At 40.9% G+C, this 72,089-nt stretch overlaps 1 non-coding gene across 1 annotated transcript; it reads right to left on the bottom strand.

Moving 5' to 3' along the window:
* Positions 1-52,891: 52,891 nt before the first annotated feature.
* TRNAR-UCG lies at positions 52,892-52,976 on the bottom strand. The gene has a single exon. It is a non-coding gene; the product is annotated as a tRNA-Arg (tRNA).
* Between the last annotated feature and the right edge of the window lie 19,113 nt (positions 52,977-72,089).

The following is a 72,089-nucleotide window of genomic DNA, read 5'->3' as shown; positions in this document are numbered from 1 at the left end:
TTTTAAAAAGCCAAGAAAAAGTCCCAACAGAATGTACCCAGAAAATATTGAGGCTGGATCAAGCCAATCTCTCTCTCTGTTATTATCTACTCTTTTAGGGTTGACAAACCTATACTTCAGAAACAGTCCTATAATGAAATGCACCAAATCCCAGACATTCTGGATAAATGGCCTCTTTCATTTCTACTTTACATCTGAAGAAGCTGAGGATAAGATGGTTTGTATAAATTATGTTTGAGACACTACACTACACTAGTAAATTTGAGACATGGTGCTCCCATTTATGTTTCCTATCTCTTTGTCTCTCTAAAGATAATTTTTTTTTAATTTTTTTTTTCAACGTTTATTTATTTTTGGGACAGAGAGAGACAGAGCATGAACGGGGGAGGGGCAGAGAGAGAGGGAGACACAGAATCGGAAACAGGCTCCAGGCTCTGAGCCATCAGCCCAGAGCCTGACGCGGGGCTCGAACTCAAGGACCGCGAGATCGTGACCTGGCTGAAGTCGGACGCTTAACCGACTGCGCCACCCAGGTGCCCCTAAAGATAATTTGTCTAACTTCTAATTCGCTCCCTTTTTCTTCGGGTGTATTTGCAAAGAGCTTAGAAGAACATTGAGCATACAACAAGTAATATATACCTCTCAACTGTCAGATCATCATTGTGACACATCCCTTTTTTAACCCATCCATTGGATTTTAATCTCAATCATTGCATTTTTCTCGCCAGCTTTCATTCTTTTACCAAACCTGCTTGGTCATGATTGATAGTCTCTTTTTTCCTTGCTATCTTTATTACATATTTTACTTCTTCAAACATGATATTCTCAGGTAGTATATCTTCTGTATCTGCGGATTCCAATATCTGAAGACCTCTAGAGTCAAAACCTGCTGGTAATTGTTTCTGCTGAGTATTATTTATGATGGCCTGCTTCCATGCATATCTGGTCATTTTCAATAAGAGTTTTTGTATTTGGCTGAAGTTAACCTGTGGGCATCCTGAAGGCTCTGAGATGAAGATGCCAACCCCTTAAGAGAATTTTCATGTGGTGTTTCTGGACACCAGGGACTGCTGTCAAGAAAGGACCACTTTAATTTCTTGGTTTTATTTTTCCTGATGCCATGGATGGTGCAAAATAACCCTAAGTTCACATGAGAAGATGCCTGGATCAGATCTAGCCATCTCCAGACAGGCACGGTCATTAATTGAATTCTATCCAGAGTCACAGCAGAAACAAACATAGTTTCTTGTCAGTTGCAGAAAGATATCTTCTTATACCAGCTATTCGCTAATCATACAGATGCTTTGAGAGTCATGGTTTGTGACGTCTTAAGCCCAGTATCTTCCCTGTTGCATACACCCCAGATCCATATCTCATAGTCTGTGTGATCAATAATCCTCAAAACTTCGGGTACCTGGTTGGGTCATTTTACCCAAGGTTATTCTGTTTTATGATTACTCATCTCTCTGGTTTCAGTTCATGGTGTGTTGGCTTTAAGAAATTCCCTAGTGCTTGTGGGCTCAGTCACACACTGGCAAGTGTGTATTTGTATTCTTTTGTTCTTTCTTTCTTTCTTTTGTAATTTATTCAACGCATATGCATCCCATGGCAGAAAAGCTCCTCAGGCCATCTTGTCCACACATAGCGGGAGGAGGAAATTCACGCAAAACACAGGGATGACTGCAGTGATAATGACTGTGTTCTAGCCAAAAGCAGCCTGGGAGAAAGAGGACCGTACACAGAATTTCATCCCTCTTGCTCCCACCCCTTTCAAATGCACCCACAGGAGTCCTGCCAAGTCCTAGGAGGGTGTCTCCTAAGCACTCTGTGAATTACCTGACTTTTAGCTTTTTCTCTTGTCCTCTCTGGATCATGATGCTGCTATTACCAGTCACAAAAGACACCAAAGTGGCCACTCTGCCCCTTCCCTTGTCAAACGAGGGGCCTTTTGCTCCTGCTGCTCTTGCCGAAAGCCAGGACACCGACTTCAGGACCAAGAATGTGAATGCCAAGGGTCACAACACCATCCCACTCACCCAAGCGGGTTCACCCCTGTGACCAAGGCTACCATGTCAAGGCTATTGGCATCTTGGTCCTCAACCCCTACAGTAATCATAGAAAGATCACTTAAATAATTTTTTTAGCAGTGAGGATCAGGGTCAAAGTATTCATTATCCTTGGGAGTAGCATCTGCTGAGCACACTAGGCCCTGTGTTATTTCTCTGTATACATTATCTCATTCATTCCATGACAATCCTACTGTCTCCAAACAGGATCTGCCGATCCAACCAAGTGTCTCCTACTTCTTTCAAATGAGCGTCTAATTCACATCATAGCTAAGAACGCTGGCTTTGGAGCCTCACTGTGTAGGTTTGAATTCCTGTTCTGCCACTTGCTAGATGTGTGTCTTTGAACACACTGTGTCACCTCTCTCATGGGCTCAGTCTTCCTATCTGTGAAATGGAGTGGATCAGAGGACATGCCCCCATAAAGTTGCCATAAGAATAAGAAAATTGCCATAAATGTTTGACTCCATGCCCGGCACATCCTAAGTGCCAGATGCACGTTAGCCATTTTTTTAAAAGTTTATTTATTGTTTGAGAGAGAGCACGCAAGCGGGGGAGGGGCAGAGAGAGAGGGGGACAGAGGATCCAAAGCTCTGCGCTGAGGGCAGAGAGCCCGATGTGGGGCTCAAACCCATAAACCATGAGACACAAAACATGATATCACAACCTGAGCTGAAGTCAGATGCTCAACCAACTGAGCCACCCAAGAACCCCCTACACCTTAACCATTTTTAATGCCTTGCTATTATTGTGTACATCAACACAAGAGTTAGTGAACTCAGGATAAATTTTGCTCTTTGTGACTTTTTCATTGAATGGATACTAAAAGTACAGTTAATGTGATTATTTTAGCACTATAAGAGGGACCATGTATTCAAAAGGACTATAAACTCCCAGCCTAAGGAGACCCATTCCTACCGCACAGGGCTGTGGTAAGAATTAACAGAAAAATGGAACTGGGTTATGGTGGATAGGGAGGGGTCATACCCACCTGTGCCCTCGATGAGAGCAAAGCCTCACCGGGGGTGAGTGGGTTGGGCTCTGGAATAAGAGCAGATTCCGTGACAGAGATGGGTCAGGGACTATGCAAAATCCCTTTCCACCTTCCTGATCAGAGATTCGAGAAACCCCACCTGTGTGTTAGCATTCTAAAACTGTCGGGAGAGATTATAACACCCAAAGTCAAATTGTCTAAGCCCAGGATCTCACAGTGGGTGACAGGAAAATGGATTCAGGAATCTCTTATTGTCTGATGATTTTTTAAAGGATATATAGGAAAATAACACAGAAGAGAAGAACAAAGGGAAGTCAAATGAATGGCTCAGACTTGAAGATACAACAGGGATGTTATATTTATATCTACATTGATACCCACATCTACACCCTATCTATATTTATATCTGTGCTTTTATCACCAATCTCATCTTCCTCATGCAATTAGGAGTCATCTTCTGCCGACTTGGCAAGCAACATGAGATTCAAGGATGGCCCAGAAATATAAAAACCCACAGCGATAATTGCTTATTTTCCATCTCTCTCTCTGTGCATGCTGCTTGGCTTTTCTCTTTCTTGGGACACGGAGTCCTCATTTATACTCATTAAAATGTGTTAATGAGAACTTTGCAGAGTGAAAAATGAGGAAAGTAAGAAGGGGAAAGAGAAAAAAAAGACACATCGAGGGATTTTAGCTTCTAGTTAATAAGCAAGACAGAGCAAAGTCGAACAAACCCAAAGTTGTATTTTTGGCCATGAGCATACTGTTTGCTCAGTAAAGATGCTTATTACTCCTCCCCTAGTTTTTATGAATCCATGGAACACTCTTCAGTGGCACGAACTGGTTTTCAATTCAGCAAACCTATGTTGAATACCTACTGGGCAGAAGGCACACAGCTGGATGAGTTGGAAAACCCAAAGCTCAAAAACATGTCTCTTTCCTTTATACTCATGTCTACTCAGGTCAACCATAATCACCCTGCAAGGCTCCCATGGGCATCCTCTGATACACAGGGCTTGCCATATGGTAGCTATTCAATCAATGTTTGCTTAGTGAATAAATAAATTGGTCTACCTGGATACCCAAACACAATCAAGGCACACAGTCCCAGCGGGCAGGGCCACGACTCTTTCTTTAAAAAGAGCTCACGCCAAACCATACATGACTGTTCACACGAAAACTTGTGTCTCCCTCCTTTGAAATACCATCATTTGGGGATTTCTCTTACCTCAACCCTCTTGGTAGCTGTTTATCCCCACCTCAGCCCCCCACTCCAGTTCTGGTCCCTTCCACCACTGCATGCTATTAGCACAGCTCTTCAAACCACTGTCAATTGATTCTAACCTTGCCGTAGTATTTCCTGTCAGATCTTTTGGCCTGGGGCTGAGGTGAGCTGTCAGCTGTTCGGAAAGGAACCTCGGGCACATGTGAGGTTTTGGTCCCACTCAGGCCTGCCTTTCCGCTGGACCCCTTTCAGTTTTCAAAGGCGGTGTTGACGTGGTCAGAGCTGTGTGCTTCGGGGAGAATTACCCCAAAGGAAATGGGGGATTAAAGGGAAATTAGACTGGAGGCCGAAAGTTAAGAATCGATCCAGTCTTCCAAGTGAGAAGAAATGAATGTCTGAACTAAGGTGGTGATGGGAGAGGGTGATGGGACAAGGAGGACATGAGAGCTACATTAGGGGAGGCAAATGGCCCGGAAAAGTGATTGGATGAGATTCAGGCTCAGCAGCCTACGGTGAACTGGTGATTGTGAAGCATGTGCTATATCAGAGAAAACAGCCTTCGTGGGTACAAGCTGTCTGGGAAGGTGCCTTAGAAATGATGAAATGGGAGCGGAGTCCTCAATGACAAAGAATTTACACAGAGGCACAGGAATGAGGAGGATGGGACAAATGGCCTTGGACCCTGCAGTGTCCTTAGCACTAAGACTAACCGGTAATAAAGGTACCGTGGACAGCTGTTGTTGGCCCACTACTCGTGGAGCGCAACATCACCGTGAATCAGGGATAGTTGACCACCCCCTCACTCTGACTACCAAGCGAACAAATAACTCAGACCTACCTAATGTGAGGATTCTATCACCCCGGCCTCTGTGATTTGTTCAAGTTTGGACCACTGACCACAAAAGATCCAGTAAGAATTACTCAAAAGATTAAGATGACATATTCTGGGGCATCAGGATTAATTAAGGTTTCTTTTTTCTATCTAGAGTGTGAATGTACTCTACTTTTAGCACTCCTCCACCCTACACGCCCACTGTGGCCAGCACAGTGATCTTTCAGTGGCATGTAATAAAAGCCCAATGCCAACTAGCTTAAGAGCTTAAGCCAAAAAAAAAAGTATATATACACATATATATATTTAAAAAGTATATATATACACATATATATACATATATATGTATATATATATATATATATATATGAACACACAGTGCTTGGCATATGGTAGCTATTCAAATATATATATAATTATCCTGGTTCCCAGGCTAATTTTCCTTCCACTCTACCCTACTATCTTCATTACCCTTGTAGAGACTCGGGCAGAGTTGTGTAATGGAAACATTTATCCCTTCTGAGAAAAGAGATTTGTTCTAATTACACAACTGTCCTCTCAACATTTCTGCTGTTACCTCTTCACACAATTTTTTAAAGATAGGATAAAAGATAGTGTTACTTTACAGTATACACACATACACCCATGCCTTTGAAAAGTGCTACTAGCTTTTATATGTGGCTGTGTGGCTGTTTTTATCATTCTCGTTCTTTTCCCGTGCTGGGCTTCTGGAGGCAAATTCAACTTAGAACTGGGCAGAGGTCAGGGATGAACCAGTAGAGCATCGAGGAAATACCCATGTTTTCTGCACTAAAGACACCGGGCTGTGCTAGACCCCCAAGTTTACAGAATGACTGAGAATTGGTCCGTACCTACTAGGTACTTTTAAAGGACCTAAGCCTGTCTTGCTCAATTGAGACACTGGACATTTCTTCTAATATCACATCTAAGTTTAGCAGAAGGTATGTCTGTTGTTGAACACCTTTCATGAGGCAAATGGCTAGATCTGGTGTTCACACAGCCAACACAAACCCATTTCAATGGAGTGGGTTTTTGTAGGTTTTTAGAGAAGCACATTTAGAAACTGCATGGAGTGATTTGAATAGGAATATTTAAATAAGCCCAAATTTTAAAAACTCTATTAAAAAATTGCTACTAAACTTTTAGGGGGAAATCAGAAAACTCGCAAGAAAATTTGCTACACCCAGGAATTAACCTTAGAAACTAAAATTTAAAAAGTCTAGGCTAATCACACAAACAATTACTTGTATATTTTCTAGGCTTTTTGCAGAGATTTCAGTCACAGGCTCTTATTTGAGTCAAAGAGAACAAGCACTATTATTTTTATCCCCTTTTGGCAGCTGCTAAAATTGAGGCAAGGAACGGTTAAGCAAATTTCCAAAGGTCATACATCTAATAAATGGAAAAGACATGACTCAAAAAGCACTCTACCTTCATGTCCAGGAGGCAGCAGGAAAGAAGACGAGATCTAAAATCTGGGCTCCCCAGACACTGACTAACTCTGTGACGTTGGTCCAGTTACTTAATCATTTTAACATTTTAATTGACCTCCTCATTCATGAAATATGGATAACACTTACCTGGAAGTTTTACTTTGGGGACTGGATAAGACAATGTAAGTTAGACACCCAACTCATAATATATAGTCAGTGTTGGCTCCCTTCTTCCTTCTTCTAGAGAACGTTGCAAATTCAATACGTACCACCACAGTAATTCCAAAGCCATGCGCCATATGCAGATGCTCACGTATTCAGAATAAAAACCACAGGAGGTCCTCACCCATCAGTACTCTCTGTCTCCAACCCCATCCCTGCCACTACTCCAAAGTGTGTACCTCCTTCATTTCATGTACCAGCCAGTGACGCTACCATTAGGTTCTCCAAACCTGAAACCTGCAAGGCAGCCCATGCCCCTCCTTCCTCTTGCTCTTGACATCCCACTGGCCACTGGATCCTACTCATGTCCCATGTAAAAATGTTTGCTAAATGTGCTTTCTCTTCTCCATCACCACCTCCAGTGCTCTAACATGCATCCCAATCTGCTTCTGTATCAACCCCCTCTTTTCTGTCCTCCAGGGCACGCTCCACTGCATGTCTGTAAGAGACTGGTCTGATCATGCAATCGGCCTGCACCAGCTTACCCCACCTCTCCAACTGCCTGAGGACTCCATGGTCTCTAGCTTGGTACATAAGACCCACCATCAGCTGGTCTTCACTTCGATCTTCTGTCATATTTCCCATCCCTCTTCCAGGAACCCCCAGGACCACATCTAACTATTATAATTCCCTAAAGGTGCTTTGTCCTTTCTCACCCTCCTTGGTTGATGTCTCTTCTTGGAAAACTCTCCCCACTTTATTTTCTGAAAAAATATCTTCATCATTGAAACTCGGCCCACTATCATCATCTCCTCTAGGATACCTTCGCTAATACGCCCCAAGAGCTGGGTTACGTGTACCCTGATGTACTCCTAAAGCATCTTATGTTTGCCTCATGCTCTCAAAGCACCGTTCAGAGTGTACTGTGACTTGTAGTGTTTAGATTTCGATGAAGATAGTTATGAGGTACAACATTCTATTAAGGTTGAAGGCAAGCTCTAAAGCTGCCTGGGTTAGTCTCCTGCAATGTCACTTACCAACTATAGGATCTGAGGTAAGTTTAAATGACCCTTCTGTGCCTCATTTTGTACTTGTAAAAAAATATATATGTGTGTGTGTTCATTTCTGATGACTGCTGTGACAAATTACTACGAACTTGGTGGCTTAAAGATGAAAATGTTATGTTCTCACAGTTCTGAAGACCCAAAGTCTGACCTCAAGGTGTCAGCCCCTTCTGAAAGTTGTAGGAGACAATCTGTTCCTTGCCTCCTCCAGATCTTTGGCTCACAGCCACATCACTGCAATCTCTCCCCCCAGAGATTGGATTTTATAAGGGCATCTGTCATTGGATTTATGGCCCATCTTGAAAACCCAGATGATGTTCTATCTCAAGATCTTTAGCGTAATTACATCTGCAAAGATGTTTTTCCAAAGAAGATCACATTCATTCACATTCATAAGTTCCGAGGATTAGAACACAGACATCTTTTGGGAGAGCCACCCTTCAACCCACTACAAGGTGCATTTAGCCTGGCTTTTATATGTCTTAGCGATATTTTAAGAGATTATGCATATAAAGCTCTCAGGTCAGTACCTGGCAGAGAAGAAACGTTCAATAAGTAATAGCCATTATTATTGTTATTCTTCTTATTATTATTCAGTGACAGTCATGTGCATAGTCCTTAATGGTTACTTTCCTATTTTTAAAACTTGCGTTTCTTAGGCCAAAAAAAGTTAACTAGAATACTTGAGACATACTGCAAACAGCAAGAGTTTAAATGAGTTTCACTAGTTAATCTTCCCTTTAACAGGAAAACTCAATCAACCAGAATTCTCATCCCCTATGTCACACATGAACTTTGACAGTGCTTCCAGCAAAGGAAGCTTATCTACGCCAAGGGCATGGAGTTCTTTTCCCTGTGCCAGTACCCAAATAAAGAATGACTTTATCTGAAATAATTTGGAGAGGTTATGTGTAAGTGATTACAGACTTGGAAAAGCTAGGGAAGCAACCATCAAATAACCACCCTGCAAGATTAGAGATGTGAGAATGGACCAAGGTTGGCAATGAAATGTTTTTCTTCACGTCGCTCCTTGAGTTGGTGACAAAGCAGAGACCAGAACCCGGGTCTCTGGATTCATCCCAGCCTTATTCCCACTAGCAATCTGTCTCATCTTATTGATAACAGACAGTACAAAAAGTTAATAGAAATAATAACGTCAGCTGTTTAAAAGAATCTAGAGGGTATGGAACCAATTTATGGGACTTAGCACCATGTTAATATCAGAAGTTTTGCAAATTCTATTCCAATAGACCCATGTCATGATATTGATATACCCTTCACAAACATACTTTGCTTCCATTTGGTAACAGCAACAGAGTAAAGCACTGTGGTATATACCAATCACCTTATTTTGACACACAAGACCCTCTACAGTGTTCCTTGATAATAATGATCACCTTGTCCTTCCCTTCACGTACCTTTTGCTCCAATGAAATGAAGTGTCACTGACTCCATATTTATTCCCTGCTTCCTCCAATCCACATTTTTCTTCAGTTCTCATTCTCTGTATCTTGAATACTTCCCCCCTTCCCTGTTTCTATAGCTCCGAAGTCCCGCCATCCTTAAAGGTTCAGTCCAAATTCTAGGTAATCCAAAAGCCTTTCTGGTTTGCTTCCACCTGGGAATGGCATTATCTCTGAACTCCCCCTGCTTATTTTTTACACTTCTCTTGTATCATCTTTCATTTTCTAATTTTTACTCATTTATCTTCATTTTGTGTCTTTCCTCTTCATGTATTAAGGCCTCAGAGACATCCATGAAATGATAGTTAAATAATATTTATGTTAGGGAGCTTATTATGAACCAGGAAGCCCACATGTCACAGGACTTTTTAAAACAGGTTAAACATCTGAGCCCAATCCCTTGCTCACATGTATGTGGACCAAGTTGGAAATCCAGTTCAAGATCAGCTGATCCCTAAACTGACCAGAAACTATGCAGTGGCACACAGGGGTGACCGTGATATCCTGGAGCTGACTCATACTGGTTCTCAGTTCCATTTTCAGGATTTGAGGAGTCAGGTGACATCATGTTGATAGCTGAAATCAACCACAGTGGGATTATTTGCACCATGGAAATCGGCAAACATTACAAATCAGGGCTTTCCCCCCACCCAGTCCTCCCACAGACCGCCCATTATTGAACATTAACCAGCACAATACTGCTGCTAACCAACTAAATCTTCTCCCTCGGCAGTTTGAGTGTGAGACCCACGGAAAGAGCCGGTGGTCTTTAACAGAAACAGCCGGTGGTCTAACAGGAATAGAAAGAAGTTAATCACTGGGGCGCCTGGGTGGCTCAGTCCATTACGCGTCTAACCTCAGCTCAGGTTATGATCTCACAGTTGGTGAGTTCAAGCCCCACGTCCGGCTCTGTGCTGACAGCTTAGAACCTGAAGCCTGCTTCGGATTCTGTGTCTCCCTCTTTCTCTGCCCCTCCCCACTCGTGCTCTGTCTCTCTCTGTCTTTCAAAAAAGAAATGAATGTTAAAACATCTGTATAAAAAAAAGAAATAAGTTAATCAGTAATGGCAGGTTTGGTAGAAGCAGAGGCAGAAGGTGGTGAGGCTGTTTTCATGACGAATTCCTGGAGTAGGAAAAACCAGATGCCTCTGCCTTGGGATGGTGACTAACTCCGGTGTCTGGAGTCGTGCTGGATCCCATGTGACCTTTTCTGACTCCTGCTCTTCTGGGATTCTGGCTCTGTGGCGGTTCCTGTTTTTCTTTGTTGTCTCCCCTGAAAGATAAATCCTCATCACAGAGGCCCCAGAGGAGAAGCAGAGTGACATGCACAGCCCTTCTCGTGGGTAACGCTCACATAGGGGGCGCATAGGCCACCGACTCTGGTGAGCACCAACCTGCGTGAGATGAGGAAGCTGAGGCTCAGAGGACCTGTGGGACTTGCCCAATAATGTGCGGCCAGCAAACAGCAGGGCCAAGGGAGAACCCCCCAGGCGGCCGGCGTCAAGATCATGAGCTTCCTCCACTTTGGCCCTGGGTGATCTGTAAGAGCCACGTAGGATGCGCACCGGTCTGACCCTCTGCCCACCCAGGTCCCAGTCTGTGTATGACAAGCAGGGCTGGGCAACAATCAGAAGGAGCAGAGAGGCTGAGAGGTAGAAACACTGAAAGAGAAGGAGAAAGGGAGGAAATGTGGTTTAAAAGTTTGAGTGTTATGTACGTATACAGGTATATACACATATATACACATATGTGGTATCACGTAGATTATATTTCATGTATATGACATGGCATCAAACACACGTCAGTTAAAGTCTCAGCTTTTTTTTTTTTTTAATTTTTTTTTTCAACGTTTATTTATTTTTGGGACAGAGAGAGACAGAGCATGAACGGGGGAGGGGCAGAGCGAGAGGGAGACACAGAATCGGAAACTGGCTCCAGGCTCTGAGCCATCGGCCCAGAGCCTGACGCGGGGCTCGAACTCCCGGACCGCGAGATCGTGACCTGGCTGAAGTCGGACGCTTAACCAACTGCGCCACCCAGGCGCCCCAAAGTCTCAGTTTTGAGGCACCTGGGTGGCTCAGTCTGTTGAGCTTCTGGCTTGGGCTCAGATCATGATCTCGCGGTCCGTGGGTTCGAGCCTGGCATCAGGCTCTGTGCTGACAGCTCAGAGCCTGGAGCCTGCTTCGGATTCTGTGTCTCCCTCTCTGCCCTCTCCTTGCTCTCTCTCTCTCTCTCTCAAAAATAAATGCACATTAAAAAAAATGTTTTTTTTTTTAATTCTCAGCTTCCTACTGATTGCACATGAGAACTTGTACAAGTCATTACCCCTCCAAGGCTTCACCCATAAAATGGGTATTAACTTCTCTGTCTACCTCCTAAGATTCTGGTAAGGCTTGGTTAAAGAATGTATATAAACCACTTGGCCCGAAGCCTGCCATGGAGTAAGTATTTTATATATTTGGTGTATAGTTTCTATTATTTTAAGTAAAATAAGAAAAAAAATCATGAATAACTATCATAACTTTAATCTGATTTGCTCCTATTTGACCACCCATAAAAGGATTACTACACATAAATTAATGGTATTCTATACATGCACACAGGCTGCTCTGAAAAAAAAATTTAAAAAAAAGAAAGAAAAATTGGAAACATGCAAGGCTCAAAATTAAATGTCTTTAAATAAAACATAAAGCAAAACCAGCTGCTGTTGGAACTTGGTCCCTAGGCAGATTTGATTTTTGAAAATGACAAAGATGCCAAATTGTGCTTCGATCCCTGGGCTGCATGAGCGTAGCAAACGTGATTGCCTCCTTGCACTGATTGCCTGTGCGAGGGAAAGATACAGATGCTTAAACAAAGGATATTGTATGCTGGACACACAGCTCTCTGGGACCCCCAGCCAGCAGGGGATTCTGCAGCCATAGCGCAGTGTTGCCGAATATCCTCCCACTTTCTGAAATGGCAACACCATGAATGAAACACCCTAATGGGTGCCATAAAAAAGGAAAAGAGCAAATTCGTTGGGCTGATACAGGATAACACTTCTGGCCATTACAGAGAAATCACCTATATTTCTACAGACCTCAGTATGGGGCCTTATGATTTACCAACAGAGCCTCTGCTAATACAGTACAGGCCAAGACTAATGCCACCTGGGAGATGGGTTTCTCGTGCTGTGACCTAGAAATGAGACCCAAGCTATCTTTTTTTAATATAATTCAAATACAATTCTTTTTAAATATAATTTTAAAGTTGGTAAAACAAAACCAAAGAAAACACATAACGTAGAGGCAAGAATAAAATCCGCCATCAAACACATCACCCGGACAGTTACTGCTTTTTGCTTACACGCTTTCCAGGCTTTTTGTCCCCACACCACACGGTCGCTTTTACAGAGTATCCGCTGATTCTGCAACGTGAATTTTCAATCGCTAGGCTGGCGTTCTGTAAGGTGGGGTAGGATAATAGCAGGGGACCCCACCCACCTACCAGGGTACCAGGAAGTACCCCTTAGAGGAAAATCATTTCTTTCGGAGGAAAGGATTACTGATCCAGGCGCTTCCTTCCTGCGCCCGTGGGAATACACCAGGACTGAAAATGAGAAATTCTCCTGCTTCGTGGCCCCAGCTTACCTTTCCTGAATCCCCATATCACGTCCTCCAGCAAGCCCCGTGTTCCTGGCACAGAGAACTGATTCACAGTGAACTGGACCACCTCTCAAGGTGTTCACTCTGCCTGAAACTCTCCAGGGTACAGCGAATTCCTTTTGACCACTCGGGCCTCATAGGACACCCCCTCCTCTGGAAGCCTTTGCCGAACCCGACCCGACCCACCACCGCGGACAGAGAAGGTGATTCGGCACACCACAGCTACCTCTTCAGGGCACTCATTACACTACTTTATTTTTGGTTTTTAACCTCTTTCCCAAGGGGGGGAGACATGAAGTTACATTCAGAAGGGAAGTTAAGGACCAGGAACTCGGCTTGTGCCACCACCTGCAGTGTGCATGTAGGCCATGGTCATATGTTTATGAGAGCAGGAGCCTTTGCCCAAGAGTGAAGCGTGAGCTATTCGTTCCAGGGGAAAAGCCACTCTGGAGACTGCAGGTATGTCCATCTGAGGATATCCCGATGGTTCCAGGCTAAGCTCCGTCCTTAAAAGGCTCACACCTGAAGAAAAGGAATCTTCAACAACTAGGAGGAAAACCGTCATGATCAAATGGCTCACAGAAAGGATAAGGAGTCAACACGAGTCCTTGCTGTCACACACAAGATTGTAGGGAAGATTGAGAGGGGGAGGTGAATGGCACCCCCAGTGGAGTCTCTCTTAGGAGACAGGAAGCCCTCTCTCTTAGGCAGGAAGCCCTGCCCTGTGGAGACAAAGAAAAAACCAGAATGAATACAAGGCTGTGATTTTCAGAGCTGAGCCTCTACAGAAAATAAATAGGTTAGAATTGCCACCTTCGGTCCTCAAGGGTAGATAGTTTCTCTGGGTGACAGACTTCCCAAATAGTTTATCTTGTACATTTGTGTGACCTGCCCTAATAGCACCCAGAGTAAGAACTGGTAAGTGGAAGGCACTGCATAGATATTTGATGGATGGAGGGATGGAGGGATGGATGGAAGGAGGGAGGGAGGGGTGGAGGGAGGGATGATAGTGCAATGCTACCCCAGGGTTACTCAGACGTAACTGTGTCTTAGAAAGTAATACGTGGGGCGCCTGGGTGGCTCAGTTGGTTCAGCATCCGACTTCGGCTCAGGTCATATCTCACGGTTTGTGAGTTTGAGCCCCGCATCCGGCTCTATGCTGACAGCTCAGAGCCTAGAGTCTGTTTCAAATTCTGTGTCTCCCTCTCTCTCTGCCCCTCCCCCTGCTCATGTTCTGTCTCTCTGTCTTTCTTGAAAACAAATAAACATTTAAAAAAATTAAAAAAAAAAAAGACAGTAATGTGAAAACAGTTCACTTAGAGAGTCGTCACCTCAGCCAGGGTCTGGAAGGACAAATTCGAAAGCAATGCAGGACAGTTCCAGAAGCACAGAGGAAGGTAGAGGGACAAGTACCCCAAAGGAAGCCTCACGGGCTGTGATCCCATTCTACAGATGCACCCTGCTTCTTGAATAGGTCCTACCTTAGGGAATACTCAGGGCAGGGTTCCAGCATCCTTGTGTTCCAATGAAGAACACTGTGGAATTTTCGAATCCTAAAGAGTCCTGAAAAGAAACTATTGTAGTCCCTAAACTAGTTCAATAGTTCAGATATCCATAGAGGAAATGAACATTGTCTAAATTAGTTTGGCATGGATAACCTCAGTGCTGTCTTCCACAATGGCTGCACCAGTTTGCATTCCCACCAACAGTGCACGAGGGTTAGGCCAAACATGCTGGGAGTCACAAAAGTGTAAATGAGCTAAACTCCTCTATTAAAGGACAGAGCCTGAGATTTTTTAAAATATAGCTTCATGTATCATAATGCACACTCCTAAAACAAAAACATCAGTGAAAAATAAAAGGTTAGAAAATAATATGATAGGCAAAAGTTGACCAAAAGAGAACCAGGTATAACAATATTAGTATGTCGTTCACTTACTTAAGTCTAAAATTGCCTCTTTTCTAATGATCAGGATTTTATGAACACAATGAAGTGTTAAGACTGGTCATCTCCTGCTGACTAGCTAGCTATTCTCATTGGCATTCGAGTCTCTGATGTACCTAAATCGAAGTTAAATGGATTAATACATGTACCACTATCACTTTGCAAAAATAAAATAAATTAACAAAACCAATATAAACTAATAAAAAGCAAATTTTTTATTTACTTTATTTGCTATATCCCTCGATATATTTGGTAATAAAATCTTTCAAGACATAGGTTCTGTGTGGCAAAAGTAAATAAAAGGGGAGGTGTCCTGCAGAGAAAAGTATGGACACTCCAGCTTAGTCCAAAGTTCTCAAAGGATGGCACTGAGGCTCGTAGAATTTCTGGAATCTGCCCACAGGCATACCACGGGACTCTTTGACTCCATCGCTCATATTCTTTCGCACTCAATCAGTTGCGTCCTACAAAATGAAAATCCTGTTGCAAAAAGCTGAGCGGCTAAAAACCCTGCAGCCTTTCTGCGTAGCCCAGCTTGACGCTCAGCTGGGCACTCAGCGGGCCATGGGGTCTCCCTTCCAAGCCGGTAGTCAACTACCAGATGCCCTTCCAATGCCACTTAAATCCAAAGTCTGGAAAATCGAGCAGGATTTCTATGTTGCAGTCAGGAGGCAGAATTTCTTCTTTGGGAAAACTCAGTCTTTGCTCTGAAGGCAACTTAAGAGCATGGTCAGGCTCTAGCCAAGTCGACTCATAAAATTAACTATCACGGCCACACTTACACCAGCATCCAGAAGGCTCCTGCAGCAGAAGAAAAAGGGCTCTTGGCTTTGAAAATGCCAACTTCTTCGGCAACTTCTTTGGCCTCCTTTCCAGATTCGGTAAGGTGGAAATAATGCACCGGAGGGGAGAGAATTACCAGTTTTTTAAAATACTGACAAGGTGTAAATGGTCTTCTAACTGGATGGTTAGTGCACAAGGCAGAGCTACCCGGGCACCACCCTTCTCGGAGCACTCCTGCACCCCAGGCACAACCCACCTGCCCTGGAGCCCTGCACCTTGTGGGGCCCGGGGAAGACCTAACCACGTACAACAAAAAGGAGTTATTGTATCGTTAGATGGAACTCTTGCCCCAACTTGTCACGTGGAGCTGGACTGGGCCAAATGGATTCCATTTCCAGGTTGTCATAAATGTCTTTTTCAGCCCTGAGCCCCATGTCCTTTCTGCTTAGCTGCATTTTACTGTCATGGGAAAGCAGTCGCACACCCCTTCCCTCCGTGGGCCAAAGGGAAGCACCCAGAACAGGCTGTGGGAAACTCTGGTTTAGATGTCCACATCTCTAGGGCCTGGCACTGGCTGAGGCACAGAAGACCTCGCCGGTTTGACTCGTTGACTCAATCATGCCCCGACCTGAGAAACCAAGCCTTTCCTTTTATTGCCTTTTTTTTTAAATAAAGGCATCCGTTGCCTCCAGATGTGACATCCCCTTCTGCTCTCTGCTCTCCTGCAACCCTATAACAGAGTTGGCGGCAGGCTCGGTGCAGGCTACTTTATCTTTCAGTCCCTCACCTGGAAAGCAGGAAGGATAGCACCTATCCAGAGTCCGTGGGAAGACTGCACAAGATCCTGGGTTCTGAGCACCTGACATCACCGTGCACGAACAAAATCCCTTTCCTCTTCCCCGTGTTCAGTGCCGTGCTGCACGTGTTTGCCCCCGTGGCTCACATGTTCCCCTAAGCCAGGCTCGGATTCCCATCAGCTGGCAGAAGTACAAACCGGGGGTCGGTCTGCCATCCTCTGGCTTTGGGGTGAACCAAAGGAGGATGTGCCGTGTGCCTGCACGCAGCCGTTAGCATACTCAGGCCTTTTGTTTCACAACGGATGGGACACCGGGGCAGACAGGTGTCTGAGAAGGTGACAGCAAGCAACCAAGACCGACAGGCGAGAGCAAGCCACGGGGCCACTGCGAGCAAGTCCCAGGACGCAAAAGAGGGCAGCAGAAGAGGGAGAGGGCGGGACGTGCAGGGCCAGGCACAGGGCGGGTGTGTGGGAAGTAGCAGAAGGGGGCAGGGGGAGCAGAAGGAATGAGAATCTCAGCCACACAGGCGGAGTGGGGGAAAGGAAAGTCCACCTTGTGCAGGAGAAAGCCATTGCTTGAGGTTCTGTAAACACGTGTGAGAGGCCGGCTGTCATCTGGTGAGAGAAGCCACGCGGGGAGAAAGGCGACTCTTCCACTCCCTGGCTTTGCCGAAGCCACCATCTAGCTTGTCTAGCTTGGAATGTTGCAACAGCCTTTCAGCTGGTCTCCTTGCTTCCGACCCGGCCCCTTTAGCCCTGGCCTCTGAACAGCGATCAGAGAAAGCCCGTGAAGCTTGAGTCAACTTATGTCACTCCTTTGCTCCAACCCTGCAGTGGCTACCATCTCAGAGCAAAACCAAAGTCCCCACAAAGTTCTTCAACGATCTTTATGGTCTCCTATGATCTACTCTCCATCACTCAGCATTCCTGCTACCTCCCACATGTGTTTGGCCCAGCCAAAACAGCCACCTTGCCTGTCCTCACGTACACCAGACCTATATCCATGGCCTGAGGGCTTTCATTTAGCTGTTCCTCTACCTGAATGTTATTTTCCCAAAGATCTGCTTGGGTAACCCCAGCACTCCTGTGTCACACTCGGCCCTGCTCGAATCTTGTATTTTCAACAAGGCCTCCCCTGCACATCTTTTCTTGTGCTACGAATTGCCCCCAGACCCTACAGTCTCCATTTCCTTTCCCTTCTCTTCTTTCTCGTTTGTGCCCACACAGGTCGTTAAGATTCTGTTTACTCTGTATTATCAGTATTGCATCACTAGAATGTCAGCCACACAAAGGCCACAATCATTGTCTGTTTGTTCCTGATTATATTCTAAGGTCTGAGAATGGTCCCTGACAACAATAGCAGGTGCTCCATAAACATAAGTTGAATGAATGAATGAATGAAATAAAAGGGACTTTGGAGCCAGATGAACTCAAAGCTTGAATCTATCTCCATGCTTCTCCTCTTGGGCAAGTAGATTGAGTTTTCTGAGACTCAGTTCCCTCACTTGTAAAATGGGAATTAGAGTTCGTACCTCCTAAGGTTGCTATGGGAATTAACGAAGAGAACTTTATAGAAAATACCTGTCACAAAAAGCCTCCCAATAAACATGAATTTTCTTAAAATATTTCCAGAGACAACAGTTTCTAGAATGAGAGGTTGCTTATCTTGATATTCTGGGCTGAAAGAACTGATAAACGTTTGAACACCAACTCTGTGCCAGGCTCTATGCCAGGCAAGTGAGTAATAACAGAGAAGAAAGTAACTGTGCCCTCAGGGAGCACAGAGTCCTTCTGAAAAGCAGATACCCCAGTCTTAACTTCTATCGGAAACATTCAGAAGGTGTAAAAGGGAGGGGGAGAAACAGCAGAAACGAACTAAAAATTTCTTAGTTTGAAATAACGTTAGACTTAAAATAAAAGCTAAATAATGCCGAGCATTTCCATGTCTCCCTCCCCAGCTTCTTCCAATGGTAACATCTTCGATAACCAGACCGCCTCATCAAAAGCAAGAAATTGACATTGGTCAGTTTCTACTACAGATCTTATTCAGCTCTCACCAGTTTTTACCTGCTTTCTGGGTGTGTCTGTATATAATACTATGAGGTACTATCACATGTATAAAGACGAACTATTAAAATCAGAAAGGATTTCACAAAAGTAATAAATATCTTGCTTATTTCTCGTTACATTCCGAATTCCAGGATTTAGCATGTCCATGTAATAGATAATATGGTGCTCAGAAAAGCTCAGCGACTTGCCTAGTGTGGCATGGTTCATCAGTGACAGAGCTGGTACCTGCAGTTTTCTGACACTCAACATGTGCTGATATGAAAAACCTTAAGGGCAGAGGCTCAGGTGTGACAGTATTAGAAGGAGTTTTCAGGGCTCTGACTCCAGGCTTAACCTGCCATGGACAAGTTTGCTGCTACACAACGGCTGTTTTGTAGGGACCACATTGCTCTTTCCTTTGACACTGCTCCACTATCTGGCTCTGGAATATCTTTCATAAAATGCAGGGGGGAAAAGCCCATGACATATCAGTATTTTCTGGGGGAAGGATTCCCCCCAAATTTTACCCCTACTCTCCTGATACTTCCCAGCCAGAGTCACCTCTGGGGCTGTCAGCTGGAATCCTGCAGAGCAAAGAAAGCAGAAAGGTTTAAAATCAAGGGACACGGAGAGAAGCTTAAACAGCTTGGGAGGAGTCCTGCAGAAAGAAAGTGACTGTTGTCCTTCCTTCTGAAGCTCTTTTTTGTTGCCCAGTCTGGCTGAAAGCAGCAGGGTCTGAACCTCAGCCAAGGGACAAAGGGCTTTTTTGGCTAAGAGAACTAATTGTGGTCACGATAGGCCAAAACAGGAGGGAAGTATTTTATGTGGTAAAAGGGCCTACCAAATGTCAGAATCGGTGCCTGCAGGATGTAATTTAATTCTGCAAGCATTTCTAAGCACCTGCTTTGTTCCAGGCATACTCACGGGACTGAGACAACCCTACCCCTCCATGAACTCCCAGACTGGTAGAGAAGTCATTCATTCTGTTCGTTCGTTCATTCGTTCATTTGTTCGTTCATTCATTCATTTAATCTCTCACTCCTTTGGCCATATAATTTAGTCATTAAGAACATAGCCTCTGGGGCGCCTGGGTGGCTCAGTCGGTTAAGCGGCCGACTTCAGCTCAGGTCATGATCTCATGGTCCGTGAGTTCGAGTCCCGCATCGGGCTCTGTGCTAACAGCTCAGAGCCTGGAGCCTGTTTCGGATTCTCTGTCTCCCTTTCTCTGACCCTACCCTGTTCATGCTCTGTCTCTTCCTGTCTCAGAAATAAATAAAACGTTAAAAAAAATAAAAAAATAAAAAGAACATAGCCTCTAAATAAGAGAAACAAATTCATTAATTTCTTTAAGAAATATTTGTTCTGCTAAGTGTCCAGCACTGCTGAAGGCACTAGGGAAACAAAAGTAGAAAAAATAGAGGTCTCTACTCTCAAGGACATTGATTGGCTTGAGGCTGGAGAGACAATGAACAATAAACATAACAAGTAAATTATATAGTCTACTAAAGGAGAAGGTGGTAAGTGTTGTGGGAAAAAGAAAACACGGAATGGGTCAAGGGGCCTGGGGAATATGGGGCCAGAGAGTTTCACCTGCAGTGTTCAATCAGGTTGGTAGCCATGTGCATATGGGGTGGGGAGGGGACATAGTGCAGGTAGGGAAACAGCTAGAGACCAAACCCTAATGTGGGGCCACATCTGCTCAGTCCAGGAACAGTCAGGAAGCCCATGAGGTTAATCACAGAGAGGGAAGGGAGAAGAGGAAGAGAGTTAAGACTGGAGGTATACTGCACAGGGCCATGGTAGCATTTCTGCCTTTGTTGAGTGAAGTGTGTGGCCATGGCAAGGTCCTAGTAGAGGATTAGCATGATGTAGCTCATGTTTCAGTGGGAGCATTTCAGCTGCCATGGTGGGAACAGACCTTATGTGTACAAAGCTAGAGGCAGGGAGATCAGCCAGGAGACCATTTCATCCAGAGAGAACTAGTTGTGATGAGCACCGGGTGTTGCATGGAAATGATGAATCACTATATTGTACGCCTGAAGCTAATATTACACTGTATGTTAACTAACTGGAATGTAAATAAAAGCATTTTTAAAAGGTGAACAGAATAATAAAAACAACCATCGGCAAGGAGAGTATGGCAAACAAATTTTATAAATTGGATAAATTAATAGTTGGGTTGAAAGCCTCAAAATTGGTTTATCTCATGCAGGGGAAGTTAAGGTAAAGCCAAAATTCAATTCTTGTTGTGGAAGATACTTTCAACTTCAAAAGTTGGAGAGGTAGGATTTCTACATTCCTGGCTTCTCCCTAATGATCAATTAGACTAAATGTGTCTTTTTCTTTTAATATTATGAGAATGCCTGAAAATCTTCAACTTCAATCACTTTTGCCTTCTCTAATAGAATTTCTATAAGAATTTTCTTTACCTTTTCTTTCTCTACCTTCTCCTGACTTAGATATCTGTGCATGATGGCTTATACATTTGTTTTCCCCTAAAACCATATGCTGAAACCCTAACCAATGTGATGGTATTTGGAGAGGAAGCCTTTGGAGGCAATTAGATCATAATAGTGGAACCTTCAAGAATGAAATTAATGTCCTTATAAAAAGGAACACAGAGAGCTTCTCTCTCTCTGCTCTCTCTCTCTCTCTCTACCATGTGAGAACACAACGAGAAGGCAACCACCCACAACCCAGGGAGAGAGCTCTCCCCAGAAATCAAATCAGCTGGCATCTTGATCCTGAACTTCTGGCCCTCAGAAGTGGAGATAAATCTGTTTAAGCCATGCTTCAGTCTGTGGTACTTTATCATGGCAACCTGAGTGGACTGAAGACAATGTGTCTCCAGTCTGTTAACTTACCAATCAATCTCTGACTTCTCCATTCAAGTCACCTTTGTAAATCCACCTCTTACAAGCAACACTGCTGATTTGGCTAATGCTCTCTCCTTGACACTAGTCCCAAAACAAGAACTGTCTGTTGGTCAACATCAACAGTCTATTCCACTCGGATATCCTATCACTAATGTCCAAAATAAAATTAACCATCCCCCATTTCCTCCTCCATACTATCCTCCCTTCCTCACTTCTTCCCAGTCACCCAGGTTAACACACCTGAGACGCTGCTTTTACATTTCTGTGTCTCTGCTCCACAAATCCAATCAGTTGACCATATATTAGTCCATAAACATCCTATATAATATCCTACCTTTGTTTACATCTCATCTACTCCATTTCCACCACCCTTTTCTAGCTCAATCCTGGTGACCTCTCCCCTGGACTACCATGTTAGCCTTTTAATTTACTCCTCTGGCTTCAGTCACTCTCTTTAAGACCATCTTTCACAAGACATCCTGATAAGTCATCTGCCAGTGCAAAGCTCATCATATTATTCCTCTACTCAAAAACTAACAGCAGTTCTCGCTGCTGGTGGAAAAAAGTCGGACACTTGTTTCCCACCAGCTCCTCCTGAAAATGTGGATCTTGTCTGCCTTACTACCTCTAATTCTCACTATTCCCCTCTATGCACTTTATATGCCAGTTTGCAGGAGAGATTCACTATGCACTGAACACTGTCCTCACTTGCTCTGGCTTCTGTTCTGCCTGCAATGCCTCCCCCAGCTTTGCTGCATGTCCAAATCCTTAAGATCCAGACAAAATCCTTCCCTCTGATGTTATCCCTTCTGGTCCGCATTCACTCTCCTTTAAATACCCTCAATATTTGCACCAGACCTTTAAAATGCCCTAATTTTGATGGTACTCTAAATTTTACCGACTTATGTTTCATCCCAGGAAACTTCAGCATTTCAAATATTATGTTTGTTAGGATAATTCCAGCTGCTGTAACAAATTAGCCCCCAAATTTTGGTGGCCTAACACAATGACGATTTCTTTCTCAGGTAGGAATCTAATGTGGGAGTTCCTGCTCAGTAGGCAATTTTTCTCCATGTGGGAATCCAAGGGCCCAGATTCTTTCCTTCTGGTGGTTCTCCCATTTCTTGAGACCCCCCCAACCTCCCTGCTTCCAGCCAATAGAAGGGGAAAAAAGAGGGTAAGAAAAAACACATTTCCTAATCATCGCTACCTGGACATACACCACTTATATTCATAGTCTGTTGCAAGAACTGGCACTTGGCCCAAGGTCAAGGGAGATATAGTCCACGCCTGGGCCAGACACAGCTCTCTTTGATAGAAAAGTGTGGAAGTTTTGGGTGGAAACTTAGTCTTCCCTGCCACACTCTGGCACACAGACGACATTTTACATCAAAAACATATAGTTGGAGCTAATAATACATAAAATGTTCATCTTTTAATGATCACTTACAATGGGCCCTTTTGTGCTAAGAATGATGTATTTATTATCTCCAACATAAACAGCAACATTGCAATATAAAGATAACAATCATGCCTTTTGAGATGGGAAAACTTTGTTTCAGAGACATAAAATGATCATAATCATAAGCATAATAATACTTAACGAACATTGATTTTAACATTAACTAAGAACTTTACATACAGGATGATTCAAGATGATAAGTTGTTGAGCAAGCTTTTGAACTCAGATATCTGAATGTAAAGACCATGTTCCATCCATTACTAGTTCAATCTCTCCTTTATGCTCCGCAGCTAAAATGTACCTAGTAATAGAAGTTGACATTTGTGGGGTGCTTCCTGTTATATACATTTATATATGTATATACTCAATTATATACATTTAACATGTATTGAGGCACTGTAATATTTAACTTGCATTAATATATATTACAACATATTACGTTATTTTATAATTATATATGTATTTATAATCCCATTATATGCTAGTTATTATAAATATGTAATTAATATGTTACAATATGTTACATTATATATTATACATGGTGTTGCAAGCTAAATATTATAATACCTCAATACATGTTAAAGGTATATAATTGAGCCTGGCAAACAGGAAGCATCATAAATGTCAACTTCTATTATATGTAGCAAAATATTATCATATGATGTGATATACATGTATGTAGATACCATAATATATACTGCGTGTACACTATATGACACACCGTCACGTCCTTCATACAGACGAGGAGACTGAAGCACGAAGTGGCTAAGTGACTTGTTCACAGTCTCACCGTGAACAATGGCCCCTGCAGGTGTGAACCTGGGCACCTGGGTGCCACAGCCAGAGCTCTAAGTACAAAGGTTGGCCACCTGTGCTAATCCTCTTGCTTCCCAGACCTGTTTGTTTTCCCAGACATCAGACCGTGAGGCCATGAAATACAGGCACTGTGCGGTATTCATCATTGCACTCCAGTACCTAACATTGCCTGGCACACTCCAATAAATATTTGTTGAGCCCAATTGATCAAGTTCAGGGAACACTGCTACTGAGAGTAGGACCAGAGTTTAGAATCTGTGAGGTTAGGGGAGGAGCAGTAATTTCTGCCAGGAGAAGAGAATAACCTGGCATTTCAAGAGCCAAAGTCCAAGTGTTTCATGAACTTCTCACTATTTGTCTTTCTGGTGAACTTCTGCATTCCGGGCAGTAGGTCAGGACTGGAGAGCCCGTGCCGTAAGAATTCCATCCTAGCTCACCCAGCCTGTCGAGAACACCCTTGTAACTCTCTACTTGTATGTTTCTGTGCCAAACACTACTCAAAAGCTCAAGAGACAGGAACATGTGTTTCTGTTTGCATTGGAAGTTTGGGAAATATGCCCGAGACAGAGAGAAATCCCAGGTCTGTACAAGTTTATCTTTTTGTCTGGAACATAAATAAAAATAAGGCCTGTGGTGTGAGAAAGGGCTTAGGATTTCCTAATCAGATGGCATGGCCACATAAATATAAAATAAATAATTAGGATTTGTGAGGGGATTTAGGTATCACAGAGCACAGTCATATATAGTGTCCTGCTTAGTCTTTCCAAACCACACCCAATCAAATCTTCCCACTTTTTACCAAGCAAAGGGAATGGTTTTTCATTTGGTTGTTGGCTTTGTGATTGCTGTTCTGCTAATTTTTAATGAACCGGTATTTAGACTTTCTGTGAAGAGAGTGTATGGAGTTCACACTTTGCTCCTCTGTTCCAAACAAGTAGAAGTGATAAGGGAAAAAAATGCACACACACACACTCACCCACACACACCCCACATATGAAAGACATTGCCAGGGATAAATGGGAAAAGAAAAGATTACCTTTCTTGGATGAGGAAAGGAACAAAGACAGATTAGTGAGAGAACTGTAGCCAGAAGCTTCCTGGGCTCTGAGTCGCAAACAGGGCTGTGGGTTCAGCTTCCACAGTGTGAATGAAATAAAAATGAAGCCACCATCCAAGATGGAGAGCTAGGCCCATGATCCAGGACTAGGCCCATGACTCAAAGTCAGTGGATGGATACATAGGATTTTCCCATAGATGAAGAGGAGAGGGCTGCCTACCCCTACCCAGAGCTATAGATTGTAGGAAGCTTCAGGCTTGAGAAAGCCCAGAGGACACAGGCACCATCTCTCAATAAGGAATGAAATCAAGAAACATGCTAACTTGGAGACTGGATCTACAACATTCCCTTTATTGTCGTATGTGGAACTGGTTTCCTTAAATGCTTAGGTAAGACATGAGGATCTATACATGGGCCTGGGAGCAAGAAGAAGGCAACTATCAAATCATTAGGGAGGGTGGGATCAACAAATATGGAGGGAGAGAGAGAAATATAATTCCTTTTTAATTCTGACTCCAGTTTTCCTTCCCAGCCTAACCCTGATGGAATAGAAACCAGGAATTGGAAATGCTGGATACCACTGTGGTTGGAGATACAGTGGAGCAAATACTATACAGAATAATTAAAAGTATATATATATATATATATTCTACACCCAAATATATATACACACCCAAAGTGTATGTGTGTGTTCTATATCCAAAATGACAGAATTAATGTCCAATTCCACTCATCTCCAGGGCCACAAAAGACTGGAAGTATAACACTGGAGCTCTGAATGAAAAGGCTCTGGATTCAGGGACACCAGGCATAGCTGAGGAAAGGTGCAGCACTAAAAATGCTGAAAATAAAAGCCCAGCACCTATTTTCACTCAGCTCCTACAAAGCCATCTGCCAGGCTTGTGCCCACAGACAAGATACTGGAGGATACTAGAATTCCATAGAAGATGGATAATCCAAGTGAAAAGACTTACAGTTACTAAACAGATTCCACGAGGAAATAGTGATCTACTCAATTGGTCAGTAGTGAAGCCCACTACTCAACCAGTCCTGACTCCACAAGCTGGATTTCAATGAGCTTTTAAATGATTTTTTTTCAATATAAACAAACAGCAAAGAATCACCAGCTTCTTGAAAAATACTTATAATAAACAGACCTATACAACTATAAAAAAATAAAACAAAGAAATGGATTAAGTATAGGAATCATGATATCGTCTTTCAAAAGCATAAAAATTCTTATAAAGGTAAAAGATATTACAACTATGAAACAAGAATGAGTACTATTGAAAAAGGGACAGTCATAAAATAAACAAAGAAGGACTGTTTTCAATTTTAATTCAATATAATATTTGGGAGATATGCTGAGTCAATCTCCTGGAACCAAAGCTCAAAGAGCTAAATATAGGAAATTTTTAAAAGAGAGGATCTGTTTAGGAGGGCCAACAGCTAAGTATTAGGAATTTGGGGGGTAGGGTGGGAAGGACAGTAGAGAAATACAGGGAAAGAAATAACCAAAGACATAGTACAAGAACTTCCCAGAATTGGAGAACATGAGCATAGAGATTGAAGGGCACCACTGAGTGCCTAGTGCAATAAATGAAAAAAGACTCACACTAACGCATCGTGTTTTAAAATTTTAGAACACGAAAGGTGAATACAAGATCCTAAAAGCCTCTAGAGGGGGGAAAAAGAAAAAAATTATAAATACTCATACATCAAAGTGGCACTGAAATTCTTTTTAGTAACACTGGATTTTAGAAAAAAAATGGAGAACTGTCTTCAAAATTTGTAAGGGGAGTGATTTTAAACTTAGAATTCTATACCAGCACAAACTATCAGTCAACTGTGGAGGTAAAGCAAAAAGTTTTCCAAGCCAGCAACATCCTCTCACCCGCCATGAATTCAGAAAGATAACAAGAGGTGTGTTCTACCAAACAAGGTAGTAAACTTTAAAAAAGAAAACAGTGGATACAAAAATACAGGGACTTCAACCCAGGAAGGATGCAAAGGTAATTCTAATGATGACGATAAAAGAATATCCCAGGCAACAGCTGCTCTACAGGTCCATAGGTCAGAGCAGATCAGTGCACAAAGATGTAAGCCTTCAGGGAAGACACACCTGTCTTTTTCTGTTTGACCATTTTCTCTCTCTCTCTCTCTCTCTCTCTCTCTCACACACACACACACACACACACACACACACATACACACACACCTGATATATTGCTTAAAGAGTATGAATATACTAAAATGAGATTACATTACACTTTTGTGAGTCTTAAAATGAGTTAATAGTAGGTGTACAAAAAAAACTAAGCAATAAGGAATGTATTAACTCTAGAGAAAACCATATATAAAGTATATATGTACACATATAAACAAGAAAGGAAAATCAATCCTAGTATCCTACATTGCTCAGTGGAGAATAATATTTATGCACCATAATATAAATACTCATTTAAACAAAAAATATGATATAACTGTATTAAAAGAGTGATAGATAGAAAGAAAATTATTCATTCTCCAAAGTAACAAATAAATAGATAATACCTAAAGCTTAAAAGTAGCAATATGTTAATATCTAAAATTTAAAAACCAAGAAACAGCAATATATTAATATTATTTAGAAATATGGGGGTAAATACAGAGACCCTGAAATATTTAAAAGAGGTTGCCCCTGGAGACCAATAAACAGAAGTGGATTCTGCTACTATAGAACTGTTTGAGTTTTAATACATGTTCCTATGATACTCTGATAAATCAAATTAAGTTAAGAAGGGAAAATACAAAAATCCATTAATGTAATATACCATATTAAAATATTAATGACAATACTTTTTAATTAAAAATTTTTTCAAAACCTTAATAGATATAGGAAAAACATCTGAAATAACAGAAATCATTCAAGACAAAATGCTTAAGAAACTAGTAGTAAAATAAAATATATTTAACCTAAAATAACAGCAAATAGCATATTTAGTAAGTGTTGCTTTAAAAGCATTCAGGTTAAGTGAAGAAACAAGATGATGGTGTTCCCTTTCTCTGTTTACATTTGACACTGTATTGGAGGCCTCAGACAATGCAATAAGATAAGAAAAAGAAATAAGAGATATAAGTATTGGAAAGGATAAATTGTCCTTATTTCACACAGTGAAATTCTGTCACAAAGCATCAAGAAAATTTATAAGACGGCCATTTAGAATTAAAAGGAGAGCACAGCAAAATTTCTGGATATTAGATCTACATATCAAAGTCAACAAGAAATTCTAGGATAAGTGCAGAAGAAAGACCTCTAAAAAAGTGCTCACTAGATCCATGTTTATTTCAAGAAAATGTTAGAAACCACTAGGATTGCCTGAATGGCCCAGTGGGCTAAGCATCTGACTCTTGGTTTTAGCTCAGGTCATGATCTCATGGTTCATGGGTTTGAGTCCCACCTCAAGCTCCCTGCTGATAGCACAGAGTCTGCTTAGGATTCTCTCTCCCACTTTCCCTGCCCCTCCCCCCCTCTCTCTTTCTCTCTCCCAAAATAAATAAACTTAAAAAAAAAAGAAACTGTTAGAAACCACTTATATTTATCACTAGGAAATCACTAAACAAATTATGTAATAAATTATAAACAACAATAACAAGTGTATGAAAATGGATAAATGTCAAAAATGTAACTCCAAAGAAAAAATAAGTTGTAAAGTGTTAAGAATAGTATTCTAATATATTTAAATGTAAAAAATATATTCTTTATTGATATGCTATAGATTACAGTTAAACTGTTAGACACAAGGACTGAAGAAATAACAAGCATGACAGTCTATGTTTTTCTCATATAAAATATATCCAGAGAGATAGACCATCCAAGGTTTATATGGCCAACCTCCGAAGTAATTAGATTCCCAGTCTTCTTCCAGCTGTTCCTCTGTCATCAGAGAATGTCTCTGATCCTTGGGGTTCAAGATGTGCATTGTAATTCTGACCGTCACATCCAACTTCCAGTAGCAGGAAGAAGAAAGGAACAAAGAAGATGTTTTTTTTTTTCTTATTTTTAAGAAGATTTCAAAATAGTTGACAAAACACTACTGCCTACTCTTTATTGGCCAATTCTTAGTACTAAGAGTACACCTATTGCAAGGGCAACTAGGGAACAAAATCTTCCTTGTAAAAATCGAGATTCATCTGTTCCAAGGACAAAAAGGAGAATGGATTATGGTAGGCAAGGAGGTAATAGCAAACATCCAGTTTACAATAACATTCTACTGGGTTTTAGAAGTTATCTCTAATTAATGAGGAAAGGAAATGGCATGTGAGCACATCATGCAAGGAGTTGGTTTCTGTGATGGTTATTTCTTTTTTCTTTTACGTTTTTATTTCAATTCCAGTTACTTAACACACAATATTAGTTTCAAGTGTACAATAGAGATTCAACATTTCCATGCGACACCCGGCATTCCTTACAATGTGATGGTTATTTCTTAAAAAACATTTGAGACAAATGTGTCAAATATGTAAACATTGACAAAGCTGGGTAGTAGGCTCATGGATATTGTCGTATCATTTCTTTTTCCTTTCTCTAAATATTCCACATAATTTTAAAAATCAAATTAATTTTTAAAAGCGTAATTTATTCACCACAGTTCTATTAAAATCATTCTTTTTTTTTAATGTTTTAAATGTTTATTTATTTTTGAGAGAGAGAGAGACAGACAGCACATGAGCGGGGGAGGGTCAGAGAGAGGGAGACACAGAATCCGAAGCAGGCTCCAGGCTCTGAGCTGTCAGCACAGGGCCCAACACGGGGCTCGAACTCACAGACTGAGATCACCACCTGAGCTGAAGTCAGACGCTCAACCGACTGAGCCACCCAGACGCTCCTAAAAAAATCATAGTAAGCGCACATGCCCACATACACAAACAACTTGAAAAATAATAATGATATCTAAAAGACGCACACTTCACTACAAATTCTCTCCTATCTGGAGGTCCAGCTATTTTAATTTTTATAGTAAAATCTCTGATTCATCAAATTACTAAAGTTTTGACTACCCCGATAAATCATCATTGCTGTTAACCAGCATTTGTTGAATTTCTACTACATGGAGGTAACAGTGTCAGGCTTTCTTTTAAACAACACATTATCGAACATGTGCCCGGTGTCAATTCACTTGTATTGGCTTGTGAATTATGAGGGATTCTCTAAATTTCTGATTCCCTGTGCAAAGACCAATGGACTCCCCTACTGATTCAAACAGTTGTTCTAGTGAGAAAAATGGACATGACACCTTTTTCAGAAGCATGCAGGCTGTGAGCACATTCTTTCACCCCTCTGCCAAAAATCTATTGAGCAGCTAAATTGAGCCCCGTGGCTGCACAGATCTCTGCTTAGTTGAGAACTTCCACTGAGGAGAATTTTATGATACCACCACCCACTAGATGGACATTAAATTAGATGCCCCTTTCTTTGCTTGCTTATATCTTAGAATGCTTCCTTATCTCACCTCCTTCTCTATATTTTGAATGCCTGTTTACTTGTTTATCTGCCCCCAAAGACAGACCTCTCTATGGGAAGATGGACCATTTTGGTCACTGCGGTATTCCTAACACATGGCCCAGGGTATGATACAGAGTAGTTCAATATATATATATATATATATTTTTTTTTAATAAGTAAATACCATTGACCTAAACACTGGTGTTGCTACTTGATCAGAACAAAGACATTTGGATTCTGAAGACTTCCTTTATTATTTCTAATTTACAAAACTATAAAACACTGCCAAGTGCACAACTCACAGAAATTAATCTCTGAATATTAATTTTACAGTAAGTGCTCTTGGAATTTGCTTCAACTGAGGTATCAGAATTTAGAGAGTTCAATTACTGGGAAAATATTCCTACTACCAACAGAAGAATCACAAGGAACAATCTACAACTAGGCTGGCATACTGAAAGATTTAGTGTGAATAATGGATTTTCAGAATGTCTACATCATCAAGAGAAATAGCAAAGGAAAACAAAATCTCTGCCCAAATGTTTAGGCGCCTCATTCATTTCCTGTTTTTCCAGTAAATTCGCATTAGACACAACCCTTAACCTTTTCAGACCTTAGTTTATTTGGAGATATACGAGGCTTCCCAAAGCTTTACAAAATCAGTGCCTGAAGCCTCTTAGGACACACTGTTCCTTAATCTTTTCCAGCTAATGCCTCTCAAAAATCACACTGTTAAAAAATCTGGGTTCCATCCACTTTTTTTTTTTATAAATTTTTTTTTCAACATTTATTTATTTTGGGGACAGAGAGAGACAGAGCATGAACGGGGAAGGGGCAGAGAGAGAGGGAGACACAGAATCGGAAACAGGCTCCAGGCTCCGAGCCATCAGCCCAGAGCCTGACGCGGGGCTCGAACTCACGGACTGCGAGATCGTGACCTGGCTGAAGTCGGACGCTTAATCGACTGCGCCACCCAGGCGCCCCTCCATCCACTTTTTAAAAGAAGGCAATGACCTGCACACATGTCAGGAAACCATTATTCTATTTATCATCTGTAATTTTTTTAATTTTTTAGTATTTATTTTTGAGGGAGACAGAGGGAGTGGGAGCCGGGGAGGGGCAGAGAGAAAGGGAAACACGGAATCCGAAGCAGCCTCCAGGCTCTGAGCTGTCAGCACAGAGTCCAACGCAGGGCTTGAACCCACGAACCATGAGATCATGACCTGAGCCAAAGTCAGATGCTCAACCGACTGACCCACCCAGGCTCCCCTATTTATCATTCGTATTAAGTTTAAGGACTTAAAAAGCACTAGAGTAGTGTTGTTGACAATATTATTATTGCCGTTTGTAGTAGGTTATATAGCATTTCCCCGAAATTCACGTTCGCTCAGAATCTCACAATGTGTCCTTATTTGGAAACAGGGTCTTTGAAAATGTAATGAGTTAAGGATCCCAAGATGAAATCCCACGGGATTTAGGGTTGGCCCTAAATCCAACAACTTCTATCTTTATGAAAGGAGGAATGAACTGAGAGACATTCAAAGAAGAGGCCACAAGAAAACATGGAGGCAGAGATTCGGGTTATAGCTGCCATAGCCAGGGGCAGCCAGGGACTGACAGAAGCCACTGGAAAGCCCAAACAGGCAAAGAAATATCCTCCCCTAGAGCCTCTGGAGGGAGTGAGGCCCTGATGACACCTGGATTTCAGATTTCTGGACTCCAGAGCTGTGAGAGAATAAATGTCTGTCATTCAAGCCCCCAGATCGGATCACTTTATCATGACAGCTTAGAAAACTAAAACACTATTGGCTTTGAAAACACCAAACCAATAATTGCATCACTGGTGAAACACAGTAATATTATCATGCTATGGTGAAACACAATCAAAAGTAATTTTATTACTGGGAAGGATATAAGGAAGCAGGAATTCTTAGGAAGCATTAGAAAAACTGGACTCTACCTTGGCCACAGCCAGGCCCCATGATCTGCGACAAGTACAGAACAAAAAAGCGCTGATTGGGGCAGTAATCAGTGTTCTTCTCAAATGCCCAATAAAAGTGGTCAATTATATACCATGTCAAACGCATTGTTTTTTCTTAACTGAAAAAGAAGTTGGAAATTGTAGAACTCCATAAATACAGTAAGACTTGAAATTGTTAGCACTTCTCAAAGTCTCATGTTTCAGACCCTTCCCCAGAATTGGCTTGTCACCACCCTGTGCATTACGCTGACACCTGTTTTACAGATAGCACACAATGGGTTGGAAGCTCGGTGAATACAGGGAATTTCACCCATTTGTTTGCTGAACGTTGCTCGGCACATACCAGACACTCAACATATACTTGGTGAGTTAAATGGACCTGAGACTTGCCCAAAGAAACACAGCTAGTGAGCAGTGAAACCAGGAATCTAGGGGTTGCACCCGGGTAATAACGGCTTTCGGAATCATATTCTTAACCAGCTCCCCCATCCTACCACTGACAATGCAAGTGGAGACTGAAATTTCAAAATCTTTATTTATTTTTTTAACATGTATTTCTTTTTGAGAGAAAGAGAGACAGAGCACGAGGGGGGAGGAGCAGAGAAAGAGGGAGACACAGAATCCGAAGCAGGCTCCAGGCTCTGAGCTGTCAACACAGAGCCCCACACAGGGCTAGAACCCACGGACCGTGAGATCATGACCTGAGCCGAAGTCGCACGTTTAACTGACCAAGCCACCCAGGCATCCCTCAAAATCTTTAAATAAACCAAGACAAACCATTCCAGAAAAATTGCAAAACAGTGAAAAGAAAATAATCAGCAAGTAATCTACCACTTAGTTGGTGAGAATTAACATTCTGTTGATATTTCCTCCTGGGGCTTTATTCTCTTTGTGTTATATATGTCTTATCCCAAATTTACGTTCAAACTTAAATACACATTCTGGTTTTTAAATTTGTCATTGTAGCAAACAATATCCTACACCATTATAAACTCTTAATGGAAAAAACATCATATATTCTATTGAGAGATTGTTACATAATTTACTTCAAGTATTCCCTATTTTTGGACATAGGTCATTTCCATTGTGTTTTTTACTACAAAGAGTTCTCCAGTGGATACCTTAGCTCATAAGCTTTTAACAGTATTTGTGATTATTTCCTTAGGCTGTGTTCTAAAAAAGGGTGCCTGGGTGGCTCAGTCGGTTGAGCTTCTGACTTCAGCTCAGGTCATGGTCTCACAGCTCATGGGTTCGAGCCTCATGTCTGGCTCTGTGCTGACAGCTCAGAGCTTGGAGCCTGCTTTGGATTCTGTGTTTCCCTCTATCTCTGCCCCTTCCCCGCTCATGCGCTGTCTCTATCTTTCAAAAAAAAAAAAAAAAGTATAAGTTAAAAAAATTTTTAAATAAAAATAAAAAAAGGATATGTTACAAAAAATAAATAAGTAAATAAAAGAGAAGACTCCTAGGTCAAGGGGTATCAAAATTATAAAGGCCATTTTTACTATCTTCTGATAAAATACTTTCCAAAAGGGGCATACCAGTTTATATTCCCACCAGCAACGTATGAATGTAAGAATGGAATGGAATGGCTACTTTATACACTAAAATATTTACTAATTTCATAAGCAGTAAATGATACACTATTTTAATTTGAATTTCTTAGAGGCTCGAATATATACACGCCTATGCTATGACCCACCAATTCACTCCCAAAGAAATATTTAAGAGAAATGAGAAATGAGCATGTGTGTATCTACCCTAGGAGTTCTGTTCATAATACCCAAACACTGGAAACAACACAAATGCCCACCATTGGTAGAATGGGTAAATCAATGGCGTATTTTCATAAAATGAAACACTGCAAAGCAATTTATAAAGAATAAACTACTACATGCAACAAATGGGAGCCTCTCAAAGAAATTATGTTACATAAAAGAAGTCAGGCACAAAGAGAAAATACTTCACAACCTCATTTATATTGTGTTCAAGGACAGGCAAAACTAACCAATCATAATGTAAGTCAGGCTAGTGATGGGGGAAGATTGAGGGTCAGTATTGACTGGGAAAGGACATGATGAAGGCTTCTGGGTGCTGGAAAGTTTCTAAATCTTGATCTGCACGTGGGCACATGGGTGTATACGGGTGTAGAAATACATTAAGCTTAAAATCGGTTCAATTTATTATTACAAAGGTTATATACCTCTATGGAATGGGAAAAAATGTGAAGATAAAAGCAAATAACAAAGCATGAATTTTGAAGGACCAAAGAAGTATACGAACCCTCTTGTGAAGGTCCTTTAAGGTAAATGGTTCATTGCTCCATTTTATGGGAGTGAGAATTGGTTTTTGGATGATATCATGCTTTGCTGTTCAGGGAGTTAGATAATGAACTCACTGAACTATTTACACATATGTTTGAAGGTTACAGAAAACTGGAATGGTGCCCAAAAGACTCAAAAAGTAAAGGAAGTCATTTTAGCAATTACCATCTGGCTAATATACCACTTCAATTATTATTTAAATTACTCTTTTAGGGACAAAAACTGATAAGCATAAAAAGAGAGGAAAAGCATATAAAAGTCTTCAATAACTGGGAGTGGAACGACACTAGAAGTGAGAAGAACTACATTCTCATCTGAAATTTTCAGTATCCAGAACGCCACGGTTCCCTGGGTTTCTTCTACCTTCCTCTTTTTCTCGTTCTCCCTTAGGTGTCTAACAAATGTCTCAAATTTAAGATCTCGATTTTCCATACACCCCCGACTCCCCCAAACGACTGCCCTCCCAGCTTCTCCAGCTCAGGACAAAGTAACAACACATCGCTCAAAGATCAAAATCCATACACAGAGAAGGGTCATAACACGGGAAAGCCCTCTTCCTCATTTGCTTTCGTTCATACCACTTATCACCACCTCCCATGTCATATACTAGTATTTTTATTAACTGTGCCTCGGAAAGAAGAATGAAAGGGGTTTTGGTTCATTACAGTCTCACCAGTGCCTGGAACAGCACTTGGCATGTTGTAAGGCACCTGGAATATGCTGGCTCAAGAATGAATCATATAATCATCATATATCATCATACATCATACATCATATAATCTGATTGAAATAAATTTGTAATAATAACAAAAAGGACCATCTTTAATAATGCTATCATTTACTCATTGGGTTACTGTAAGGTTTAAATGAGATAGATTACAGAAATTATCTTTTTTTGGGGGGGGGGGGGCTTGGTCATAAAATTGCAGATTGCTCAGCTGCTGTCTGCAGGATGACGGCCTCAACTCTGACACAGGCATTTGTAGTTGGTAGTCAGAAAGTGTGTGTCCTGACTCCGTCCCTGATTATTAACTGGAGACCCTTAGGGTATATGTATAATCTCGCTGAGTCTAGGTACTCTCGTCCATAAATTGAAGATAATTAAACTTGCCTCGCAAGGTTATAATGCAAATTAGTTTAAATGATGCAGTGTTTATGAGCGTGCCAAGCAAGTACAAGGTCCTCAAAAAAAAAAAAATGACAAAAAACACGGGTGTCTGCATTTATGTAAATTATACCATTGAGCATTACACTTTCTTGAGGGACCAAGTATTACTCCTAAATAATATTTATTATCCTTTTTTCTCATTATAAAGACATACTTACTGTAGAAATTGTGAATCCTCCATAGATATGACAGTTGCTTAGAATTCTACCTCCTTAAAGAACATGACTTATAAAAGCTGTATTTCTTTCTTTTGAGGTTTCATTGGTAGTATATAGAGCTGATTTACATGTTTATAATTAGAATAATATTGTTAATAAAATTTTTGTGATTATCTCCCTGAGTGAAATCCCCAGGTGGAATAGCTGTATAAAAGGGAATGGAAACCATTGGAACTTTGAATGCACTTTGCCTAATTTTCTCCAAAAAAACATGGCATTAATTTATACTAAAGTCAGCAGTATGCATTTGTCTATTTTCCTCACAGCCTCATGAGCTAGTGAATTAAAGCATGGGGGAAAAGCACAAATACCATCGTGATACACAAACAAAAAATCTTACTATTATTTATTTTTATATTTAATACTATATTTGATTACCATTTTTGATAATGACATCATTACATTTGTAAAAATAAATATTATTTTTTTTTCAACTCAAAATGTAAAACCCCATCATCCAATAGTCGTGGTTTCCAACTCTTGCTGCTATGATTCCAGACATCTCTCTATGGATAGAAAGAGATAAGGACAGGGAGGTATTTAGAGAACAAAGGAGAGAAGGAAGAAGGGTGAAAATAGGTGCTATTTCATTATTCCTGGATTCTGTGTTGGTGAATTTGTCTACAGGCTGTATTGTGGTGATCATTTTACAATATATATAAATATCTAACCACTATGGTTTACACCTGAAACTAATGTAATATGTCAATTATATCTCAATTAAAAGGATTTTTTAATAAAAATCTGTTGTAACCCCAAAATCAATACTTACTGCACTTACTTAAGTATTCACTGACGTGCACGAAGCAGCAAAAATGTTGAGTCACACAACTCGAACGTTCCCAGTTGAGGTCAAACAAGCAATGCTCTGTCTTCCTGTTTCAGAGTAAATAAGTGTCCTTTGTGCAGTCCATTTAGGGCCAAAGTTCTTGCATTTTTGTGCTTTTTGTTAGTGATTTCACTACTTAAAATGGCCCACAGACACAGCAGTAAAATGCTATCCTGTGCTCCTAAACTCGAGAGGGATATAATGTACCTTACGCTGGAAATGTGTATGTGAGATAAGCTTGTTGCAGCCTGACTTACAAAGCTGTCAGCCCTGAGTTTACTGTCAGTAAATCAACAACATACGTTAAATGTTTGTAAACGTTTAAACATTAATGTAATGATTGGTTGATGAGAAAATGCTGTGATCAGAGGCTTGTAGGAACCTAACCCTGTATTTCCCCTAGGAACAATGGTTCTATGTTTGTTAATTAAGTGTTTGCAATGACTTTACAGAACATACCTACCATGGATATTAAGAATCGACTGTACTTAAGAAAACTTAGAAGTAAGATTTTATAATCTTATACTATAAGTACTCCTATTAATAACAGTATTAAATTTGTTTTTACTTGACTCAATGGTAAAAGTATAAATCATGTAGAATTAAAGGAACTGTTGAAAAGTATTCAATTTTCTTCCCAACAAGAAATATCAATTCCTAAACAATCCCTCTATATTATTAAATCTACAGAGATTAGGGGCGCCTGGGTGGCTCAGTTGGTTAAGCGTCTGACTTCAGCTCAGGTCACGATCTTGCAGTCCGTGAGTTCAAGCCCTGCGACGGGCTCTGGGCTGATGGCTCAGAGCCTGGAACCTGCTTCCAATTCTGTGTCTCCCTCTCTCTCTGCCCCTCCCCCATTCATGCTCTGTCTCTCTCTGTCTCAAAAATAAATAAACTTTAAAAAAAATCTAAAGAGATGAAAATGATTTTGAACTTACTGAAAGGCTCGAGTCATTGTGTTTTTAAACTAGGCTTCAACTTGACCTTTCCTGGACTCTCTGATATGAGGCTATTGGAACACTTATAGCTCCAAATACACACGTCTTCCCTGTACCTCCCACCCTATATTTGTTAAATTATTATTGTGTCATTGTCAAAAACTGGGTCATTCGTGTTTGGAGCTGTGACCATAAATTCTAAAGTTTTTCAGACTTGATCCATTTATAATCTGATTTAATACTCTTCAACAATGCTCTGGAGTGTAGTTTCTCCAATCCTGGACCCTGACTTTGCAATCAAGTGGTTTGGTATTCTTGTTCCTATTATTCTTATCATTAGTTCTACTAGAATAGTACTGTGTTGTTATCCTTAAGACAGAGGGACATGCCTTTACAATGAGCACAGAGCACACACACACACACACACACACACACACAGGCATACAGAATACCAAACCACATCATGCGTGACCAGAATCACCTCCTCCTGATTCTCCCCTACACCCCCTGAGCAGTCCCTCTCACAGGTCACAGCAGACCTGGCAACAACAGCTACCAATGTCAGGGAAAGCCAGCCACCCTGGGAATAACCGTTTTTGGATCCAGGAGCCACACTCCATGGCACACATTGGCAATCTGAAGATTCTCTAGAAAGAAACAACTTCCTTGCTATATTTCACGGATTCTAAAATACATTTTTTTTCACATTTTCACATTTCTGAAAATGAAGTGATCATGAATTGATGCTATGTCAGAATTTAATTGGCAATGATTTTTGTTTGTTTCTTAGTGATACACAGAAACAGTGATGGCATCTTTAACACACTACTGTGGCACAGACCTGAAAGGCAGCCTGTAAAGAAGGGTGGGGGAACTGCGGGTGATCAACAGAGAGAGAAGGAGGTTTGGGTAATTGGGGCAGAAAATGGCAAAGGTGAGTGAGTAGGAAGATTCAGAGTCACGGATGGAGAATATTTTAGTTGAAACACCGTGCAAAGGTCACTTGTCCATGATCATCATCCTCAAATATTTGAAGGGCTGTCATGTGGAAAGAGAGAACACACCCGCTTTGTGCAACTCCTGAGGGCAGAATAAGCACCAACAAATGGAGTAAATGTTGCTGTTTGGGGCTCCAAAAATTAAGGATTTTCAAAGTTTTGTTTTGTAAACAAATTGGATGAACATCCACCTGAGAAAATGAGGTTTATTGGAAGGAGTCGGGAAGAGACATGTTGCTTTCCAAGACATCCCTGCCTTGCATTTGAGATTTGATGTAGCAACTTTTTTTCCAGTTTTAAGATTACAGAATTTTAAGAATTTATGCCCAGTTTAGCCTCCACTAGGGAATTATTTTATGTAAATAAATAATTTTACATAAAAAGAATAATGGAAACATGTAGAAAAATATTAATTGTAAAGTAAGAAAGATTCCGCCAATATATCCATTCACTGGGATATGGTTAAATAAATCCAATATGATAAAATATACAGCTGATTAGAATAACCACTACGAAAACCATGTACCAGCAAGGAAAACTATGTGGGAGAAAATCCTCAGTGGGTGAATAAATCACAACAATACATCTTCACTGATTGTATGTAAAAGTATCATGTCTGCAAATGGACAAGGACTAGATAGGAATAGATCAATGAAACAAGCGATTTTATGAGGGGCAGAGTTCTAGGTTAGTCTTTTCCTCTTTTTAATTTTTAACCTCCTGTTGTGAGAAAGTTAGCTCTTGTTCTGAGGGACATAACCTGGGTCCTTTCTAATATGAAAACCTTCCACTGTATAAGCTCCTGGCATTCCTTCCCAAAGCATTTATATCTATAAAGGATAATCTCAAGCTGTTTGGACCTAATTAGGTAATAAACAGACCTGCTATTTCTTTTGGACTAGGGATCCCATAAAGAAACGACTGAGGCAGCACGGGCAATGTGAACCAAGAGGTTTGGGGGAACCTCTCACATAATCCCTGTGGACAAAAAGCTCATCATCTAGTGGCAAAAACTGGACCATAAATAATAAATAAAATAGCATAATAAATCATACAATGTAAATGAGCACAAAATAGGGGAGGGGGATTCAGCAGGGAGGAGACAGGAAGTAATTTAGACCTGATGGGAAACATCAAGAAAAAACTACACAGGAAGAATAATTGCTAAGGTTGTTGCTTTATTTTATCTAAAATAATAAATGTCCCTGTTTAAAATCAAATAAATTGGTTTATACTGAAAAATGGTAATCTACTGCCCCACTCTCCATCAGATCCCCAGTCCTAGTCCCTAGAGCCAACCCCTTTCAAGTAGTTTACCTACTTCTCCTGGTAATCATTTCCCTATCTCTAAATAAGATGCTTATACTGCTGCGTCTTGTTTTATAAATTTAAGACCTTGTATATTGAATTCCTATTATAGAAGTTAAGCATTTGGCTGTTTTACACCATCCTCAACTTCTTAACTTTTATATATCAAACATACTTAATTATATATCAAATACTGTGGTTTCAAACCCTTTCTCATTGAACTTACAGCTTTTCCTAGAGTTAACTGACTTTGTAAAATGTGTTCATTTTTAATGTATTTATCACTACTTTTTAAATTGTTTTTATTTTAATTCCAATGTAGTTAATATACAATGTGACACTAGTTTCAGGTGCACAATATAGTGATCCAACACTTCCGTACATCACCCAGTGCTCCTCACAAGTGCCCTCCTTAATCCCCATCACCTATTTCATCCATCCCTCCACTCACCTCCCATCTGGTGACCATCTGTTTGTTCTCTATAGTTAAGTCTCTTTCTTGTTTTCTCTCTCTCTCTCTCTCTCTCTCCCCTCTTCCTTTTGCTTGTTTGTTTTGTTTCTTAAATTCCAACTATGAATGAAATCATATGGTATTTGTCTTTCTCTGATTTGTTTCATTTAGCATTATACTTTAGCTCCATCCATGTTGTTGTGAATGGCAAGAGTTCATTCTTCTTTATGGCTGAATAATATTCCATATATATCACATATTTATCCACTCATCTATCTATGGACATGGGCTGTTTCCATAATTTGGCTATTGTAAACAATGATACTATAAACATAGGGGTGTATGTATCTTTTTGAGTTAGTGTTTTTGTATTTTGGGGGTAAATATCTAGTAGTGTGGTTGCTGGGCCACAGGGTAGATGTATTTTCAACTCCTTTTTTAAAAAAAAAAAACGTTTATTTATTTTTGAGAGACAGAGCATGAGCAGGGAATGGGCAGAGAGAGACACAGAATCAGAAACAGGCTCCAGGCTCTGAGCTGTCAGCACTGAACCCGAAGTGGGGCTCGAACCCACGAACTGCAAGATCATGACCTGAGCCCATGTGGGAGGCTTAACTGACTAAGCCACACAGACACCCCTATCTGTAACTTCTTGAGGAACCTCCATACTGTTTTCCGCAGTTTGCATTCCCACCAACAGTACACGAGGGTTCCTTTTTCTCCACATCCTTGCCAACCTTGTTCTTTTCTTGTCTTTTTATATTAGGCATTCTTACCACCACTTTTTTCCCAATTACCCCAACACAAATGCTCAACCACAGTTTCAAATACTTCATCCATTTCTGCCACCTGCCCTCCCTTCTTCCACTCACCCATCCTGCATCCTCTTTCCCAGTACCCTCAGCCCTCTGTTCCTGTATGGACACATCCATTTCTAGGTCTCCCATACAGCTTTCATGCTTTACCTTCTTTTTTCCACTCCTCTACCCCAGGTGTTAAACACCCCTGTTTTTTAAGCCCACGTCTTCCTCTTTCTTCACTGATTCCTCATTTTATAAAGCACATCCTTTAGTAGCTTCCCAAGAAAAGATGTGTAGTGGGTAAAATTTTTTAAGCCATTCATGTCAGAATATATCTAAATGCCACTTTACACCCTCAATGAATAATTTGGTTGAATACAGAACACTATGTTGAATAGAATTATCCCTCTGAATTTTGAAAATATTGCTCTTCTGTTCTAGCATCCAGTGTTGCTGTGGTTAAGTTTAAAGCCATTTTGAATCCTGAATCTGGTTTCTGTCTCTTTATCTCTGTCTTTGTCTCTTTTTTGTCTCTCTCTTTCTTCATCTTGGATTCATTCCAAATGTTCTAAAAATTTACCATAATATGCCTTGGTGTACGAGGGTTTTCTTGCATATAAGGAGTCAAGGAGCCTACCAATGTGGAAGCTCACACACTTCCATTACCAAAGACATGCCTACCTTATTCCTTTGTTTCCTTCTTTTCATTTTTTTTTCTCTTTCTGAATCTCCTAATGTATCGATGTAGAAGTCCCTGGATTGAGCTTTTAAATTTCCTATCTTTTCCTTCTTCATGTCCACAACTTTTCCTTTTGTTGGGCAACAAAGGTGTTTTCAATATTTTGGTGAACTTTTTAATTTGGGGGTGGGGGAGAGTATGAAATAAAAACATCATCTCTTATCCTCCAAGAGTTCTTTACTGTTCTGATGTTTTCTTTTCCAAAGCATCCTACTGAAATTTTCTCAATGCCACAAATCTTCTTACTTTTCTGAAGACACTACTTGCAGATTTTTTGAAGTCTTCCTCTGCTGCCAGAATTATCTCTATTTCACTGAGTTCCTTTTTCATTACTTTTTGTTGGGTTATTTATTTCACTGGTTGGTTGCTTGGTTGGTGGCTTTTTGTTTCTATTTTTCTTTCCGCCTGTCTTCATCACTTCCTGTCGAAGGCCTTCCTCAAATGCCTAGTTATCCTGGGTTGTCCATTAGCTTTTTAAATGTAAAGCACCAAAAGTTTTGTGTGAAGCACTATAAGCACAGGCACAGACTTAATCTGGGGGTTTTATGTGGGGTAATGAAAGGCATGCCATCCTTGTGAATGAAAAACTCCATCTGTCTGTCTCTGGAAATACTTTCTCTGGAGCTACTTCGTTTCTCCACAAAATGATCTTCTTCCAATCTGATGCTAGAGAGATTCAGGAACGGGATATATGCTTGGACGCTGGCCTTCCATGGCAATAAGGGAAGGGTACTGAGGGTCTCATGGTTTGTTACACAGATCATCCTTAATCCTCTGCTCTGGCCCCATTCCATACCACCTTGCTCTCCCCAGATCCTGGTGACCCTGAGACCAGAGTCTCACTAGTTTAATTCTCCAAAGGCAAGAAAGAAACTGTCTTTTGGCTCTGAAGGGTTACGGAAGGACCTCGGTGTCTGCCAGCCACCCAGTTTTCCCCCATGCGCCCCCAGATCTTCTGGTGCCCCTGGTGCTCTTCTTGCAGAGCCTCTTAGAGGCTCCATAGCAAGTCACCTGCAGGTACTTAAGTGGGAGCGTCCCCTAGTCTTCCAAGTTCTTTGCCGTGCCTTCATCTGTCTTCTATCTTCAGAATAGTGGTTGAGCCATTCCATTCACTATTGCCTCCCCCCCCGCCCCTGGTTTTATTGTCCTTGCCATATCTACCCACTGCTACCACTATTTTAAGGACTAAGCGAAGGAGAAGAGATCAACCTGTGGGGACAATGTGCTATGGTTTACTAGAAGCCTGTGTCAATTTCAAAGGCACACTGGAGTTATCTAAAGTGGACGGAGTAGAAGGAGCAGTCCAGGCCGATTTCTAAATGATGGTCTTCTAGAAGATATATAAAATAATCTACCCATGGATAAGATCTTCTGCCCGCACTCAATTTTCAAGGTCAAGATCTGGAAGGATACACACGTCATCCCCAGTCTCTTACTGTGTAGCTGTGGACCTGTTGGGAAAATATCTGGATTTCCATTTCCTCATCTGTCAACCATGGAGAGTAACCGGACCGACTCATAATTTTGCTGAACCGATTAAAGGAAATGATGCCTTGTGAAGAGTTTAGCACCACATCTAGCAAATAGTAAGCACCAAATAAACATCAACTACTGTCATTAACATCACCATCTAATCAAATACACAGGATCATCTACACAAATACACAGTACTAAGGGAAATTTGGCTAAAGAGACTGGCAAAAATAATTTAGATAGGCAGAGCAGAAAATTGTATGAAGAGTCAGCGATGGAGGTATATGAGAGCCTTACGTTGGATTGTGTTTCCTGACCGAACTAGAGTCATTTGAAAGGTTAAACTAAGCGTGAGTACTTGTGTAAGCTGTTATTTAGAAACTCTCACACAGGTACTTATTAAATGGCAGCTATTTTGTTATCATTGTTAAATGTGGTAAGAGTGGGACAAAGAAGGCACCATCAAAGCTCAGAAGTGGGAAGCTGGGATTACCTTGCAAAGGAGATTGACTGTCAGGCTTAAAAGCTGGCCTAGAGGCACTCTGATCTGCCAGGCAATCCCCGGGAATAATGAGGAGCTCCACGGTGTCCCCTACAGGGCTTCGTACCTGCCTCAAAACCTCTCATTACCCGTTCATCTCTTTTCCTCGAGAGACTATAGTTGTGAGTGGGAAGCACCCAGTGGGTCTAATTCCCAGCTCCTACCACAGTATCCAGACACAGTAGGTTTTGCTAATAAATACAAACTGCTCAAATTCCCTCCATAAACATTTTGAAGAAGAGCATGAGGGTACAGGAAGGATAGAAAATAGTGGTTTGACGTGTTTTTCATTTCATGCTCATGCCCCTAAATAGTCAACGTCGAGACCTTTTTAAACAAAGTTTGTAATGCATAAAGTAGGCACACTGAGCGTCACCTAAGTAAGCAACCCAATTTGACTCCAACTCTTTTCACACATCCCCGAGGCTGGCAAATCCCACAGGAGCCTCCCTGGCAGCACTGATCTCCCACTGTACAAAAGAGTTGATAGCAAAGTGTTTCAGGAAAAGCCTGCAGTGCTGACTTACTCCTTTTTACCTCGTGCATTTAGCATTCTTTTCTTGTTAGCTAGACATTTTGTCACAGATTATTACAATGAAACAATGCTTGTTAAAACAAATGAGGAAAGATGCTCTCTGTAATGTCTTGAATGTTACTCTTTATAGACTCACCAAATTGCAGGATTCAACAATGTTCCCTGTCACCAAAGGGAGCGCGTAACTTTTTCTGCATAGTACCCAGGGTTGAGAAGCAGCCCATGGTGGAACCTTAAGCTTTGAAGGTGCATTTATAGTTCTCCAAGTGTTATCGTGTATTTATATCATTTGGTTCTAGCCAACTATCCGGTGGGAATAAGTTCCATTCCTGCAGTGGAAAAGCAAGGACTCAGCGAGGTTTGGGTGACTCAAGCCAAGGTCACACAAGGTATTGAGAGCACATAGCATGGCAGAAAAGTAGCTGGACGACTAGCAGTCTGGGGAGAAGGAGACCTGAGTTCTCTTCCTGGCTGTGAATCTAATAACCTATGCAACCCTGGGAGAGGTACCTCATCGTTGTGGACCTCAGATTTCTTATTTGACAAATGAGAAGGGTAAGCTAAGAATTCTCCCAAACTTAATATGCTGGACTTTCTGAGCTCCTTCCAAAGTACAGGACCAGGTAGCTTATCCTGTGGGTTTAAACCTCTTCTATTACTAAACAACCCGATACATCTCTGCTCCTTGATTTCTGTTGCTTACCTTGGACAACGAACCACATACAAACCGTGTGAGCATGTGCTATTGGTCAGGCATTATGCTGCACAGTCATGATGCCAAGGTGAAGAAACCTTGTGCCTGCCATCGAGAAACTTACTGCCTAGAGGAGGCACATAAGTGCCATGAGCCATGTCAGGAAGGCAGTAATGAAGAGGTGATGGGCAAGGTGCTGAGGATGTATTTTAAAAGGCAAGCTCAGGTCTGTCTTCCTGAAGTAGTGATGTTTGGATTGACTCTCGTTAACCAACAGGAAACAATGGAGAATAGCAAGTGCACTGTCAAGAAGGTAGAATGCATCCAGAGAACAGCCAGTCCTAGAATTGGGACAAACATGTGGAAAGAAAAGAGATATATAACAAGAGATACCATTCACCTTTGTTTTAGGTATGTTCTGCCTTGCTCCCAAAAGGATTTGAAGTGGTTTAAGTAAGAATAGAAACAAAGCAGCAATAACAAAACAACAATTCAGAATGGCTTAAATAATAAGGGACTATATCTGGTTCAGAAGAGATGGCAATGAGAAATAATAGAGTTAGATCTTTCTAATTTGTAGATTCTGGTACACACACACACACACACACACATACACATACACATCTAAAATTTTTGAAATAATAGTAACCTTTTCTAGAAACCAATGCATCTTTAAAAACTCCAGTATGTTGATGAGACTCTGGAGTGGATATCAATTTTTAGTTTTATTTTGTGCCGAGCAGCAAAGGAGAAGCCTAGAGACCAGTGAGACCTCAGGATTCACTAACCGAGAGACTCTAGCTCAGCTCCTCTGCATTTTGTGATCATCTTTTCCTTGGTGTTTTTACTTTCCTCCAACTCCAGTAGTTTCTATGTGGAGATAGAAATGCCTGGCCCAAGAAACTAAACTACCCCTCCTCTCTCTGGCCTGAAACGGGTCACACACCCATTTGTGGGTCAGCCCTCAAGTCCAGGGACCTGCCAGGTGCTGACTGTCTTAGGCCTGCATTCCTGAACCACTGTGCCAGCATTGGAGGGATTAGCCCTGGACTGTTCAGTCCATCTCTGGTGCTGAGGACGCAGCCAGCCTCCCGGAAACCGCGGGCTGGGATGGGAAAGTGTACATCAGTGAATGCACAGGGGGATAATTTACAAATGATGAAGAAAAGGACGGATATGAGATATATAAACAACAATGTCCTCTGCACTTAGACTACATTAAAAAGCGAGGGGCGCCTGGGTGGCTCAGTCGGTTAAGCATCTGACTTCCGCTCAGGTCATGATCTCGTGGTTTGTGAATTGTAGCCCCGCGTCAGGCTCTGTGCTAACAGCTCAGAGCCTGGAGCCTCCTTCAGATTTTGTGTATCCTCTTCTCTCTGCCCCTCCCATGCTCATGCTCATGCTCTGTCTCCCAATAATAAATAAACATTTAAAAAAATTTTTTTAAAGAATACGTTAAAAAACAATATAGACACTGTGATGCAATGCAATACTATTATATATAACCATATATACTATGTAACAATACATAATGGAATTATGTTATAAATAAAAAAATAAAGGTGAAAGGATAATAAAGATGAAATAGTAAGATGCAAACAATAAGAATGATACTAGACAGACTCCAAACAGTAAAAGTCCCATACAGATATTGAAGATTAAATGGCAATTTAGTTTTGAGCTTCCTGGCAAACAAAGCAAAGAAGGAAGAATGATCAGTTAAAAGGAGTCATGGTATACTTTGGAAGAGCAAAGCTATTTCTGGCCCCAAGACCTCAGAGAAATTCTGTTTTTCCCACGGGTTTTCAAAAAAGGATCACTAAATGATATTATGGAGCTCTTAGTAACATCTCTACCGTGGACATAGTAGCACATTTTAAAACATCTATCAAGGCCAACTCAAATTTAATTTAGGCTGCTCTGAGGTTTGCAATCCACACCAAAGCAAATCCAAACTCTTGAATGCCTAGGATTAATCCAAGCATGAAGTCTAAACTTATCAGAGCCGTATTTTTCGAACCGGGATAAAATGAGCACCCCAGGGGATACAACAGGAGTTAAAAATGGCATACATTCCTGGTGATAGGTAGGAAACCATTTAGGCCTGGCTTTTTCTTGCCCATAAAGGATTTAAAACATTAACTGTTTATTTTTTTTCTTTTTTTTTTCTTTTTTTTTTTTAATTTTTTGTTTAACGTTTATTTATTTTTGAGACAGAGACAGAGCATGAACGGGGGAGGGTCAGAGAGAGAGGGAGACACAGAATCCGAAACAGGCTCCAGGCTCTGAGCTGTCAGCACAGAGCCCGACGCGGGGCTCGAACCCACGGACCGTGAGATCATGACCTGAGCCGAAGTCGGAGGCTTAACCGACCGAGCCACCCAGGCGCCCCAACTGTTTATTTTTTTTTAAAAACCAACACACATATATACAGAATAGAATATAAATGCATAAATGCTTTGAAAAGGGAAGCATGAAACCTCAGCAAAGGGAATATCCCTCATGTGTGAACAGCCCTTGGGTTACATGCCCTGACCCCCAGAGGGGGGCTATCATGCACTTTTCCCCCCTTGTGGTTTGTGGAGGGGAAGACTTGAAACCACTTTCCCCTGCAACCCCTTCGCTGACCACCTGCTAGTCACCTCTTGTACCTTCTGGTATTTCTCCCATTATGTCACTCCTCACATTTTATTGCAGTTACTTGTTTAATATCTCTCTTCCCTGTTATTAAGTGAGGGATTGGCTGCCTTGACACTTCAGTTCCCAGTACAGTGGCTGGTCTGGCATAAGGGGTCAATGGATTAATAAGTTAATGAACTAAAGATTTCTGCTCGCTCTGGGTTGAATTGTTTCCCCCCAAAATTCATAAAAAGTCCCAACCGCAGAATGCGACTTTATTTGGAGATAGTCTTTACAGAGCTAACTGAGCTAAAATTAGGTCAATAGGGTGGGCCCTACCCTAATCTAGTATGACTGGTGTCCTTATAAAAAAAAAGGGGGGGGGGGAATTTGAAGAGACCTGCGCAGAAGGAAGATGATGTGAAAGCAGAGCCAAGAAGAGAAGCCTGGAAAGGATTCTTCACTCACGGCCCTCAGAAGGAACCAACCATGTTGACAGATTGATCTGGGACTCCTGGTTTCAGAACTTCGAGACAATGACTTTCTGTTCTTGAAGCCACTCCATTTACAGTTTTTTATTATGGCAACCCTATCCAAGGAACACAGTGAGCCCCAGATCCTTCAGATGACTGCCCCCTCCATGAATAGGTTTCCTCCCAAAGGGCATGTGATGGAATCAAGTCCTTTGCAAAGACAGTGAGGATGGCATTGCCTTTCTCTGCAGCCATTGTTGTGGTGACAAGGCAAAGTCTGTTTGGGGAGATGGAGGTGTGCTCCAGGAACAAGTGCTTCCTTCTCCCTTTGTCCCTGTTCCAAGCCCTGTATCTGATGGATGCACATAGACCACCTCGTTCATATATGAGTTCTAATGTTAACTAGCTGTGTGACTTGGGGCCAGCTGATCAACCTCTCCCTGTCCCCTCATCCTAAGGAAGAAAAGATATGATATACCTAAATAAAAAGCCAGAGTACAGCATGTAGAAACTCCTCATATGGTGCTCGATATGTAATAGAACTCCAGAAATGTAAGTCTCCTTCCTTGCTCTCTCGCTGACCTTGTAAATGGGATACATAGTTCCCCACAGAAGGAATAAACAGACTTCTTAATGCAATTTCAAGACACCTTTTTCTTTTAATATTATAAGCTGACTGCCTTCTACATTAGGCAGAAAATCAAGGAGATAGTTTGAGTAAAAAGGTTAACAAATAAGTGCCATTTTATTTTGGAAAGAACTAAATTATTATGAACTAAACATCCAAACTAGTATCTTAAAATTTTTCATTATAAAACAATCCTGGTCCATTGAGTTTCCTTATAAACTTTGGCTGAGGTTCACACTTCAAACAAATGTTTTTAATTTCATCATACACTACCAAACCAACCAAATCATTGCATGTGTAAACTCAACCTCCATATCTTGCAAATGTGTTTTTTTTTCTAATGCCTTACTCTGTGTGATTTTCATTGTTCAATTTTTTTTTCTTTTATATTCTTCTCAGTAGCTGAGTGTTCCTTAAACCAAGCAGAGACCAAAAAGGAATAACATTCTCGATCATGGGTTTGAGGCTGTTTGATTCCAGTGATTACTTCCTAAAGGTTAAAGCCAAATAGAAACTCCTTTTCCAGAACTAGCAATAAATAGATGATTTGGGTACAAATTGGTTTGCCATGAAGGAATATATGAAATTCAGTACTATTATATATTCCAAGCCCTACACATCTTTGCATTCTGTTTCGCTTAGTATGATATTATTAACAATTATTCAGCAGGGCCAAACATGATGTAAAAATTAAAGAATTCTACTAATACATACTTAGCATCATCTATAAGAGCATTCAGTTACCTGCCACACATTTGAAATTCAGGTGTATATTGTAAAGTGTTCAACAAATTTAAAATCATTATTGCACTAAATGCTAACTAACTTCAATGTAAATTTATTTTTTTTTTTTTTAAATAAGAGAAGGCAAGCCAGGGTCACTCAAGGCAGGGACATTTAGAGTAGAAGAAGTGCTAGTTGACATCCTTACAACAAACAAGGGAGACAGGAAAACCACAGAACTTGGTCACAAGCCCATAAAACCCCAGCATTCATTTCTTATAGAGGCACAGAGGGCTAAATGTATCACAGGCCCCAGGACATGACTATGATACAACCCAATAGAAAAAAAAAAAAAATAGGGCAGCTTCAGAGTTTCCTTGAAGGGCAGGGGTTAGGAACCATATACTCTGAAGGGCCCCTGATTAGCCAGGTCTCTTGAGAATAGCCATATAGTCTCTCAAAGGCCTTCTCTATCTCTAAAATGAAAATAGTGATTCTGTCACTGCTTACTGCACAAGCTCATGGTGATCAAAAGTAAGTGAGCCCTGTAGAGTCACTGACATGATTTCACACCTTGACCTGCCCTTTCTCTTCTCGGCTTCCAGGACCCCAGACTGTCCTGTTTCCTTCACATTTGTTGGCTAGTCCTGCTCAGCCTTCCATGCTGGTTCCACTCTCTGATCTCTAAATTTTGGAGTACCCTAGAGTTCAGTTCTCATTCTTTTTCTCTTCTCTATCTGCAGTCTCTCCCTAGGTAATCTCCAAGCTTTAAGCATGACTCATTTTGCTGGTCATCTCCACATTTATGTTTCCAGTCCTAACTTCCCTTCTGAACTCCAGACTTCTAAACCCAACTACAGACTTGACATCTCCACTTGATGTCAAATAGGTATCTCAGACTTTAGATGGCTAAAATAGACCTCTTGATTCTTCATCATCTTAGTCCTCCCTATTTTAGCCAATGCCATCCACTGAACTGCTCACACTAAAAATATCTAGGAGTTATCTTGAGTCCAGTCTTCCTGTCTTCTCTCTCATCCAATCCATCGGCAAGACCTAGCAACACTATCTCTGAAGCAGATCTCAAATCTGTCCACTTCTGTCTACATCTTCCACCACTGCCCTGGTTCAGCCCACCATCTTTGCTCATCTGAATGTCTATAATCAATTCTGAACTAGTTCCCCACTCTACCTATTGCCCTCTGCAATTTTTTTAGCATTTATTATAACTTTTATGTAAATCTATTACTTATAAACAATGTATACAATAAAGACAGAATTTTAATGTAAATATCTACCGAACAGTAAAAATATGCATGTGTATATAGAATCATAAAAACTGAACAAAGGCTTAGAAGGATACCCACAAAATCTATGTTGCATTTAACTTCTTAGACAGAAAGTAGGGTAGGAATGAAGGACAAAATGGACTTTACTTTTACACATAGTATTCCCTTTTTTTTATTGAAAACTGTAAGAACTTTAAATGAACACATAAGTATGTTAAAATGTCAATTCTCAGTTGGACATTTGGATATTATTCTCTGTAAATTTATCCTAATGTTCTCAATAAAAAGAACATAAACACATGGAAGGAAGATAAAGAACAATAAGTTAAAAGGGAAAATATCCCTGAGCCCAAGAATGCATTAAAAATTTAAATATATTCTATGCATAAACAGCTGGCAAAATATTTCAACTTTATGAAAACAAAAAAAGGAAAGTCTTGCTCTATTCCTGATTTTAATTGGAATGTTTCTATTTGCCTCCACATTGTACAAAATCTTGAAGATGTAAATCATATCATAACCTGTTTCAATCCTCCAATGGCTTCCCAGCATGTTTAGAGTCAAATTCAAATTCCTTCCTGTGACCCACAAAGTCCTACCTTATCTGGCTTTTGACCATCTCTCCAACCCTCCTCTGCTCTTTTAATTATCTCACAACCTCATCTAGGTCCTGGCCATGCTGCCCTTCTCTCTGTCAGACACATGTTGTTTTCCATGTGAAGCCTCTTGCTTTGGTCCCTCCTCTGCCTGGACTTCTTTTTTCCCCAGAATCTTCTTGTCATGCAAACCTTTCCAGATATGGTGACCTTGAAGAGACTTCCCTTGATCGGGTGATCTGAAGGAACCACCCTGACATTCTTGATCATACCACCCCGTTGTAACTCTCTCCACAGCAGTAACTGCAGCCTGATCTTTCACTGTGTGTTTATGGATTGGTTTTTCCTTCACTTCATCCCCTTCACCCCCCTCCTCTTCCCAGAACATAAATTCAATGAGTGCAGAAGCCATATATCCCCAGCACCAAGAACTGTGCTTGGCACATACAGGGTTTATTAGTGTATTATTGGTGCATAACAAACCACATAATTTTAGTTCCTTAATCCAACACCCATTTATTACTTCACAGTCCTGCAGGTCAGGAGTCCAAGCCCAGGGTGGCTAGGTCTACAACCTGCTCAGGGCATTAGAAGCTGAAATCAAGGTGTGAGCCAGGCTGAGTTCTTTTCTGGGTGCTCTAGAGAAGAATCTGCTTCCAAGTTCATTCAGTCTGTTGACAAAATCCAACCCCATGAGACTGTAAGACTGAGGTCTTCATTCTTCTGCTAACTGTCATCCAGGAGCCATCCTTAGCTCCTAGAGGCCACCCAAGTTCCTTAACATGTGGCCTCCTCCACGTTTAAGGCTCAACTGCACACTAAACCTTTCTTGTGTTTTGAATATCTGACTTCCTCTTCAATAACCAGCTGGAAGACTGTTTTCAAAGGAGTCATGTGATTCAATGAGGCCTACCTGGATAATCTCCTGACCTTAAGGTCAACTTGTCAAGGAATATAGCCCAATTACGGGAGCAAAATCTATCATATCCGCAATCCTGGGGACTATATAAAACATGTACACTGGGGGCAGGGAATCTTGGCCCCCCATTTCAGAGCTCTGCCTACTTGCACACAGGGTACTCCACAGACATTTGTTGAATGAAAAAAGTGAATAACAGATGTGCTCATTTAAAATCATAAATAACATCGCAAATGTTAGCATTAAAGTAATTATGATTCATAAAGACGTCCCTGTGACATCATGAAAAGGCTAAAGTGGGTATGATTGCCATTGTGCCATTGAGAGTCCATCAAGGCAAGGTTATTTTTTTTAATGTTTATTTATTTTTGAGAGAGACAGAGACAGAGACAGAGCATGAGCTGGAGAGGGCAGAGAGAAAGAGAGACACAGAATCTGAAGCAGGCTCCAGCCTCTGAGCTGTCTGTCAGCACAGAGCCCAACGTGGGGCTTGAACCCACGAACCAGGAGATCATGACCTGAGCCGAAGTCAGACACTCAACCAACTGAGCCACCCAGGCGCCCCAAGGCTATTTTTTATTTAAATTTGGGGTCTCAGAAAGATAGACTCTAGTCAGCTGGCAAAGTTAAAAACGATGAAAATGAATACAAGTAAACAAAAGCCGTAAGCTAATCAACAAGGGTTGGTTTCTATTTGGCTCAGCTACTTGCTAGCTCTGACTTTGGGCCATTTATTTTATATATTCAGTTCAGGTTTCTTCTTCCTTCCCTCCCTCCTTCCCTCCTTTCCTTTTTCCTTCCTTCCTTCCTTCCTTCCTTCCTTCCTTCCTTCCTTCCTTTCCTAAATGTTTATTTATTTTGAAAGAGAGAGAGAGACCGTGCATGTGAACAAGACCAGGAGGGGCAAGGGAAGAGGGAGAGAGAATCCCAAGCAGGCTCTGAGCTATCAGGGTAGAGCCCAACACAGACCCTTAACTGACTGAGCCACCCAGGCACCACTGAGGTTTCTTCTTTCTAAAATGGGCAGCCAATTTCACAGGTGGTCCAGGGGTTTAAATTACTAGAAGCAGGTACATTACCCAGTGCATTTTCCAGAGAATAACATTTGCTTGCTAATTATCCCCCAGTAGTCTGGAGAAGTTAGCTGTTCAGAATGACAATTCACAGACTTGCTTCATCCAGGCAAGGTTTTCTAGTGGAGTTGCAGGAGTAGGCTCTAACGTCAGAAAATTAGCCAAAATTCTTGAAAATATTCTTGAAAATCCCTTAGGAAGTTGCCACATTGAGGATTTTCTGTCTTAGCAAATTCAGTGCAGCCAGTTTCCTTCTCGTCTTGGGGGGAAACTCTTATTTCTTTAGCTGGGTATCATGCAAAGTAATGGAGCAAAATTTAGTGAATATATTTAAAAGGGGTGGGGGGCTAACTAAGAAATAGATTCTTAACTATAGAGAACAAACTGAGGGTCACCAGAGGGGAGGTGGGGAGGATGGAGGAAATAGGAGATGGGGATTAAGGAGGGCACTTGTGATGAGCACTGGGTGATGTATGGAAGTGTTGAATCACTATATTGTGCACCTGAAACTAATGTCACACTGTATGTTAACTAAGTGGAATTTAAATAAAAACATACAAAAAATACTTATCTTTAAATACTTCAATCTCAGCTTAGTGAAAGACTCCTAATATAAGAGACAACACCAGGCAGTGGAAGTAAATTTTAGCCCTGCCACACTAGTTATGTGATGTGAGAAAAGTTCACATAATTTCTCTGTACCTCAGTGTTCTCATCTGCAGAATGAAAATAATTCACCACAGAGCTGAGGTCAGGACTAAGTGATTCAGCATATGTAAAATGCTTAGAACTATGCCTGGCATGAAATAAATGCCACAGAACATTTATTGGACAAAAATTCCTTTTTTTTTCTTTTTTTTTTTGGTGAACTACTGTATCAACTCAGGCTCTCTGAGAGACAGACACCAAGAATGGACACAGAAGTCTTCCTGGGAAGAACACCTGTAAGATAAGGGAGGAGGGAGCAGAGGGAGAGCGTTCAGACCATGACACAAGTCAGACGCCGGTGAAAGGAGAGAGGGAAGGAAGGAGGATCCGTTGGGAAGAGCCTCAGACCACAGTGTGATTCTCAGAAAGTCTCAACCAGTCCAGCGGGGGTTCCACAAGTAAACACTGCCTGCTGGAGAACCCCATGTCAGGGAGGAAAGGCCTGGCTCTTGTGCCCCTGCCATGCTCAAATGTTGGCTAGGAATCGAGGGGAAGCAGGGCCATGGCACCATCAGATAGGAAAAGTCCAACAGCTGCTATCAGCTGAGGTCCCCACAGCAGATTCTCTGGAGGGAAGGTCCGCGTGGCATACCTCCACACCGCCATCGCCCCTGTGACTGCATTTAGACGAATGGAATTCACACATGATGCGATGTCTGCTGAGCAAGGTTTGGTTAGGCCATCATTTAAAGAACATCGCTGTGAGGTTGGCACTGCACTGGGCAAGCTGGCAGGCTTTACCACACGCCTTATTGCTTTTGAAGGACCAGCCGGGAGGAAGCAGCTGAGGCTAGTGTTGGTCCTCTGGTGGGATCCATCAATAGGGAAAGTAGCTACGTTGCCAATTGAATGTGTCTAGAAACTAAAGCATTGAACCCTTACCGGATGAGGCATTTGCTGAGCATGGACTCCAGGGGTGAGCAACCCCCTTTTGTATGAAGGCGAATTCAGGCATAATACGTATGTATGTACGTATGGGATAGTTATGTGGGTATGGCGTGTGTGTGTGTGTGTGTGCATTATTTGGAGGCCATGTTTCTTTCACTCAAAAGGAAAATAGCCATATTGGGCTCCACAGAAAAAAAACATCTATTCTTGGAACTTGAATTACCTACCCATTTTATTGACTAGAAGAACTTTAACATTGCTTTTTAGCATGTTTAACTTTAGCATTGCTTTTTAGCCACCAAAATTATAATACCTACATTTCTTTGAAAAGCATCAATAACACGGCAACTCTCTAAGTTTTCCCTCTTGAAATGAGCTCATGGACCATATTCTGAAGCTCAGCAGCCCCAGCTGGCCCTCGACACTGTGTGTTGACCACAGTTCTGTTCTATACCTTGCACTGCAAGGGCACAGGCATACAGAACCCAAAGACTCAGTGCCACACTTGGAAGGACACAGCGTATTGGGCAAAACAGACAAGGAAAAGAGAGCTATAAGAGGTCTTTGGAAGGACTCTGGAAACTCAGAGAATAGAGCCACAAGCAGTGATTATGGGAACAGCAGTGATGAGCTGAGACCTCCAGACAGCCGCCTGCTCTGCCCTGACAGCCTGCTGCACACACCTGACAGCCAACTTTTCCTCATCTTACTCTAAACCTTGGCTTCTTGCTTCACCTTGGCTCTCTCACTACAGACAGGGTCAGTGTGATCCTTGCCACCCCTGGTTCCTGAGTGATGCTGTCCTACATCCATCCATCCATCCATCCATCCATCTTTAATCAAGGACATAATTAGGCACAGGATTCATTTATATCACAATTTTGTGCTAACATCAGGTCCCTTACACAACAAATATCTATTTTGCTATGTTAATTTGTAATATTAACCATTCATATCACTTGGAGAGTGAATGGAAAGATAAGGAAATAAATTCCAGTAATTATAAGTGACCTGTTTTCTCAGCTATATTTTGCAGAGATGGCAACTCAAGGTTGAAAGAGCGTGCGCGTAGTGGCGTAATCTCAGAATTTCCTGTAGATAACCTGGACGACTTTCTGAATCTCATTTTCTCGATCATAATCTGAGAAGTAGGGATAATGCCGGCCATCTTGCGAAGTAAGTGTTAAATTCTATATCAAAGGGAAAGTATCGTGATTGGATTAGAGTAAAATAAAATGCAGAAAATAAACGTATATAGCTGCAAAAACAGGAAATTTTAATTTTTTAAAAATAAGCTGGAGGTAGGACAAGCCTTCCTAAACAAGTCAAAAAGTTCAGAAATTACAAGGGAAAATATAAAAGATGTGAACATATACAAATTATTAACCTCTACGTGGTAATATATACATGAACAAAATTCTTAAGCATGTAACAGACCAGGAAAAAAATAGTTGCATCGTCTATAACTAACAAAGATCAATAACCATAGTATTTAGTGAATTCCTTCCAATTAATAAGAAAAATATAGGGGCACCTGTGTGGCCCAGTTGGTTAAGTGCCTGACTTCGGCTCAGGGCATGATCTCACAGTTGGTGAGTTTGAGCCTTGCATTGGGCTCTGTGCTGACAGCTCAGAGCCTGGAGCCTGCTTCAGATTCTGTGCCCCCCCCCCCATCTCTCCCCAGCTCACACTCTGTCTCTCTCTGACAAACATAAGTTGACATTAAAAAAAATTTTGTTTAAAGAGAAGTACAACCCCACAAAAAAATTACCATTATGTATCAACAATTCACAGAAGAATTACAAATAGCCAATAAATCTCTGAAAACATTCTCAACTTAGTTCTTAAGGAACATAGACTTAAATGATAAGGTGATATCATTGTTTTCACCCACCATACTGACAAAAAAATCTTAAATATTGATAATATACTTTATAGACAGATATATGGGAAAATGGGTACTTTTATATGTTGCTATATATGAGATACTGTAAGTCAAGGTATCTGCTGTACAGCAGGCTTCACTGTTATGACTCTTGGTTCCAAATATGGAGGAAAGCCAGCTTCGACTCACTTGAATAAACAAATTTAAAAAAGGCATTATTATTATAATCAATGGAAACAAATTGGGATATTTGCCGAATCTCAGTGCTCCTGAAACACTGGGAACCAGGCATTCAAACTGCATTTGGACTCTTCCCTTCTTTCCTCTCTGCATGTTGTTTTCAGATTTCTCTTTCTTGGTGTTGACTGGCTTTCTCCATTTGGTGGAAAGTGGAGAACTATGAATTTTATATCTTATGGATTCAACCAACCGAAAATGACTAACTCAATTTTTGAGTTCCCCAGGTCCAAAAATCCTAAGGAAGGGATTCACTGACCCTGATTAGAACCCATGATCACACCTGGACCAATCATTGGTGACCTGAGAGAAGGGCTTCCAGGATTGGCCCACCTTGAGTCTGGTCCCGCCCCTGACACAACCCACTGCAAAGGAAGATGAGTTCGTTTTACTTGGCGATTCCCATCAGAAGGAAAAGAGAAGGCATACTTCCTAAAAGAAGGGAAAGGTATTCTCAGAAACAACAAAATGTGCTGGCCAGATATAAAAGCAGTTAAAAAACACAGGCATAAAAAATATTTTTAAATTAATTAGGCAATTAAATGATGAATTAGTAGCCAATTAGAAGTATTTAACACTGTGTATCAAGGCTAAATTCATATAACCTTATGTCATTTACCCTGAAAAATTAACATATATACACAAAAGGAGATTAAGTTTTAAAAAATGTGTATTTATTTTTGCGAGAGCACATGCAGGGGAGGGGCAGAGAGAGGGGGACAGAGGAACCAAAGCGGGCCCTGAGCTGACAGCAACAAGTCCAATGTGGGGCTTGAACGCACCAACCGCGAGATCATGACCTAGATGAAGTAGGACGCTCAACCGGCTGAGCCACCCAGGTGACCCAAAAGAGGTTAATTAAATTATTAATTTATTCAGCAAATATTTTGTGCATACCATGTACCTGTGCTCTTTTAAGAGCTGAAGCAAGAGTAGCAAAAGACATAAAAGTTTCCACATTTATATTTGAGTGGGGAGCACAGAAGATAAGCAAGTGATTGGCACATTGCAATTGTTTATTATTAAGCATTCTGTCCAATTTCGATTTCTAGACTTCGCAATCTCACAATATAAATGTATTTTCAATTTATGCTCAGGGAGTTTTCATTATCTTCAAAGCTCCATTTGTGATACCACATACACTTGCAATTGGAAATGGTATCAGGTTATGTCTAATTTTTATGGAATTGTACACTTTACAAAGAGCTTTCACATTTACTATCTCATTTCTCTCGTGCACCAACACTGCGACTTAGGGAAAGGCAGGCATTATTATTATTTTGATCAGTACTGAATCCCCAGAGCCAAGCAAAGTGCAAGGCATAACGCGTACAATAAGAGTCTGTTGGAGGAATCAAAATTAAGAGGTGCATAGCAAGTCTTCTTAGAACTGCTAATCCAAATTCTTGAATTTTTCTAGCCACACGATGTTTGCCATTTCTAGAATCGTCTAATCATATCCCTCTTAGCTTAAGGACCTTGGACTTTTGCTTTTTCATTCTGAAATAGATAGATATTTTGTTGATGGCCAATTTATAGAACATGAACTACTCTTATAAAAGCTGGGAACAACAGCAACTAGAGCTCAAAGTATGGAGTGTAGAAAGTAATGCTGGCAACTCTCAGACCTGAGCCTCCTGAGAAATCTGAGGCTTGTGTTTTCATTTTAAACACTTCCTTGTGACTTGGACAAGTCACTACCTCTCTGTGAAATGAGGTCATTATTCTAATTGAATGCTGATCCCTTCTGGCTCTGAAATGTGACGGTGCTTCAGCTTTTTCAGCCACGCCTGCTGCATAATTGTGGAGATCAAGGTTGTGTTTTAGTTGACTCTGAAGGGCAGGGATACACATTGCAAAACAAAGTCATTCCAGGCAGTTCTGTGAGCAACTGAGTTTCTCCACAAGTTGCAAACGGATGGTGAAGAACAAGTATGAATTCTTTTACATGATAAAATGAGTCAACAAAGGAGGGTTCGTTTGGGCCCACCCTCCTTCTTGGAGAAGTAAGACTTATTGTACACCAGGACAGGACTTTGCAGTTGCCTACGTAAAGGCAATGGATGTGGACAACAGAAAAGGAAAGTCTGCTCTTAGGCAGTCACCTTGTACTAAAGGTCTGCTGACTGAACCAATCCTTGAACAGGATATAACACCATTAATGACATCCTTCCGGATTACCAAGAATAACAAACACACATAGCCCCTCACCTAAATGTTCATGACAGCCTTCCGCAATGGAAAGTGAATGGGTTTTGGAATCTCAAAAAACCCGAACTGCAAAGTCCAGCCTCTGCCCTGAATAACCTTGAGTAAGCCATTTAATCTACCTACGCCTCAAATTTATAATCTACAAAACTATGATAAAAATTAGCCTTATTGTGACCATCGCTTCTTCACAACGCATACAAATATGGAATTATTATTATTATGTTGTAGTCCTAAAACTAATACAATGTTAGGTGTCAATTATACATCAGTAAAAAATAAATAAATGATAGGAAAAAATTGGTTTCCGTACGGTTATCTTGTATTCTATCTTCTTTCTAAACTTACTTTTGAGTTCTAGGATAGGTCTTAGGAGGGGGGTTGGGCTTTTTTGTTTGCTTTTCGTACCTGCTCTGAGATTTTCTATGTAGACGATCGTATCATCTGCAACTGATGGCAGTTTTATTTCTTCCTTCCTGATATGTATACCTTTTTTTTCCTTTTCTTTCCTTATTCGCACCAGCTAGAACTTCAGTATTATATTGACTGAATGTGATAAGTACTAACATCCATGTCTCATTACCAGTTTAAAAGGGAAAGCTTTCAGTCATTCACCATTAAATATAATGCCAACTGTAGATATTTTGTCAGTTCTTTTTATCAAGTTGAGAAAGTTCTCTGGTATACCTATTTTTCTGAAAAAAAATGTTTTAATCATGAAAGGGTGTTGAGTTTTGTGAAATGCTTTTTCTGCACTCAATTGAGAAGATCATATAATTTCTTTTCCTTACTTGTTAATATATGGTTACACTGATTGATTTTCCAACATTGAACAAGTCTTGCTTTCTTGGATAAATATCATTTGATCATGAACCATAATTCTTTATGTATGTTGCTTAATTCTATTTGCTAATATTTTTTTAAGATTTTTAGGTTTATGCTCATGAAAGATATTCATCTATAGTTTTCATTTTCTATACTGTCTTTTTTGGATTTTCATTTCAGAGTTATATTAGCTTCACAAAATGAATAAGAAAGTATTACCTTCTAATTTTTCTCCAGAAGAGGTTGTGTACAACTGACGTTAGTTATCCTTAAGTGTTTGGTAGAATAATCCAGTGAAAACATCTGGACTTGGAGATTTCCTTTCTGAGGGTTTTTAAATTACCAATTCAATTTCTTTAAGTATTTTGGGACTCTTCAAATTATCTCTCTTATTGGATTAATTGTGACTGTTTGTGCTTTTTGAGGAATTGATACATTTCATCTAAGTTGGTAATTTTTTTCTGTGTGGACTCATTCACTTATTATCTTTTAAATGCCTGCAGGATCTATAGTGATATCTTGTTTCATTCTTCATACCGATAATCTGAATCTCTTCTCTTTTTTGTCAGGCTTGCTAGCGGCTTCCCAATTATATTGATCTTTCCAAAGAGCCAGTTTTTTGTTCATTGATTTTCTCTATTTTTTTCTGCTTTCAATCTTATGAATTTCTGCTTTCATTATTATTATTTACTTCCTTCTGTTTGCTTTGGGTTTATTTTTCTTTTCCTTTAATTTCTTGATATGAGAGCTTAGATTATTAATTTGAAAATTGTCCTATATTCTAATGTAAGCAGTTAGTGCTATAAATTTTCCTCTCAGCACTTTTTTAGCTGCACTTCACAAATTTTTACTTTTATTTTCTTTTCATCTAATGTGTGCTTTTTAAACATTTCCTTTGAGAATTCCCCTTTGACTCATGGGTAATTTAAAATTTTTTTTTCAACGTTTTTTATTTATTTTTGGGACAGAGAGAGACAGAGCATGAACGGGGGAGGGGCAGAGAGAGAGGGAGACACAGAATCGGAAACAGGCTCCAGGCTCTGAGCCATCAGCCCAGAGCCCAACGCGGGGCTCGAACTCACGGACCGTGAGATCATGACCTGGCTGAAGTCGGACGCTTAACCGACGGCGCCACCCAGGCGCCCCTGACTCATGGGTAATTTAAAAGTGGGTTGTCCAGGGCAGTGGGCGGCTCAGTCAGTTGAACGTCCAACTTCAGCTCAGGTCATGATCTCAAGGGTTCCAGAATTTGAGCCCCACGTTGGGCTCTCTTCTGTAAGCACAGAGCCTGCTTTGGATCCTCTGTTCCCCTCGCTCTCTGCCCCTCCCCTGCTCACACTCCCTCTTTCAAAAAATAAAAAATAAAAGTGTGTTGTCTAGTTGTTAAGTGTTTGGAGATTTTCTTGTTATTTTTCTGTGAATGATTTCTAGTTTGATTCTATGTGGTCAGAGAACATGCTCTGGGTAATTCTAATTCTCATAAATTTGCTGCAGTTTGTTTTGTGGTCTGGTATATGGTTAGTGGCTTAATATATGTCTCCTGGGGTGCTTGAAAAGAATGTGTATTCTGTCGTTGGGTGGAATGGTTTGTAAATGTATATTAGATCTTGTTGGTTGATGGTGTGGAGTTCTTCCATGTCCCTGATGATTTTCTGACTAGCTGTTCTGTCAATTGTTGAGAGAGGAGTACTGAAGTCTCCAAGTATAATTGTGGATTTGTCAATTTTGCTTTCTAGTTCCATGAGTTTTGCTTCCAGTAAAATAATTATTGATATGTTAGTGTTTAGGTTCGCCATTCAATTCCATCTCTTCTGTTTGTTCTGTTTTTCATTTCTCTGCTTTCTATTCTTGCCTTCCTCATGGGCTACTGATACATTTTCAGAATTCAATTTTGAGGGGCGCCTGGGTGGCGCAGTCGGTTAAGCGTCCGACTTCAGCCAGGTCACGATCTCGCGGTCCGGGAGTTTGAGCCCCGCGTCAGGCTCTGGGCTGATGGCTCAGAGCCTGGAGCCTGTTTCCGATTCTGTGTCTCCCTCTCTCTGCCCCTCCCCCGTTCATGCTCTGTCTCTCTCTGTCCCAAAAATAAATAAACGTTGAAAAAAAAAAAAAAAGAATTCAATTTTGATTGATCTCTAGTGCCTTTGGGTATATCTTTTTGCCCAGTTTTTTAGTGGCTGTTCTATGTGATACATACATAACTTATCACAATTTACTGGTGTCAACATTTTTACCAGTTAGAGTGATATAGACATTTTACTCCTTTTATGTCTCTTTACCCTCCTACACTCAAAATATAATTGTCTTAAATATTTCCTCTACAGACCTTTAGCACCATATCAGATAGTACTACTATTTTTGTTTCAATCATTTAACATAATTTAGAAACTCAAAAGGGGGTGCCTGGGTGGCTCAGTCATTAAGCATCTGACTTTGGCTCAGGTCTTGATCTCACAGTTGAAGAGTTGGAGGCCCACATCCAGTGAGCTTCAGCCTTGCTCCCAGTTAACAGGAGCCCTGCTTCAGGTAAAACACAAGCCCCGGGTGAACCCCACTTCTCTCTCTTTCTGTCTCTCTGCCCCTTGTGGAATTTTGTCTCTCTGTGTCCCTCACTTACTTGTGTCTCTGTCTCTCAAGAGAAAGAAAGAAAGAAAGAAAGAAAGAAAGAAAGAAAGAAAGAAAGAAAGAAAGAAAGAAAGAAAGAAAGAAAGAAAGAAAGAAACTGAAAAGCTACTCATGTATTTGCTTACCATGTTCCTCTTCCTTCCCTGATATTCCAAAATTCTTTCTCTTTGTTTAAAGAATTTCTTTTACCCATTTGTTTAGAGTAGTTCTCCTAGAAACAAATTTCCTTAGTTTTCTTTTATCTTAGAATATTAGAATATTGATATTCTAATATCAATATTAGAATAAGAATCAAATATTCTTACAGATCTAGAATTCTGCACTAATAGTTCTTTTCTTTCAGTAGTAAAAAAAATGTCATGCCACTTTCTTCCAGCCTCTGTGATTTCAAAAGAGAAATGAGCTGTCCCTTAAATGAATGTTTGTTCGTTTTCTTGTATAGTTAAGGTATTGCTTCTCTCATGCTTTAGGAGTTTTTCTTCATCTGTACTTTTTAGATGTATGACCATAATGTATCTTGGAGTGGATTTTTTTTTTTTTTAGTTCATCCTGTTTGGAGTTCAGTCAGCTTATTTAATCTATAGAGTTTATGTCTTTTGCCAAACTCGGGAAGCCAATATTTCTTCACCGTCCAGTCTCAGCCTCTTTCTCCTCTCCTCCCAATATTCTTGTGACACAGATATTAGGTCTCTCCTTATTATCACACAGGTTCCTGAGCTTGTGCTCACTTTTACTTTAGTCTATCTTCTCTCTGCTATCAAGATTGAGTAACATCTATCGTTCTTTCTTTGGATTGACTAATTCTTTCCTCTGATCCCTCCATTCAGCTGTTGAGTCCATCCACTGAGTTTTCTTTTTTTATTTTTGGTTATTGTATTTAGAAGTTCTAAAGTTTAGGTTTTTTTGCTGAGCCTTTCATTTTTTAATTTGTGTCAAACATGCTTATAATTACTCATTGAAGCATTTTTAGGACAGCTGTTTTAAAATTGTGTCAGCTGAACAGAAGAGACGGAAAAAAGAATGTGTAAACTTGACGAAAAACAATAACAATTTACCAATCTGAACAACAGAGAGCAGAAACTGAAGAGACAGACCGACCGACAGACACCGTTCCGACAGACAGGAACCTGTATGACTATATTAAATGTTCTAACACTTGCAGCACCAGAATTTGGAAGAGAGGAAAGAAAAGAAAGCTGAAAGAAATAATAGCTGAAGACTTCCCAGATTCTAGCATCTTTGTCATCTTGGTGTTAGCACTCACTGTCTTTATTCATTTATGTTGAGATTTTCCTGGTTCTTGGTATTACAAACTATTTTCAGCTGAAACCTGGACATTCTTAGTATTCTGTTAAGAAACTCAAGATTTCATTTCAGCTTTCTAGGGACTCGTGGGTGGCTCAGTCGTTTAAGCATCTGACTTCGGCTCAGGTCATGATCTCGTGGTCCATGATTTCCAGCCCCACGTCGGGCTCTGTGCTGACAGCTCAGAGCTTGGAGCCTGCTTCAGATTCTGTGTCTCCCTCTCTTTCATGCCCCTCCCTGCTTGCACTCTGTCTCTCTGTTTCTGTCTCTTTCTCTCTCTCTCAAAAATAAATGAACATTAAAAAAATTTATTTCAGCTTTCTGTTTTAGTGAGCTTTCTATGGTGTTACTTTGGTGGAGGAAGAGGAGGGTGTTGCCTCCTTACTGTCCCATTGAGATTGACCAGGTTCCTCACTTGGCCTCTGTTGACACCTGAGGAGGGGGAGGGGGGAGGAGCTCCATGGTACTGCTGGGAAGAAGTGGGATATCCAACTTCCCAGGAGGCCTCCCCCAACTCCCCCAAAGGGGAGGAGTAAGACTACTTCATAAATTCTCCCCACATGTCCTCCAGTGTTACCACAGGGTTTGTATAATGAGGCACTGGTAAAATCTTGACTATCCACGAACTCCTCTGAAATCAGCCCACTAAGTGTCTTTCCCACAGCCCTACAACTAGGAGAATTGAAGTGATATCTCAACAGGAGCAGGGAGAAGGAGGTAAGCCTCATTATTGCAGGGTGCGGGTGCAAGTCCAGGTTTCACACACGGTCTCCCATGACACTGTGGATGGAATAGGGGGTGAGGCGTTTCCACGACTACTCAGCAGGAATGAAAGTCCTTGTCTAACGCCATCCAGTGCATGGAGGGGTACCTTGTTATGTCCTAGCTAGAGTGGGGCCCTAGGCTACCTCTGGTCTTTGTTGACATGGGTAGGAAGTGGGGCCACAGTCTCTTTCTTGTGGTGTTTGGCTAGAGTAGAGCAGCTATTGTTTAAAAACTGTCTGTGACGTGAGACTGTCCTTTTCTTGGTCCTTTGGTTTCAGAGAGCAGGCTTTTGGGGGGCTTTTCTCCCCCTGTACCTGTTGGCTTTCCAGTATTCTAGCTTCTCCAACTCCAACTTTGGGATATAAAAGGCAAAAAGAAAACCCAAGGACCTCACTACCTCATTGTTCCTTGGGTTCCAAGGTTCCTAGGCAGTTTTTCCTCTTCTTTTGCCTAATAGTCAGTCTATGTTTGCTTTATATATAAAGTCAGGGGTAACTAGTTGTACTCAGTAGGAGAAACAGGGAAAAATCATCTATGGATGATTCAGTGGAAACTGAAGTTCTGAATGTTCATTTGTATTAACATTTTATTGTAAGAACAATTTTGAGTCACATTAAATAAAGTGTGAAAGCTGGAAAAAAGAATTTTATTTTTTAAATTTTTTTGATGTTCATTTATTTTTGAGAGAGAGAGACAGACAGAGTGCCAGTGGGGGAGGGGCAGAGAGAGAGGGAGACACACAATCTGAAGCAGGCTCCCAGCTGTCAGCACGGAGTCCGATGCGGGGCTTGAACCCACAAACCGTGAGATCATGACCTCAGCTGAGGTCAGACACTTAACCGGCTGAACCACCCAGGCGCTCCTAGAAAAAGGAATTTTAGGTGATCATACTAATATTAACTGATAACAATATTGTAGTGACACACAAGATTCAGGCTTGCTCATTTGCTCATATCGGTAGCAGAGGCGTGTACGTGTCCAGCCAATGATCCAAACTAAAAGCTAGTCTTAATAAGCAGATAGATAACTGCCCGTGGGGGTGTGGTTCGATGCTGCTAAGTAAGCCTGCCTTCCTCAAATAAATCCTCTCTCTGGCTCATGCATAGCATTACCAGGCTTAAGCTTTATCCGTTAGCTTATGTCTATAGTATCTGTTGAAATACAAACATCTGTGGAGAATATATGGTACTAGTCTAGACCCCAGTACTGCTGCGGGCTGTGAGTGCTTACCAGTAGAGAGGAGCAAACAGATACTTAACAGAATCAAATAGAAATGAGGACCAGTCATCACAACCCCCAAATATGTTCTTCTGGACACACATACACAGTCACGTACATGTATCTCCGAAAAACAATGAAATGAACAAGCAAAAATATCCAGTTCAAATGGCACTTTGGATTGTAACTGATATATTTATTGACAACCGCTTGAGGTGTTCACAATGTGGCAAGAAGAAGTTGGGTCCTCCCCATTAGCTGGAGGAGAGAAGGTTTGGTTTTCTCGGTTCTCTCTCAGCCATTCAGGAGCTAAGCTCAGCAAGGATTTATTAAGCACTGGTGACAGGCACCAGATTATGTACTAGGGATAAGAATTCATAAATCACTTCTCTGTGCTCTTATTTGATGGCTCTTCTACCAAAGGGATGTTTCTAAAAAATTGGCTTTCTTTATCATTAATCTGTTCTGCACTTTAGAAACTGCTTTTCCCTTTATCTCAACCAATTAATTCTTAAAATAAGGTAGAAACCTCACCTGTTATTGTTCATATTTAACAAACAAGGACAGTAAAGCCCAGAAATTTAAGTGTCTTTCCTACAGTCCCCCAAGCGGGAGAACAAGAATGAGGTCTTAAATAGTGGCCTTGAACCCCCAAGTCCAGGACACTTTTCACCCCACACCACAATGCTGTTCAGCCCCTGAGAACCATTTCCCTCTAAAGACCTGTCAGTCTTTGGTGAAAATCTCACTTTACGATTATGTTCATTTTTCTAAACTTTTCCCCCAGAACCAAAAAGTCCGTGAGGGTGGGGACTTTATCATTTATAATTCATTATGATTTTATATGTCTGTCCTTGTTGGCATTCTATTGCTACTTGTTGAGTTACCTTGGATGCTCTCCCTTATTACCAATAGATGTGCTTCAGTCCTTTCCTAGCTTGATGATCCCAGCTAAATTAATAAAATTCCCTTAGTTTGGGTTCCTTTTTGGAAAATAAGCATAATAATGCTTACCTGACAGGGCTGTTATGAATATAAGACATACTTGATACATGGTAATTATTATTATAAAATATGTAAAATCCCTAAGACACTTTGGTTTGGAACAGGTCCTTTTCTCTCCCCTCCTCTGGGTTGCGAACTTCATGAGGACTGGAATAGACTATTTAAAAACCATGGGGCGCCTGGGTGGCTCAGTCGGTTGAGCGTCCGACTTCAGCTCAGGTCATGATCTCACGGGCTTCAAGCCTGCATCGGGCTCTGTGCTAACAGTTCAGACCCTGGACCCTGCTTTGGATTCTGTGTCTCCCTCTCTCTCTGCCCCTCCCCTACTTGCACTCTGTCTCTCTCTGTCTCAAAAATAAACATTAAAAAAATTAAAAACCATAGCACAGTGCTTTGTACTTATCAGTCATCAGAAAGAGATTTGCCAAATGAATAGACAAAGAATACAATACTGCAAAAATATTGCAAAAGTACAACACTGTTTAATTATCAGTGTTACAAAATATTTAACGTTACTAAGAGCAATTTAGTATGGTACTTTGGCAGTTTAGTAAATCTATGTGTATATTCACGACTAAAATAAAATATATGATCACCAATCACTCTTAATCCTCTTACTTTAACACATTTACTCTATTATTTATTTTACTTATGAAGTCCCCATCAGCTCCTTCCAACCTGCCTTCATCCTTTCCTGGGAACTAATCATTCATTCATGCATGTAATTAACATTTACTGAGCACTTACTGTCTACCACAAACCAGGTTGCAAAGATTCATAAGACTCTCTCCCTACCTCTATAGGATTTATATGCTACAAGGGAAAGCCAATGCATAAACAATTTATAATTAATGGAGGTGTTATGATAGAAGTACAAAAAAGTGCTCTGGTTATAAGAGTGATTCATTCTGCCTGGGGAGTTTGCTTATGGGAGCTTACATGTGGGGAAGTGATTTTTTCTCTTTGTAGACTAAATTGACTTACTAGTAATAAAAATAGTTTCCATTTGTGTAGTACTTTGCAAAATGCTTTCACATCCATTTATTCTTTTTATCCTCACAATGAAAGCTAGATAGTTTAGTGTTTTTTTAAAAAAAATACATCATCAAAAAAGGTAGCTAAGAGGCCAGCAGATAAAAAATATGGAAATCTATTTGAAAGCCCGTAGCTAGATGATACAAGCTAAAACTAGAAGCAAGACTGTTAAAGCAGAAATCATTCCAAGAGTTAATTGCAAAGACACATTCCTTCCCTTTCATCCTCATTTGCCATTGCCTGATCCCCCACCTTGCTAGTAGGTTCTGTAACAACCTTCTAAGTAGATTCTCTGATTTGTATCTCATCTCTCTCCAAGCCATTTGCTACATGGCCATAGATGATAATTTTTACATACAAATTGAACCATGTAGTTTTCCTGCTTAAAAGTCTTTTTATCCTATAGAGCTCCTCCCTCTCTAAGTCCAAATACTTTTGCATACTACATGAAGCTTTCCATCATCTAAACCTACCAAATTCTTCAAATCTTTATTGGTTATCCTCCTCCAACCATCTTATTGATTTATCTCAAAGCTATCATACTATTTCCATCTCTGTGGGTTTATAGTGTCTTTGGTCTGGAATGCCTAAGCTCTCCACTCATCTGTCTGGTGAAATGATGATAGACATAGAAAGTGTGCTTTTTTTTTTTTTGTAGTTTTATGGTTTTATTAACAAAATACGACATGCACAAAATCTGTCTATTCATTGTCTTTGCTGTGCAGCTTGGCATTGGGATTGGTGACTCTGGTGGTCAGCTGGGCTGCTCTTTCCACAGTGGTTCCTGGAGGAGACATTGTGAGCAATCTCTCTACAGTGAGATTTGTTGCACACCAGCAGCACTTAAAACTCCTTGACATTGTGGACTAAGAACTTCCAGAAGCCACTGGGCAGCATGTGCTTTGTTTCCTTGTTGCTCCTGTAACCAGTGTTGGGCATCAAAGTCTTGGCTTTTGAATCTGCTGTCCGCCCTGTGCCTCTGGGTTTCCATCAGTTGCACTTAATTTTGACACATTGGTCTGACTGGTGCCAGATGAACTTCTTGGTCCTTGTTTTTTTGTTTGTTTTTTGGTTTTTTTTTAAGTTTATTTATTTTTGGGACAGAGAGAGACAGAGCATGAACAGGGGAGGGGCAGAGAGAGAGGGAGACACAGAATCTGAAGCAGGCTCCAGGCTCTGAGCCGTCAGCCCAAAGCCCGACACGGGGCTCGAACTCACAGACCACGAGATCATGACCTGAGCTGAAGTCGGACGCTTAACCGACTGAGCCACTCAGGCGCCCCTCTTGGTCCTTGTTTTAACTGTCTTGAGCTTCACCAGAGGTCTGAGGGGGGCCACAATTCTGAGCAAAAGATGGCTGCCACCACCACAGACAGCCCCGAAGAAGAAGCCAAAGTTTGCGGTGTTGATCTTGTTTATATGTAGACTGACTTAACAATAAAATATTGGCAACACATTTTGCCTCTTGTTTTCTTTCTCTTTTCTTTTCTTTTATTTTCTTCCCCTAAATTCATTACTGAATAAAATACAGCTTGGGAATCAGTAGTCTAGACTTTTCTCTTTTTTAAGGAAAAGAGGGGAAAGATCATTATGTTTTTTTATTATTATTATTACATAGATATTTGTATTCATTTAACATGGAATTATTTTTTTCAAGAGTCTATTCTGTGCCATGGGCTTAGGAACCAGCTGGGGATAAATCAAAGCAAGGTAGGGCATTAGTCTATCATGGATCTTACATTTGGTGAAATAAATAGAAAATAAAATTAACTAACTAAATTTTACAGATTGGGGATAAGTGCTATTAAGGAAATAAAGGATGGCTGAAGAAGGGAGGTACTCCGCAGCAGATGGTCCATGAAGATCTCTCAGAGGAAATCCCATTTAGATGAGACATAAAAGAGGAGAAGCCAGTCATGCAGCTGGGAGAAAAGTCTTCTGGGCCAGGGGACATCTTGGGGCGTTTGGGAAATTGAAAGACCATTGTGGTTGTGAGAGAGGGGGAGAGTGGTGCAAGTTCATGGTGGGTCACGCAGGACCTTGTAGGCGAATGCAAGTAAGACACTGAAAGGTTACAAGCAAGTGAATGATGCACGTGGATGCAACAGAAGCTACAGAAGAAAGGGTAATAAGAAAGGATTGTAAGAGAGCAGAAGCAGAAGTGAGGAGACCAGTTAGGAGGCTATCATAATGATCGTAAAAGTACCCAGTGTTCCTGGCACCCTGAAGTTTAGATGAACTGCAGGGAATTTTTAAAATATGATCACTATTCATAGGTGTGTTTAGGTCATGCAAGTGGATTTTCAGTGATGAGATTTGTCTTCATCTCTCCTGGTCTGGCCCTTACCTGCTTCTCTAGCCTCGTTCTAATGGCTGCACATCACACTCTGCCCCCATTCAGGTAGCCTTCTCTCCACTTCCCCCGACATGTCCTACTGTTTTCCTCCTCCAATCCTTTGCTATCTTTGCCGATCCCTCTTCCTGGAATGCTCTTCCAATTCTTCTCTGATCATCCCACCCCCATCCTACATCTTTTAGGGCTTAGTTCCAGTACAACCTCTTCTATGAAACCTTTCCCAATGTCCCAAATTGAAGTGACCATTCCTGCTTTTGCACCTGCTTGTACCATGAACAGATGGCCATTTTTAAAACCATGTTTGAGTCTTTATAAAGGTCAGGAACTATTTACATATATATTTATTTAATCATCAGCACCTGGCACAGAGCCTGTCTATTTTAAGTAATTTCACGGACTTAGACAATAGAAGGAAGGGAGGAAGGGAAGAAAGAAGGAATGGCATCCATTTGTATGGTGTTCAAGGGGTGCCCTCAGTGGTCCAAAATGTATCAGTGGGAATCGGTGTTCCCTGTTGCAGTAAGATCAACAGGAAAAACCATCCCAGCACAAAGCCATCTTCTCACAGACCTGAGACACAGTCATGACTCTGGTGCATAGACAAACATTGTTCCAGATTTCAATTAAACTCAGTTATCTGAGATAAGTGGAAGGAGAATCCCTCAAAGCTACACAAGAGAGGGTTTACTGACGAGCATTGTAAGTTCTCTAACTTTCCATTTTTCTAAATTTACTCCCGTCTTTGAAAGATTTTCTAAAGTCCCACCATTTCTTGGAAGTCTTTTCAGTTCAGTGGGGACAAAGTCATTGGACTCAACAACTTTAACCCACCAGATTAAGAGTAGGAGCTCTGGGATTTTGGCTCTACTATTAGCTCTGTGGTTTTAGGCAAGCTGCTTAACACTTCTATGCCTCCATTTGTTCACCTGTGAAATGAGGACAATAATACAATTTATCATAGAGTTGTAAAGTGGATTAAATGTTTAGAATATCACCTTGCATGTAAGAGAGTACTAGGTAAATGACAATATTTAATATTATAAATTGTTAACAGTTTGTATTTTGTGCTACTTAATATATAGACAAGAACTACCGAATTCCTTTTCTTCATTCCATCCTTCCCTAAACAGGAAGAATGCAGGTGCCTCTGTTTTAATCATCATGACATTGCTTATTTTAGAAGTCATGAGATTAAATAAATATAGGCTACATTGAGGATAGAGTCTCACCTTCTGTATAAATAAATATGTCTGCACTTAACCTACAAAATAGGAGATTTTTTTCATCTTTGAATCCTCTGAGGTATTTGTTGCTTCTGAGTCTATATTGGCAACGGTGAGACTTGGCAAGATAGCTAATCTCGTATAATGGCAGAGAAATGGCAGAACATCCCTGCCTCTGATTCATAAAATTTAAGCAAGGCAGTATCTGTCAGATGCACCAGGACTTTTTTTTTTTCTAAACTGGAATGAGCTGAACACAAGTATAAAGCTTATTATCAATCTCATTTTCAGTTCCTTTGAAATCTTTTGTGAGTCTCTCC

Source organism: Prionailurus bengalensis, chromosome B1 (genome assembly GCF_016509475.1).
Source record: "Prionailurus bengalensis isolate Pbe53 chromosome B1, Fcat_Pben_1.1_paternal_pri, whole genome shotgun sequence".
In the NCBI taxonomy this organism is placed as follows: Eukaryota; Metazoa; Chordata; class Mammalia; order Carnivora; family Felidae; genus Prionailurus; species Prionailurus bengalensis.
The sequence above is the reverse complement of the archived record's forward strand: the minus strand, read 5'-3'. Positions and strand labels throughout refer to the sequence as shown.